The sequence below is a fragment of the Mixophyes fleayi genome, chromosome 10 (assembly GCF_038048845.1).
Source record: "Mixophyes fleayi isolate aMixFle1 chromosome 10, aMixFle1.hap1, whole genome shotgun sequence".
Classification (NCBI taxonomy): domain Eukaryota; kingdom Metazoa; phylum Chordata; class Amphibia; order Anura; family Limnodynastidae; genus Mixophyes; species Mixophyes fleayi.
In genome coordinates this window covers 70,863,350-70,924,297 of record NC_134411.1, presented here as the reverse complement: position 1 = coordinate 70,924,297, position 60,948 = coordinate 70,863,350, and the positions used below count along the sequence as shown (strand labels likewise).

Here is a 60,948-nt window from a genome sequence, read left to right as displayed (position 1 = left end):
TCCAGCGGGTGGGAATGTTGGGGGAAGGGAGGTATATAATGAGCAGCCTATCACTTTACAGCTCTAGGAAGCTCTCTGGGGGTGTGGCCCAAGCGCAATGCAACCACGCTCCCTCTGTGATGTGGCCATGCCCCTGACCTGCTGCCAGGGACAGACATGTTGGGAGGTATGATATGGTTCAAGTGCGTCCAACTCTACACAAACCTCTTAGTTCTTTCTTGGCCATTATAGCATGATTGGCAGTAGGACAACATAGAACAGTAACTACTTTCTACTTATAGCAATATCTTGAACATGTTTTTTGTATTTAGAGTATTAAAATGTATCTGTTACAATTTTAAATATTTTTTCTTAAGTAATGTGTCCCTTAAACCACATGTCCTGTTGGTCTCTGTCCTGATACACAAGCAGAGCAATTTCTGAGAGCTCAGAAGAATGTAATTGCATAGTAAACACCCATATTTAAATAAAAGGAAACACAGACAGTCACTTCCTCATTTTGACAGTTGCAGGTTTGCAGCTTGGATGCATTCTTAGTGCGTGAGCTCGCCCCTACCCAGAGGGTAAAACAACCTTGCCCTAAGATTTGGTGATGATATGTGGATATTTATCTGATGTAAGCCTAGAAAAGGTTAGTATTCTATGTAGCTTATAGAATCGTAAAGGGTCTATTTTTCTGATTCATAAACCCCTTTAGCACAATGCAATTTAGAGTAGCACTTTGCTTTATTTTATGTGTGGGCTCTGTATTGTTAACAGTTTTTAGTGTTAATATTATTTAATAATACATATGTGTTTGTTTGTTTTTTAATTATTTATTTATTTTTGCCAAATCCATTGTTTTTTTTGTTTTTTTTACATAGCAATCTATTCGTTTATGAAAGAGAACAAACAACCTGCCTCATTGTCAGGGGCCTTTTATACTAATCCAGTGCTACTGAGTCTGAATTTGATGACTCTAATTTGCACTGGCATTGGGTAGCAAATGCCAACGAGAAAGAGATCATATGAATTAAAAAAGGATACAAAGCTAAAAAGTATACCTTTTTAAAATGCACAGACACATCAAACACGTGGCCTGATTTAGAGATGTCAGTAAGTGTATTCCTGCAACGTGAAGATGTGTCTTGGTGCATAACTGACTTATTCCATATGCGTACAACCAGCAACCGTTTAGAGCTGCACGTATTTTGCAATTGTGACCCTTGCGCTTGGAAAGGTGGATTAGTGTAGTTAACATGTAAAGGCATGCACATTTGAGTTGTGTCTTATTATGGGTTTTGGATCTTGAGACAGAAAGTTTGATTTTGCACCTATATCATCATCATCAGTTATTTATATAGCGCCACTAATTCTGCAGCGCTGTACAGAGAACTCACTCACATCAGTCCCTGCCCCATTGGGGCTCACAGTCTAAATTCCCTAACATACACACACAGACAGACATACACAGACACACAGACTAGGGTCAATTTTGATAGCAGCCAAATAACCTACCAGTATGTTTTTTTGGAGTGTGGGAGGAAACCGGAGCACCCGGAGGAAACCCACGCAAACACAGGGAGAACAGACAAACTCCACACAGATAAGTCCATGGTCGGGAAACCTATATAAACCAGGGTGCATGTTTTGGAGAAGCACGTTTGTTCTTTATACACAAATAGGGCATATTTACATTTAAATCTATATCAGGCTCAGGGTATATCAATAGTTTGTTTAAAAAAACAAACAAATAATTGTATTGGATAAGGTATATTTAATTTGATGTGACAGTTCAAAGATAGATGTATCTGTACGTTCATTATATGCAACTTGTCTTGTGTACATACGTCATAGTTACCTACTCTCCCGGAATGTCTGGGAGACTCCCGAATTTCTGGGAGTCCTCCCGGACTCCCGGGAGAGCAGGCAATTCTCCCTAAACCTGGCCGGCTGTGTAAACTAAATAGAGAGGGTGGGGCTTAGTGACGTCAAGGACACATCATCGTTGCCCTGCCCCCTGTTTTTCTTGGTCCATAGCAGTGATGGCCATTTTGGGGGCTGGGCTAAGGACGCGATTCTTCGAGCCCCACCTCCACACACTCACCTGTACCCTGGACCTCCTGGGAAACATCTTGACAATGTTGGCAAGTATGACATACGTGGCATGAATTGACCTCAATAGATTTTTTTATAGAATAATACGGGGTGCTAGGTAGGTCAAGCAGACATTTAAATAATCGCTGTGCATAAAACCATATTGGAACATGCTTATGCTATATCAAGTACATAAATGCATAAAAGCATACATAGTGACCGCAGCCTAGCTCCCAATGTGCAGACTTAGACTTATGATTTAGCATAGCCATTGATATCATAAGTTACAAATGATACACAAAGAACATCTGGGTGCACTGATGCTGATCTAAAGCATGAAATGGGAACTGGACATAATATAATTGGGCAAACCAAGTCAGCATAGAAATAAATGCATGCATGCAAAGAAATAAGATTATGTGAAGATGTAGCAAAACCATAAAACAGATAACATAACTATTAGTATAGTATAGTTTTATGAGTATAGTTTTGATGGACAAAACAAATGTGATTTTTTTTTTTTTTTCCCCCCAAGAATTTATGTTTTAAACTAGATCTTTGCAGTGCAGTAAATGTGATATGTTTGATTACTAGACAGTGGTGGAACAATCGCCAGGGCAGCCGACGGGAGGTGAGTGGGCTTGCGATGCTGGTGCATCCTCTACAGAGGCCCCTACTCTGCTCTTCTGCACATGCATGCAGGTTAGCCTCTACTCTCAAAGGCTTCAAGCGTGTCCTTAAGATTCATTACTTTATTCAAGCCTATCAGCCTGGCTTGTCTTGGCTTTCACCCTCACTCCCCCAATCAATACCATGTAATTTGTTTCTCCCCCTTTCCTGTAGGATGTAAGCTCTCACGAGCAGGGCTCTCTTTCCTTGTGTTCTCCTTATTCCGTCATCCTCTGTATCGCTTGGCCTGCTTCCCTAGTCCTGTTTTCTTAAGTTCAGGCCTATTTCACACTGGTCACTACCCTCTCTCATTCACTGTCCTGTAAATAATTTAATCTGCATTAACGTTTTATCTTTATATTTGTTTATTCAGTATGTCTGGTCTTTGTATTTTGTTCTTCGTGTATCATGTAATGGATCACTGCTTTCTGTATATGTCATGTACGGCTCTGCGGACCTTTTGTAGTGCCTTATAAATAAAAGATAATGCATAGTGAAGTTTCATATGGGGTTTTAATTCCAGAACTGAATGCCCAGGGGACTTCACTGCATATGTGTCGGGCCCCATGTATACACAGATGAGCAGATCAGGGGCCTCTGTAGTGGATCCCTGGGCATCCCACCTAAATTCTGCTGAGGCCCAGTGGTCAAATGTTACACCCCTTGTATTAAATCTAGGGGGTATGTAAGTGAGAAGAAACTGGCTTATGGATAACACTTAATCGTACTTGTTATTCACAGAAAAACAATTTGACTACAAAAGAGTGCAAATCAGAGTTCTCTTTTTAACTTATCCCAAAATCAAGAATTTGGAAATCCCCCTCTAGACGTTTACTTGTTTCATTTATAATCATATTCTGCTTCTGCTTATCCATAAGCCAGTTTCTTCTCACTTACATACCCCCCTAAATCTAAAACAAGGGATGTAACATTCAACCACTGGACCTCAGCAGAATTTAGGTGAGATGCCCAGGGATCCACTACAGAGGCCCCCGATCTGCTTATCTGTATACACATGGGGGCCGGTGCATACGCAGTGAAGTTCCCTGGGCATTCAGTTCTGGAATTGAAACTCCATATGGGACTTTACTGTGCATGCACTGGTTCCCATGCATTATTATTATTATTATTATTATTATTATCTTTTATTTATGAGGCACAACAAAAGGTAGCCATGACCTATACAGAAGGCAGTGATTCATTACACATTGCATGATACATGAAGAACAAAATACAAAGACCAGACATACTGAATAAACAAATATACAGATAAAACATTAATGCAGATCAAATTATTTACAGGACAGTGAGAGAGAGTGATGGTCAACTGAATTTCCCCCATAGTGTGAGATGTGATCTAATAAGAAGATTGAGATTACCAGTATATTATGTTTTTTTTAAAATAAAACATGTTCTATGATTTTCTAGTGATTAAGGTTAGTTTACAGTCTATATATGTTTTTTAAACTACGAGTTACTTTTTATATATATTGGCCATAAAGAAATAATGCATCGAGGATGATATCAGCAGCACTTAAAACCCACTGCTGGACTGGTTTTGACTACATGAAGCGCAAGGCTCCACCTTTATATCACCACCACTACATTGAAACGGCCTAGTTTAAAACTTACTCTCTTGTAAAAAGTAAAAGATCAGAGTTGCGTGGCACAGCCAGTGCATCATAAAACAATGCTCAAATTCCGTTATATGATTTTTTTTTTTTAAACATATTTCTGAAAATCATCTTTTAAAATGCCCTCAAATATTTTACCTATAATTTACGTCAGGCTTGCATTTGATTTCCTGATTACAATTTTGCCTGACTTCTGCTCCATGGAAGGTTTCTGTCCTCTCTGAGCTCACCTTACACCATCTCATACTGACTTATTACAAAGAAAAAACAAGTACATTAGTATTCTATTACTGAGCTTAGATCACTTAGTGCAGGTGGGTGGATTCCATATAGCTTAAGCTTGTAAAGTGTTACCGTAACATACCCCCCAAGAGTCCTGATTTATGCAGGACAGTCCCAATTTCAGAGGGCTTTGTCCCGCCTTACCAATCAGGGTGGGAAATTTGGGAGGTATTTCTCATTCACTGCTGCCCTGCATCAGCGGTGAACAGGTGGCTCACGCACCAGCAATGAAGGTGTTTGAAGGTAAGGAGTATACGGGGCAGTCTGGCACAAAACATGCCCCACAGGGGTGTAGCCACATCACAATTATGATGTGACCACGTCCCCGTCATGATGTGGCGTTCCTCCTGTTCTGATACCACATTCCCAAATGTTGGGAGGTGCGCCACAAGGGCCCCCTTCACCAAATCACATGGTTTTGCTATATGTCATACTTGCCAACTCTCCCGGAATGTCCGGGAGACTCCCGCATTTTGCGAGAGTCTCCCGGACTCCCGGGCGAGTGTGGCAATTTCCCGAATTATGCCCACTTCACTAGAAGTAATACAATAGCGGTGAAGCAAAAACTAAATCTACTATTAACAAACATTGGAACATCCTGAAGAAGGATCCCGTACTCAGCAGTATCCTTCCAGACAAACCAGTAGTTATCTTTAAGAAAAACAAGAATTTGAAAGATCTCCTGGCTCCAAGTATGCTTGCAAATGAGAAACCAATCACGAACACTTTTCTAGCCACCAAAGGTTTTTATAAATGTAACCAATGCAACATCTGCAGATATACCAATCACAAAAAGACTTTTTATAATTTTAACAATAGCAAAGAATACCAAACTAAGCACTTTATGAACTGCCTGACCACCTCGGTGATATACCTACTAGAATGTTCATGCGGTCTCAAGTACATAGGGAAGACTAAACGCCCCTTAAAGTTGAGGATACAAGAGCATGTGAGGAACATTAAAAATAAAGTTGAAAGCCACTCAGTATCACGCCATTTCTTACAGAAACATAATTCAAATCCCTGCAAACTAAACTTCAGAGCAATTGAAAATGTTACGTTAGGTCCAAGAGGTGGGGCCCTAGATACCAAACTCTCACAAAGGGAAATGTTCTGGATCTTTGAACTAGGGACCCTAGCCCCACAAGGCCTTAATGAATATTATGAAATAGCTCCTTTTTTGTAACCCCTATGAAGTACTTTACTATTGGATGTCTCCTGCTGGTATATTTACATTTAAATCCAATTTTATCATTAATTTAAAAATCCATAGTTTCCTTTATTGATATTTACTTAGGAGTGTATTAACTAGTGATTTTATGTTTTTTATATATGTTTTATTGGTTATATGTTTTTACTATATGTTTTTAATATATATCATATGCACTGTACATTGTATACATTTGTGTATATGCACTTATGGCATTATGATTCATATGTTTGTATAATTATATATGGACATATAGGGACTTGCATTTTAATTATTATACACCATCTAAATGTCACTTTGATACTATAACGTGGGCTCCACACAGCATGCCCTTATCCAATATGGCCACCGATGTATCCCTCTATAGGGACACTGCCCACACTTTGTAAACTCCTGTCGCCCATACTCATAACTAGTTTCCACCTTGTGAAACCCCTAAAGGGTACAGAATCGATGTCCCCACAAATAATCTATACTGCATCATCTACAAATGAATGTATATGCACAGCCGCTGTATCACGGGTTAAAATGCCATTTCGCGCATGCGCGATGACGTCACCGATGGCGCGGGCCAAAAATGGCGCAGCGCATCGCATATATTAGATCCAAACTTTCACATAAGTTATCTTATTACTCCTGATGAAGTTCATTGACTGAATGAAACGCGTTGAGCCCCTATAACATATCTGGAAGACTACTGGCTATACTGCTACACCCTGAGACACATACCATTAGAATATCCTGCACCAAGCTTCTGTGTGGAGCCTGCTGAGAGATTTCTACTACCTAAGGGGATGAGACTGCAGACCAGTCACTTACAGATAAGCCTATTTAAAGCATATATATTGTGAGTTTGCACTTTAAATGCTATACTTGAATAAAATGTTTATATAAAATACTACACCATATGGCTTCTTATATATTTCCTTTTATGATGAGCGGATAAGTTTGGTGTCGCGGTTGTTTTAGAACATACATTTTATCCATCGGTAAGGAGAATTGGTTGCAGATCATACTCCGGGATTTCTAAGGAGCTACTATACAGATAAGCGGTTTGATTTTGTATATCTGGTACGCACACCACTTTTATTATTCTGCACGATCAATTACAGATCAACTTTATCCTGCACTACAGTGTTTATGAGTCACCTGCGGTGCATTTATTCAGACACCGTCCTGTTCTAACTCCTCTGGACTACTTTGTGTACATTTGTGCTTATATGTTTATATACATTGTATACACCTGAAGGCGCCGCCCTTCACCATATATATCTTACTATATATATATATATATATATATATAATTATTGCTAATTAATTGGTGCTTGTTCCCAGCCCCGGGAGAAATCTTTCTACTTCTTGTTGTACCTAATATCCTGCTTATAGTTGTATTTCACTTCTGATCTTGATTTTGGCTCCTGTCTGACTGACACGTAGTTGCTGGTCTTGGTTATCTGTCTCTACTCTCTTCATTGACAGTGCTAATCCTGTCCCTATTATCAGTTCTGGCTCTGTGCTGCCTCGCCTGACTGAAATCTGATTACAGATCAACCTCATCTCTGTTTATGGTACACTCCTAGAACCACCCTGCATTCCTGACATATACCCTGCCTTGTCTCCAGCTTCAGCTACAGTCCTGCATCCCTAGACACTACAGATAGTTGTTGCCACACCTGTCCAGGAGACAACAGGAAAGAGGCAGGTCTGTAATCAGACAACCCAGAGTCAGGGTGTCACGGTCGTCTGAATTTCTTGATCCGATTCGGGACCCTTGGGCCTAGCTGGAGCAGGACTGAAACAGAAACTAGCAGCCTGGATAATCTTCTTGCTCATGTTCTTGCTGGATGTAAAATATAGCAGGGGAATGAGCAGTCTGGAAATGCTGACAGGAACACTGCACTTTAGTTATGCAAACAGGAACACTGCACCTTAGTTATGCAGACAGGAACACTGCACTTTAGTTATGCAGACAGGAACACTGCACTTTAGTTATGCAGACAGGAACATTGCACTTTAGTTATGCAGACAGGAACACTGGAACCAGGAGCCAAGAACTATCCTCTGGAGAGAAGTGTGTTGTTCTGGCAATGAACAGATCACAGCAGCAGGTTTAAATAGCATGTCCCAAACTACTATTGGCTGATCAGTTCCTGTGATCACAGCTTCTGAATCTGGTTGGTTTGGAATGATCACCTGACTGCATCCAAGATGGCCGCGCCCATGCAGCAGAACAAATAGTATGGGTTAGATTTACTAAGCGGTGGGTTTGAAAAAGTGGGGATGTTGCCTATAGCAACCAATCAGATTCTAGCTATCATTTTGTAGAAGGTACTTAATAAATGACAGCTAGAATCTGATTGGTTGCTATAGGCAACATCCCCACTTTTTCAAACCTGCAGCTTAGTAAATCTAGCCCTATGTGTTTGTTTACAAACGGAGGTGTGGAGAACAGGAATTCTGCAGATGACCAGAAGGGACCTAGGTAGCCGTGATATGACAGCGGCGGATGAGGTAAGTGTGGCTAAGATCCCGATTTGTAACAGTACCCCCTTCCTTACGAGTGGCCACTGGACACTTAGATTGGGGCTTAGTTGGAAACTTGCGGTGAAATTTTTTGATGAGAGATGGAGCGTGAACATCAGAAGCCCTCTCTTCTGGACCATAGCCTTTCCAGTCGACTAGATATTGTAAGGTCTTATGTCGAATCCGAGAGTCCAAGATCTCTTTAATTTCATATTCGTCACCATGTTCAGTCTGCGCTTCAGGAGAAACCAGTTTGGGTGTATAAAACCAATTTAGCACCAATGGTTTTAAGAGAGAGATATGGAAGGTGTTGGGTACCTTGAGGTAAGATGGTAGATGTAATTTGTAGGACACTGGATTGATGACTTGGGAGATGTTAAACGGTCCAATAAAGCGAGGAGCGAATTTCATAGATGGAACTCTGAGGCGTAGATTGCGAGTAGACAGCCAGACTCTGTCTCCAGGTTTCAAGCTTGGAATGGCTCGTCGCTTTTTGTCGGCCTGAATTTTGTAGTGTTGGGACGCTTTAAGTAGAGATTCCCATACCTGGCGCCAGTGGCCTGAAAAATTCTTTAGGAAAACTTCAGAGGCAGGTACTGAGGCTGTAGGAAGTGGAGTAAACAAGGGTACCCTGGGGTATAGGCCATAGACCGTATGAAATGGAGTGGCATCAGAGGATTCGTGATAATGATTATTATGAGCAAATTCTGCCCAAGGAAGCAGATCTATCCAGTCGTCTTGAAAAGAGGATATGTACAAACGGAGAAATGTTTCTAGGTCCTGATTAACTCTTTCCGTTTGCCCATTGGATTGGGGATGATAGGCCAAAGAGAAGTTTAGTTTGATCTGTAGTGCTTGGCACAAGGATCTCCAGAATTTCGCCACAAACTGAACTCCTCTATCTGAGACGATTTCTTCAGGACACCAATGCAAACGGAAGATCTCCTTTATAAATTGCTGAGCCAGGATAGGTGCTGATGGGAGTCCATGGAGAGGAACAAAATGCGCCATTTTAGAGAATCGGTCAACGATGACCCAGATGGTATTGAAATTATTAGAATTGGGCAAATCGGAAACAAAGTCCATAGAAATATGGGTCCAGGGTTTGGTGGGAATAGGCAGAGGCAAAAGTTGACCAGCTGAAGATTGTCTAGAACTTTTATGTTGGGCACAGCTGCCACATGCGGAAACAAATTGCTGAACATCCTGATGAAGCGTAGGCCACCAGTAGCTTCTCGATATGAAAGAGTTTTGCGGATGCCAGCATGACCGGCAAATCTGGAACAATGTGCCCATTGGAGCAATTTTTTACGCAGATTCTCTGGAACAAAAGTTTTCCCCTGGGGAGTTGTATTGTCGGGTCTACTGACTGCGATGCTGAGTGGGATGATAATAGGCCGTGGATCCACAGTGATGGAATCTTCCTCTTTTACCATAGAACGTGACAGAGCATCGGCCTTGCGATTTTTGGAACCGGGACGGAAGGTGAAATGGATATCAAATCGAGAAAAGAATAGTGTCCATCGGGCTTGACGTGGATTCATGCACTGTACAGTTTTAAGGTAGAGCAGATTCTTGTGATCCGTGTATATTGTGACAGGATAACGAGCACCCTCAAGTAAATGCCTCCACTCTCCACTCAAGCGCCAATTTGATGGCAAGCAGCTCTTTGTCCCCTATGGCATAATTTCGTTCAGCTGGTAAAAAATTTCGGGAGAAGAACCCGCAGGGATGCCATTGCTCATCAGCTGGTTTTTGGGAGAGAACTGCCCCTACTCCGACAGATGAGGCATCAACTTCTAAGTAGAATGGGCAGGTTAAATCTGGTTGCCTGAGTATGGGAGCAGAAATGAATGCTTGTTTCAGAAGTTGAAAAGCAGATTGGGCTTCTTCAGACCACTAAGCAGGATTAGCTCCTTTCCTGGTGAGGGCGGTGAGTGGTGCTACTACAGTAGAGTAGCCACGAATAAATTTTCAATAGTAGTTAGCAAATCCCAGAAATCGCTGTACTGCCTTTAGTGTAGATGGTTGAGGCCAGTTAAGAATAGCTTGCACCTTCTCTGGGTCCATACGGAGACCAGTGCCCGAGATGATATACCCCAAAAATGGAATGGATTCAACTTCGAAGGTGCATTTTTCAAGCTTGCAATACAGTTTATTCCTTCTGAGACGGCTGAGGACCTCTTTAACATGTCTGCGATGGGACTGGATATCAGAGGAGAAAATGAGGATATCGTCTAAATATACCACAATAGTATGTTACAGTAAGTCCCGAAAGATTTTATTTATGAAATTCTGAAAAACTGCTGGGGCATTGCTCAGACCGAATGGCATGACAAGATATTCGTAGTGCCCATTCCTGGTGTTAAAGGCGGTTTTCCATTCGTCGCCACGCCTGATACAGATCAAATTGTAGGCCCCGCGGAGATCCAACTTCGTAAATATTTGGGCACCTTTGACTCTGTCAAATAACTCTGTGATGAGGGGCAGAGGATACCGGTTCTTGATGGTAATGTCGTTGAGACCTCGGTAATCGATGCAGGGACGTAATCCACCATCCTTTTTCTTTACAAAAAAGAACCCGGCTCCTGCCGGTGAAGAGGATGGGCGAATAAAGCCCCTTTCAAAGTTCTCTTTTACATATTCAGACATAGATTTTGTCTCAGGGATAGAAAGAGGGTAGACTCTGCCACGCGGTGGGGTTTTACCCGGAACAAGATCAATAGGACAGTCCCAATCCCGATGAGGTGGTAGAGTTTCAGCGGCCTGCTTACCGAAAACGTCTGTGAACTCTTGGTAGGCAGAAAGAACTGGCAAAACTTCCTTATCAGAGGTGGAGCAATGTGGAAGAACACGTTGTAAACAGGACCCGAAACAAGTTGGTGCCCACGCCAGGATTTGTGGAGTCGACCAGTCAATATGGGGGTTATGCGTTTGAAGCCATGGAAACCCGAGAACCACAGGGCTAGTGGCTTCTGGGATGACCAAAAAGGTAAGAGACTCGGAATGTAGAACTCCTATTTGGAGCGTCACTGGAGAAGTCTGATGCGTAATGGTACCCCCTGGAATACGGCTACCGTCAACCGCAGAGAGAAAGATGGTCACTGGAATTTTCTCTAGTGGAATGGCTAGTTCAGCAGCTAATCTGGCAGACATGAAATTCCCAGCTGCTCCAGAATCCAGCAGGGCTGAAATGTATTGGGAGCCTTGAGCGTGTTTCAGAATGACTGGGATAATACAGTCCTTGCCTTGTGGGGAGCGAAGGGCCACTCCTAGGCTCTCCTCCTCATCGTCAGCTAGGAGGGTGTGTTTACCCGGCTTACGAGGACAATGATGTAACAGTTGTCCGGAACTGGCACAGTATAAGCAAAGTTTCTCTCTAACTCGCCGTTCTCGCTCTGTGGGTGAAAGACGTGCTTTGCCTAATTGCATGGGTCCTTCAGGGAAAGGAGACGGTACACGGGCCCGTTGAATAGGGTGGAAATTGGGGTGTTTCAGCTTCCTCTTTTCTAGAGCTCTCTCTCTCTCTGAACCGAAGATCAACCCGATTGCAGGTGGTAATCAATTGGTCTAGCGTTGTAGGTAAGTCCCGAGACGCTAATACATCCTTAATGTGGTCAGACAGGCCCTGCCAGAAGACCGCAACAAGAGCATCATTGTTCCAAGATAGTTCAGAGGAAAGTGTTTGAAATTGAACGGCATATTGGCCCACAGACTGCTGCCCTTGCCGAAGCCGCAGAATATCTAAAGCGGCTGACGTTGTTCTTCCAGGCTCGTCGAATATTCTGCGGAAGATAGACTGGAAGCTATCAATATCAAATAAAATTGGGTCAGATTTTTCCCAGAGCAGTGATGCCCATGCCAGAGCTTGCCCTGATAGTAGCGAAACAATATAAGCAGTTTTGGTACGTGCAGTAGGGAAATTCCCAGGTTGTAATTCAAAGTGTATACTACACTGGTTGAGAAACCCACGGCAATTCTTCGGATCGCCATTGTATTTAGCTGGCGTGGGAAGATGGAGTCCGGATGAAGTAGGTTGTGAAGCAGGTATTACTGGCTCAGGTGGAGTATGGGATGGTTGACTGCGGAATAACTGCAAGGTATCCATACGAGTAGAAACATCCTGCAGGAATCTCAAAATTTGCCCCTGGTTAGTTTCTTGTCTCTCAATGCGTTCAGTTAATATTTGGACAGAGTCCTCCCTCGGGGTATGTTCCCCTAGCGGATCCATTTGGCCAGAACAAACTGTCACGGTCGTCTGAATTTCTTGATCCGATTCGGGACCCTTGGGCCTAGCTGGAGCAGGACTAAAACAGAAACTAGCAGCCTGGATAATCTTCTTGCTCATGTTCTTGCTGAATGTAAAATATAGCAGGGGATTGAGCAGTCTGGAAATGCTGACAGGAGCACTGCACTTTAGTTATGCAGACAGGAACACTGCACTTTAGTTATGCAGACAGGAACACTGCACTTTAGTTATGCAGACAGGAGCACTGCACTTTAGTTATGCAGACAGGAGCACTGCACTTTAGTTATGCAGACAGGAACACTGCACTTTAGTTATGCAGACAGGAACACTGCACTTTAGTTATGCAGACAGGAACACTGGAACCAGGAGCCAAGAACTATCCTCTGGAGAGAAGTGTGTTGTTCTGGCAATGAACAGATCACAGCAGCAGGTTTAAATAGCATGTCCCAAACAACTATTGGCTGATTAGTTCCTGTGATCACAGCTTCTGAATCTGGTTGGTTTGGAATGATCACCTGACTGCATCCAAGATGACCGCGTCCATGCAGCAGAACAAACAGTATGTGTTTGTTTACAAACGGAGGTGTGGAGAACGGGAATGCTGCAGATGACCAGAAGGGACCCAGGTAGCCGTGATATGACAGCGGCGGATGAGGTAAGTGCGGCTAAGATCCCGATTTGTGACACAGCGCAGGCAGCGCATCAAAACAGATAATCGGGTCACTTCACTTTTGTTTTGCCTCCAGTACGTTGAGAAAAATCTAAAGACATCTGCAAACCTCTGGAAGAATGGTCATATTGTCAAGGTGACGCTTCTACCCTTGGTATCATCATCATCATCATCAACATTTATTTATATAGCACCAGCAAATTTCGTAGCGCATTACAATTGGGAACAAACACTGATAAGACAATACTGGGTAATACATACAGACAGAGAGGTAAGATGGCCCTGCTCGCAAGCTTACAATCTATAGGACAATGGGAGTTAGAAACACAAGGGCATGTGCTACATCATATTGCACAATGGACCAGCTAGAACGCAAAGGTAAAAGTATTGAGTGGGCAGTGTGTGTTGCAATGTTGGTCAGAGGGTTGTTGTCTTGCGTTGGTATCTGCATTTACAGCAATGAATATTCATTGTTATGTGTCCAAGCTCAAATAACAACTTGCAGCAGCTACCTCTGCTTTGTCCCTGAGCAGGCATGGACTTCAGACGTGTATTAATAACTAATTATTGGGCTCCAGCACCCAGTTCCCGTTAGTCCATTTATGGTCTTGCCACAGCATTGTTGTATATTTTGGCCCTTTATAAATGTTGCTGTTTGGTGTTCTAGATATCATAGTTCCTGATTTGGATTGCCTTTGACTTTTGACCCTGATACTGGTTTGTAACTGGATAATCTATTTTTGTTTTCTTTCTTTTTTTGAATTGTATTTTTATCAAGGTAAAACAATTAAGCGCACAATAAAATATAGGTAGGTGACTTGAATCAGTTAAAGAATACTTGAGAAAATACTACATAAATAATTTAACAAAAATATTTTCACAAATGTCTTAGAATGTAGATCAATATGAGATTGTTAACTATGGTTTTGTTTACTGTTTTTAACTGGAGGGGGAGGGAAATGAACTGTAAAATGTGGGGAAGGTGAAGCCCGGGAATGATTGTCAGAGAGATGAAACAATTTTGTGAAGAAGAAGGGTTATTAGGTGGTCAAGGGGAATTGAGAGTTAATATTAGTGGCCCAAAACTACCAGGTAATGATTTTACTGAGTTATTTATTGTGGCAGTGCTGGTTGATCTCTTATCACTAGCCTGTTTATTGATTTTATAGATTGTAAGCTTGAAAGCAGGACCTTCTTACCTCTCTTTATGTATTACCCAGTATACTTTTATTATTGTTTGTTCACAATTGTAAAGCGCTACGGAATTTGCTGGCGCTATATAAATAAATGATGTTGATGATGATTCTGAAATTACTTATTTGACTGCAGACTATCTGAATAGTCTCTTTGTACATGTTAAGCTTCTTGCTACATGGGGTTTCTCTGCGCCCTAGGCAAAATTTTAAACTATCACCCCTCCCACACCCCAGGACACACCAAATACCCACCTCCCAGAACCTCACACACTTCACTTTTGTTAAAAAAAAAAGAAAAAAAGAAAGGATAAGCCTTACCTCCTCCAGCGGTCTGGATGCAGTGATGTTTCATATAGAACGCTGTCCAGACTCCACTGCTGTCAAGGGGCAAACACATGATTTATAGAGGGGAAGTTACCAAGTGTTAGATATGGGAGCAAAAAACTTTTGTGAATGGCCCATCACACTGCTCCCCCTGCAGCACACTGTCCCCTTCCTGCTTGACCATGTCCGCCCCCACAGCACACCACCCCCCACTTGACAATGTCCCCACGCAGCACACCATGCCCCCTGCTTGATAATGTCCCACCCTGCTTCGACCCCCACCCTGCTTAACCATGTCTTCCCCCCTTGTTGAACATGTCCCCCCCACAGCACACCGCCTCCCCCCTTGTTGAACATGCCCCGCCCACCCACAGTACAACACATACACACACCTGTACTTACCAGGAACTTTTCTCCATGCTGCTGCTCTGCTCCTCTCTGTCAGAACGTGATGATGACGTCACTCCCGACAGTCAGTGAGGGAAGAGAGGGGCGGGAGGTAGTGCCACCCAGCATTAGGGGGGCCAGCGGTGATCAATCCCCCCACCCCCGCCATGGATCGGATGAAATTGTGCACATCTATAAAGCTGTGCGGCGACCACTGAGTTTAACTTCCAACCCGCCGCACAGCGTTGTAGATGTGCACGATTTCAGTGGCGCCTCCCAGAGCCCGGCGCCCTAGGCAGTTGCCTAACACTGCCTAATGGTAGCGTCGGGCCTGACTCTATGTAGATCTCCTTAATGGGGATATATCCAGGCAAAGCAACCTCCTCCGAGAACCAAGAGTGTTAGGGTAAGTATGAAATTGTGAAGTCTTCTATATTTGATCCTCTGCAATGATCAGCTTTAATTTATTCACAATTCATCACTCAAAATATTATAAGTATCATATATTCATTTGAAAGGGAAAAAGAGGGCAAACAGTCTTACCCTTTATTAAGTATTGATAAAATAATTAAAATAGAGTTACATAGTTGGCCAGTAAAACACACATCTCATATCAGATGCAGATTTTAAACTTTGTATAAAGAAGCAGAGAATCGTAGTAGAAACTGTTGGTTATACCTTCTGATGTTATTGAAGGTGTTAGTGGTGTTAATGTGGATTTTAAGCCACAACGCTTTTGAACTTAAACAGGTTTCTGTTTATTGAACGTTGAAAAACAGTAGATATATATGCAGGTACTCACAATTGGTTTTGTAACTTGTAGTACAGCAGGCAATAACAGTTGAATGCAGTTCACACTTGTATATGTAGTAGAGAATGCAGGCACTTTATATATGCTAGTATGTTTGTACTTGTGGGCACAGACTCCTAAACCTATTAGGGAGTCTCTGGTTCACAGTTAAAGTACTTTGAGGGACTTATATACTATGTGGCACATTGCTCTCTATGTTGCGACCGGCTCGGCTCGGTACTCGGATCTGCTAAGTTCTGGTGTGTTCTGCTAAGTTCTGGTGTGTTCAGTTCTCGGGGAAACCGAGCCTGAGCATCTCTAATATATATATAGTGACAGAAGAACAGGAAAAGTAGTGAATAGCGGGTATATAAGTCAGGAATTTCTGTGATTTGTGTTTTAAATCCCCAGGGAGAATCTTTGTGGTTTGGAAAAGCTTCCCAGAGATTGCCTTCAGCTGTAAGAAAAACTGGTAAGGGACCATAGGGTTTTGAATGGAGAGAGGAGGGTGGGCTCCATTCATATGTCCCATTTTGGGTTTTCCAGAGAGCTAAGAAGTTGCTGGCTAATCAGGAGTTACACCTGATGAAATGCTGTTAAAACGCTGCTAGGGTCACTCTCTCATTACCTGGGGAGGACGTCAGATGGCTCCTGAAAAATACTGCAATTTATGATCTGTAAATTCTGTTGTTTTGTGTATGTGTGGGGCACTAGGTCCCTCACTTTAGAGAGCGAGTGCTCATGTTTTAGTTAGAAGCCAGATGACAAGGATTTTATTCATGTTTTGTTTTATTTTCATGCTAGTAAATAAAACTAGCTGAGGCCATTTAAACTGAAGCACTGGACTGGTGTGATTTATCAGGTTGAAATGAGTGAACTTCAGCCGTCTACCCCAGCAGACGGTAACCCAAATATGATCTCATGACAATATATATTATATAATTCTGGAACAATCGCACAACACCTCCAATATAATAGTTGTGGGTGCCAGGTTAAATGAGTTGCACATATAATCATGAGGCAGCCCTTGAGAAAGGTGCCTCACAAGCACTGAAATGTCCATAAGGTATTCTCTGACTAATATTATTATGAGATATGTTCCTATAGTGCCTTTTCAAGATAAGCACATTGCAATCATGCTGCCATGTTGTCAATCATGCTGCCAATTTGTCTGTTTTGACCTGCTGCCATGGATGGCACAAAGGAGCTGTTTTGCTGTGGATTTTAAATGCTATAACACAAGCCATTTTTTTTTTGCATATGGAGTGCCAGTTTTCCAGTCTGATTTGGACAGGATTATATAAGGTTTCACTATAGATAGATAGAAATAGATATAGATCATACTTGCCAACTTCTTCTCGTTTGCTTCAGGGTGTTCCCGAAGAGGTGGGCGTGCGGGGGCTGGGCTTGACGAATCGCGACAATTTGGCCCCACCCCCTAAACGATTGTCACAATTTTGGCCAATTACAGCAGGTGGTGGGGCTAAGATGACGCAATATTTGTGTCATTAAGCCCCGCTCCCCCGCCACTTATCTATTGCGGGGGAGAGAACCAGGAGGTTGTCCTTCTCTTCTGGGAGCCCGAGAGGTCTCCCAGAAATGTAGTAGTCTCCTGAACATTCCGGGAGAGTAGGCAACTATGCGTTAAAGAAAAGCAGCTAATGAATCTCTAGAGGCTGAAGTGCCTTTTGCATTTCTGTCTCCATTACTGAAATAATGTTGTCTTGAATGTCAGTCTTTGATTAAATCTTGGTCTCCATGAAAATGGCCACCTTCATGGGCATCAATACATGGACATAGGACACAATTTCTGAACTGTGTCGTCATGCCACAGATGGTGAAGACAACCATGTCTTGTACTGGCTCAGCAACAGGGAGAATGCCAGACTCTCCAGGGAGTGAGGGAGATCACCCCTATTTCAGGGAGTCTCCCTGACATTCAGGGAGAGCTGACAAGTATGATATAGATATATATATATACTTTGCTACAGGTGCATATAACACAACTAACCTCCCACACCAGTTTGTCTGGAGACCTGAACAACTAATCTGTACTGTGGCTAACGTTTAGAAGCCTGGATTGCCTGAATGATGGCCAAGCCCCTCCTACTTGCCTACTAATGGGCCCACAGGAGTTGCCTAACCTAAAATACTCTGTGCTCATAATTCTCATAAGTTTCTTCACAAATTTGACCTATGACAATTAACACATAGTATGAAACATTGATTGATTCTTAAAGTTTTTGTGGGTTATGTTCATAATGATTTTAGTTACTAGGACATATGTTATAAAATGCCCCCCCCCCCCATCCCACACACACATACTTTTTGACAACTTCTCATTAGTTAAACATGCCCCCTGATAACGGCGATGGTTTTGGGGGTGACATGGTATACAAGTTGTAATTTGCAAGCTACAGACATACTGAATCATTGTAATGTCCTATTAACACTGTCCATTAAATATATGAAACCAGTTTGTCTTTATAGGGTCATTATGAGTGCTGAATGCTCTAACGATGAAGGACAACTAATAATAAGAGATTCACCAACATTACTAGAGGAAGCAGAGCATTCTGGGAATGAAAAAAATAAAGAAACAGATGAATTAATGGATCAATTTCAAGAAAGTGACAACCACTCAGGTACATGATTACTAAGTTTCACGTCCTTCTTTGTTTGTGGAAAAATTAGCTTAATATGGATAGATATTTGTTATATTTACCTACACATAAGGTGCAAGTATATAGATTTTTGTCTTATAATAATAGGAATAAAACGAAAGAATTAAAGGAAAAAATATACAATAGTGTAATACAATTTAATTCTGGATTCAAGTGTTAGATGACAAATTTGTACTCACATAAGTGTCTGTAGTGTAATGTAGGTATCAAAGGTGGAACTAGCAAGCTGTGGGTCCCAGTGCAGGGAGGCGGGGAGGAGGGAACCAGGGCCCCTGACCATTTGCATCTGCCATGTAGCGGGCCCCATTATCTCCATGGGCCCTGGTGCAGGGCACCTGCTACACCAATGGTAGTTCCGCCATGATAGGGATAAGTCAGCATATCAAATAATCAACCTTTTCTAGAGATCCATTTAGCATAGAGCAGTGGTTCCCAAACTTTTGCAGTTCACGGCACCCTTACAGTGTCCAAATTTTTTCAAGGCACCCCTCCAAAATAATTACTGAGCAGTCCTGTTTTAAAAGTAGTTGGGTCAAAAAATTGTAATAAGTATTTAGGTCACGACAGAAATACTTATTTAGTTGTATGCAAAAATGCCCCCTCTGCATCCAGACACTCTGCCCCCTCTGCATCCAGGCACACTGCCCCCTCTGCATCCAGGCACACTGCCCCCTCTGCATCCAGGCACACTGCCCCCTCTGCATCAAGGCACACTGCCCCCTCTGCATCCAGGCACACTGCCCCCTTTACATCCAGACACACTGCCCCCTCTGCATCCAGGCACACTGCCCCCTCTGCAACCAAGCACACTGCCCCCTCTGCATCCAGGCACACTGCCCCCTCTGCATCCAGGCACACTGCCCCCTCTGCATCCTGGCACACTGCCCTCTCTCACGTTGCCCCCTCTGCCCTCTGTCCCCTCCTCTGCCCTCTGTCACGCTGTCCCCCCTCCTCTGACCTCTGTCACGCTGTCACCCTCCTCTGCCCTCTCTCACGCTGTCACCCTCCTCTGCCCTCTCTCACGCTGTCACCCTCCTCTGCCCTCTCTCATGCTGTCACCCTCCTCTGCCCTCTCTCACGCTGTCACCCTCCTCTGCCCTCTCTCACGCTGTCACCCTCCTCTGCCATCTGCCCTCCTCCTCTGCCATCTGCCCTCCTCCTCTGTTCTCTGTCCCCCTCCTCTGCCATCTGACCCCCTTCTCTGCTCTCTGTCCCCCTTCTCTGCTCTCTGTCCCCCTCCTCTGCTCTCTGTCCCCCTCCTCTGCTCTCTGTCCTCCTCCTTTGCCATCTGCCCTCCTCCTCTGCTCTCTGTCCCCCTCCTCTGCCATCTGTCCTCCTCCTTTGCTCTCTGTCCCCCTCCTCTGCCATCTGCCCTCCTCCTCTGCCATCTGCCCTCCTCCTCTGCCATCTGCCCTCCTCCTCTGTTCTCTGTCCCCCTCCTCTGCCATCTGACCCCCTTCTCTGCTCTCTGTCCCCCTTCTCTGCTCTCTGTCCCCCTCCTCTGCTCTCTGTCCCCCTCCTCTGCTCTCTGTCCCCCTCCTCTGCTCTCTGTCCCCCTCCTCTGCTCTCTGTCCTCCTCCTCTGCTCTCTGTCCTCCTCCTTTGCCATCTGCCCTCCTCCTCTGCTCTCTGTCCCCCTCCTCTGCCATCTGTCCTCCTCCTTTGCTCTCTGTCCCCCTCCTATGCCATCTGACCCCCTCCTCTGCTCTCTCTCCCCCTCCTCTGCCCCGCGCCAGGCGCCAGCTATAGAAAAAAAGAAAGCAAACAGAAACCTGCCAATCCGCACGGCGCTAAGACCCTGCAGCCTCCTCACTCGCGTAGCTGTCACTGACGTTGATATTCAGAGATTGGTAAGTTTCTGTTTGCTTTCTTTTTTCTAGGGCTGGCCCACGGCACCCCAGTGACAGCGCTGCGGCACCCCTGGGAGCCGCGGCGCACACTTTGGGAACCGCCGGCATAGAGCATATTTTCACTCTCCAGGAGCATATAACAAAAAAGGATGTGATTTGTTTAAAACATGAATATCTTTAATATCACATAACAATCACAATATAAAGATATTAACAGACTCCTTTAAGCAAGTATATTAGGAATCAGTGTAGATTTTATTTCCTGTTGATGTGAAGTTGTTGAAAACCCAGGTAAAAAGTCATATCAGAAATGTTCCAAAGTGGAGTCTGCAATCGACCAACGCGTTTCAATACTGAAGTATCTTTCTCAACTGCTACCTTGAGAAAGATACTTCGGTATTGAAATTCTAATTAAGCCAAATTTAATATGTCATTATTGTTTGAACTTATATATTTCTAGGTCCAAATGAACATCACCTCATGACTACCAAAGAACTTCAGCTTTACTGGAAAAAGGAGAAATATGAAGGAAAGCCTGTCAAACTGCTTTTTGAGATCCAGTCCACCCGCATTGCTGAGGATTTCCTTTCCAAGTTTGTGGTAAGGCAACAAAATGAGAATAACTATGTGGCGGCCATATCAAATAACATGACATTGCATAGTAATTGTGTCTGATCAGTGTGCATGAATGAGGTAATGCATCCAAGAAAATGTTATTGTCACCTCAAGGTAATGGCTATGTAACAGGTGAAACGCAGTGTGTATTCACCTTCCAAACCTCCTTTGTGCAGCGCAGCATTCCAGCAAGCTACTATTATATAAAGGAATGCTAGTATTTTACTTTTGATTCATAGACTTATTCTTCTTTGCAAATTATTTCCCTTCATTTTTAAGCTATTTCCAGACTGTTCCTTTATCAACCATCAGAATATTGCCATTGTCTAATTCTCTCTTGATTTCTTAAATAAACTTATTTTAGAACTGCTTTCCAGCTTGTTCCACTTTGCTTGTACATCTGTAAACATAGCATTCAAATAGCCAATGTAATCAGAATCATTTCCATTTCCCAATTGTAGAGCCAGCAGAGATTTGAGGTCTGCATTACATAGCCACTAGTCAGGGGAGGGCTGGCAAATTTCAGCCCGAGGGGCAAGACACGTCTCAGCAGCCTATTTTAAAGGGAAAAAAATGCAGGTGGCCCTGTGACCTAGCCCAAAATAGCCCACTATGGGACCAGCCCGAGGGGCAGATGCCCCCCTGCCCCCCAGCCCCGCCTGGCCGTGCCACTAGTCATGGATGTAACTAACTAGAAATCTGTGGGTCCAAAAGAAAACTTTTAACAGGCCTTCAAATGTTATTATTATTATTATTATTATTATTATTATTATTAACATTTATTTATATAGCGCCACTAATTCCGCAGCGCTGTACAGAGAAATCACTCACATCAGTCCCTGCCCCATTGGGGCTTACAGGCTAAATTCCCTAACACACACAGACAGACACACAGACTAGAGTCAATTTGTTAGCAGCCAATTAACCTACCAGTATGTTTTTGGAGTGTGGGAGGAAACTGGAGAACCCGGAGGAAACCCACGCAAACACAGGGAGAACATACAAACTCCTCACAGATAAGGCCATGGTCGGGAATTGAACTCATGACCCCAGTGCTGTGAGGCAGAAGTGCTAACCACTTAGCCACCATGCTGCCCTGTTATTGGGATGGATACGTTCAGTCCCTTCCCTCCCCTTTCCTCACTTATCTTACCGGACCAGATGCCCAGCTCTGCTGCTTTACTGCACTTCCTGCTCAGAGAGGAATTTAATATTGGAATATTAGAGGATATGACAGATTAGAGCAAGGCCCAGAAGTGCATGTGTACCGCTACACAGGGCCTGACAGTTGATGGGCCCTAAAGGGTAGACAAATAATGCAGATTCTCAGTCATTGTATAGTCACCAATGATTGGGCTTTAGATGTTTAGCCACCAGAGATTTCAGGGCAGCATTGTCTAGCCATTAGTAATTGTGAGTTTACTTTGTTTATCCAACAGTTATTGGGGGTCTGCATTGCATCCTTGCCTTTAGAGATTGCAATTTGCACATCATAGTGCTCGTCAGTGATTGGGATATGTCTTGTATAATAATCTAATAAAGAAAACAAAAGTTTAATTTGAAGTCCAATGTGCAAAGTCTAGATATCTTTATTGTATAGTGATCACCAGGACATGGTCTGCTTTATATACAGGTCTCTAGAATAGGGTCTTCATTGTATAATGGTATCCTAATGCAATGGTTACTGGAAAGGATCTATTGTTTAGGGGTCAGTAGAATGTTTGCTGCCATCAGTATACAAATATATGGAACGTATTAAATACACTGTGTAGAAGACCTGCTTTTCGCTCAGTGCCGATCTTCATTTGTAAAATCAAATGTAAATGCCCTTATGTGCCCTAGTCAGCCCTTACCAGTGAATTCAGGCAGAGAAGCAACAGGGTCTTAATGAGGATGAAGGCAATCTATACTTGGCTTACGGCTTCATCTAAGCTCACAACATCAGAGTCACATCAAAGGGACGTAGTTTTCATTGTATGAAGCAGGGCTTTCCAAAATAATGTGGGGCTTATTTTACATATTCCCTATAAATAATATATTTTAAGTTTAGCATATGCCATATTGGTTCCTGTTGGAAGGGGACCCTTCAGCTGCTATAGTCATCAACACCTTTCTTAATAGTTGTACCATTTAATAAATAAAGTTTATTTTTCCCAGTAACTCGATCCATCTTATTTCAATGGATGCACTTACCAATAGTCCCACTCACTATTGTTTTTATGCCTTCTTTTTTAAATGATCTCTTTATCATAAGCCGGCAAAACACTTGTCATCTAATGAGCCAACTTGTGTTTTGCCAGCCTTAGGGCTTTTTGCTCTTTGATAAATAGTCCCCTATATGTGAAATACCATCTAAATTATGTAAGGATTCTGTTTGTGAGTTTTATACTTCCTAACAAATTATGCATAAAGTACCTCCATTGTGAACAAGCCCAGACAGTGTGAAACATTTATTTAAAAAACAATGGATCTATGTTCCTTTTGGTCTGCTGTCCTCTCATTCACCTCTGCTGTACTTTGTGTTACCATTCTTTCTGATCCCAAGCATGTACTCCTCCCTTTACCTGTCCCTAATCTTCCCTCCCACACCCATAGATTATTCAGACACATCATGATCATGGTGACCTGCCAAATTGCCGCTTTTTAGAACAACCCATCTTCACCGACACTGCATTCGGGCTGCAACCAGGTGTGGCACATTTACCAGATGGAACATATTAATAGGATCCTGAGGGACTCCTCCATCTATTTTCATAAAATCTGGGCCCCATGGACCTCTTACCATAATCAACCATTGGTTCATTACTAGATGGGCTTCTATCCTAGGTGAATGCAACCCACTACCACACTACCCTCTTATGGCTCCACTCATCTTGCATGATCCTTTGTTTCCTCTCTTTTCTTCCCAACCTTTTCACCCTACTACCAAATTTGGAGCTTTAGGAATTAAGACAAGTGGTGTGACCATGTTGCGCTGGTGGGCATGGCCATGTCATGATGGGGTTGGCATGTCTAGTGTTTCTGAAGCATTAAGGCTGCCCTTTACAACCCTCCCAAAACCTATGGCACCCATTCACTGTAATGGGACATGCCTTCCAAATTTCTGATAGGCGGGACAAAGCTGTGCCAATCAGGATGGCGGGGCATTTGCATTCAAAATTAAAAAGCAAAGTAAAGAGAGTGCCATCCCAGGAATTCTGCATGCATGTGTTCTTTTTACATAATTCCAGGCCTAGAACTGTTACGAGCCGCGGCGGTGCCCAGCCGCCGCGACTCACTCACCTGCGTCCCGGCCGTCGCTATGGCGACCGGGACGTCACTTCCGGCCCTGACCCGGCCGTTGCCGGGGCAACGAGAAGACGCTTCAGCGCTGCGTCCCGGCAATGAGAGGAAGCCGGGCGCAGCGCTCACCATATGTCCTAGCCTGTGGGCTAATTAATGCAGCCTATTAATTATGCTGGGGGCTGTGTCTAATTCAGAGCTAGGCTCTGATTGGTGGCCAATGGTATTTAAGGCAATGAGGTCTGCTGCCTCATTGCCGGTTATAGCTCCTGTGTTCCAGTCTGCTAACCTGCTAGTTCCTGTCCTGTATCCTGATATCTCTATTTGACTCCCCGTGTATGACCCTTGGCTTTGATTTGGACTTTGCTCGTGTTTCCTGTGACCCTGATCTTTGGCCTGTTTACCCGTTCTGCTATTTGCCTGTGACCCCTGACCTCAGCTTGTTCATCGATACTGTTGTCTGCTGCCGGCCCTTGACCTCTGCGTGGACCTGACTCCTCTTGCCTAGGTTCTCCCCAGCTGGTACGCACTTCACGACCCTCTGTCAGTCTGCGGCCCAGTCTGTCCCCACCATCAGGGGCTCCAGTGAACACCTGACTGGCAGAGTAGATTCCGGGTTGTGTTGTGCCGGCTGGAGGGGTTCCTAACATTATAACCGGCCCACTCACGGAGACGAGGTTGGAATGGATGCAAGTGGATCCTCACCGTCTCCGGCACAAGCCCTAGCAGCCCATGTTGAGTCCTTATATCAGATGATCCAGGGATTGGCTGAGCGTCTGTCTGTTCAAGAAGAAGCCGCAAAAGTGTCACAACCCACTCCAAGTTCCGTCTGTGAACCTAAGATGAACTTGCCGGATCGCTTCTCTGGAAATAGGTCCCTGTTTCGGAATTTCAGGGAGAGCTGCAAGCTCTATTTCCGATTGAGACCCCGCTCCTCCGGGTCAGAGCATCAAAGAGTCGGGATTATCATTTCCCTTCTACAGGGTGACCCCCAGTCCTGGGCGTTTTCCTTGCCGCAGACCAGTCCTGCCATGCAGTCAGTAGATGCTTTCTTCGAGGCGTTAGGTCTACTATATGACGACCTGGACCGTACTGCCTCCGCTGAAACTCATCTACGGGCCTTGAAACAAGGCCGGCGCTCGGCAGAGGAATACTGCGCTGAATTCCGTAGATGGTCACCTGATAGTGGATGGAATGATCCTGCCTTGCGGAGTCAGTTCCGTCTTGGCCTGTCGGAACAGGTCAAAGACTCTTTGGTGCAGTACCCATCTCCTACCTCTCTGGAGGATCTGATGCACCTCTCCATTAAAATCGACAGGAGTTTCAAAGAGCGGAAAATCGAAAAGGAGACATCATCACCTCTATCCGGCTTCATTCCTGTTCCCACGGATGGTGATGAACCCATGCAATTGGGGGCGTATCGTCTCTCCCCTGAGGAAAGAGACAAGAGAAGATCACAGGGCCTATGTCTCTATTGCGGCACAAAAGGCCACTTCTCCCGTTCCTGCCCGAATAAGCCGGGAAAAGAGCATGCCTAGGGAACGAGGGGAAAGTTCACCTAGGTCTGCAGATTGTCTCCCCGAAAAACGCCGTATTGATCCCTGCACAGCTCATGTTTAGTGCTCGTTCAATGGACCTGTCCGTCTTCGTTGATAGTGGAGCTGCAGGCAACTTCCTGGACATCGGGTTCGCCCGCGCTGCTAAAATTCCGATGGTAAAACTCAAGTCCGCTATTACTGTCTGTGGATTAGATGGAGGTCCGTTGCCTGGTGGCAAGATTTCCTGGGAGACCTCGCCACTACAATTAAAAATCGGAGCTCTCCATTCAGAGTCAATAACCTTCCTTCTTATCGATTGTTCATCAGTTCCCTTGATCTTGGGCCACCCATGGCTTTCCCGTCATAACCCTGTCATGGACTGGGTAAAAGGAGAAATTGTCCAGTGGAGCTCTTACTGTACACAGTCCTGCTTGTCACTGCCCCTGCGGGTGATTCAGTCTATTCCGGAGCAGCTTCCCTCACAATATCATGAGTTCTGGGATGTGTTCTCCAAGAAAGCTGCTGACACCTTACCACCTCACCGTGACTTTGACTGTGCCATCGAGCTTATTCCTGGTTCCAAGTTGCCTAAGGGTCGCCTGTACTCTCTCTCTGGTCCGGAGACCAAGTCCATGCAGGAATACATTGAATAAAATCTGGAGAAGGGCTTCATCAGGCCATCTAAATCTCCCGTAGGAGCAGGATGCTTCTTTGTATCCAAAAAGGACGGAGGACTAAGACCCTGTATTGATTACCGGGGATTGAATCTTATTACAATCAAGAATACCTATCCCCTTCCGCTCATCTCCGTATTATTTGATCAGCTGAGAGGTGCTACTGTCTTCTCAAAAATCGATCTTCGTGGAGCGTATAACCTCATCCGTATCAAGGAGGGAGACGAGTGGAAGACGGCATTCAATACGCACTCTGGCCATTATGAATACTTGGTTATGCCGTTCGGTCTTAGCAATGCACCTGCAGTATTCCAGGACTTAATCAATGAGGTTCTTCGGGACTTTCTTGGTAGTTTCGTGGTCGTCTATTTAGATGATATCCTCATCTATTCCAGATCTCTGTCTGTACATCAGAATCACGTTAAACAAGTTCTACGAAGACTGCGAGAGAACCACCTTTACGCCAAACTAGAAAAGTGTGAGTTCGAGGTGCAGAAAGTATCCTTTTTAGGTTACATAATCTCTTCTGAGGGATTCTCCATGGATCCAACTAAGGTTCAGGCTATTCTAGATTGGGTGCAACCAAACAACCTTAAGGCGGTGCAGAGGTTTCTGGGCTTCTCCAATTATTATAGAAGGTTCATTCCAGGTTTTGCGGACATCGTGGCTCCCATTGTCGCCCTAATCCGTAAAGGAATGGATCCAACTAATTGGTCGCCTCAAGCAGTAGCCTCATTCGAAAGCCTGAAAAAAGCCTTTGTCTCTGCTCAGGTCCTTAGACACCCGGATCCAGCTAAATCATTTGTTCTTGAGGTCGACGCCTCTGACGTTGGTGCTGGGGCTATATTATCACAGAAGGACCCTTATACTAATCGTCTACACCCGTGTGCCTATTTCTCCTGCCAGTTCTCTTCAGCAGAAGCCAACTATGATGTCGGGAATAGGGAACTGTTGGCAATCAAATGGGCCTTCGAGGAGTGGCGACATTGGCTGGAGGGTGCTCCACATCAGATCTCTGTCATTACCGACCACAAGAACTTGCAATATATACAATCGGCCAAACGTCTAAATCCCAGACAGGCCCGTTGGTCGTTATTCTTTACCCGGTTCAATTTCCTGATCACCTATCGACCGGGTTCCAAAAATGTCCGGGCAGATGCTCTGTCCAGAAGTTTCTTGGCACACCACGTTCCAGTTTCGAACCCAGAGCCTATTATTCCTCCTTCCATAATCCATGTTGGATTAACCCAAGATCTGAGTATCACACTTCAGAGATTCCAGAAATTAGCCCCTGATACTACTCCGGAACAACGTCTTTTTGTTCCAGTCCATCTAAGGAAGGCGGTTCTTGCAGAGGCGCATAATAGTAGGTCTGCTGGACACCCTGGAGTTTATAAGACGCTGGAGATCCTTTCCTGTACGGTCTGGTGGCCATCCTTGTCCGCTGACGTCAAGAGTCATGTCCTCTCGTGTGAAATTTGTGCCAGGAACAAAGTCCCCAGGACTCGCCCGGTGGGTCAATTGCTTCCATTGCCCATTCCTGCAAAACCTTGGACACATTTGTCCATGGATTTTATTGTTGATTTGCCACCTTCTGCAGGACATAATACTATTTGGGTTGTGGTGGACCGTTTCAGTAAAATGGCACATTTCATCCCATTAACCAGGCTTCCTACAGCTCGAGATCTGGCCATTCTCTTCATACAACATGTTTTCCGGCTCCATGGACTTCCTTCCGATATTGTTTCTGATCGTGGTTCACAATTCATAGCACAATTCTGGAAATCCTTCTGCACCCTCCTCGGAATCCGGATCAGTCTGTCATCTGCATACCACCCTCAGTCTAACGGGCAAACTGAAAGGGTTAACCAAGCACTTGAACAGTTCCTCCGATGTTATTCCTCAGAATTCCATGACAACTGGTCATCTTTGCTGCCTTGGGCAGAGTTTGCCTACAATAACTCATCTCACTCATCTACTCAAACTTCCCCGTTCTACTGTAACTTCGGTTTCCATCCCAGGTCTAATTCTCTGTACTCTCTCAAATCTGCTGGTATTCCGGAGATTCATTCCACAGTTGCTGATCTGAAAGTAATTTGGGGGAAAGTTCAGTCCTCCTTGAAAAAATCCTCATTGTCGGCCAAAATTTTTTCGGATCGCCACCGTACCACCTGCCCATTCAAAGTGGGCCAGAAAGTATGGCTATCAACTAGAAATCTTAGGCTTAGACAGCCTTGTAAAAAACTAGGGCCTAAATTTATTGGGCCGTTCATGATTACCAAACAGATCAATCCGGTAGCTTTTAGATTGAAGATTTCTAGTTCACTAAAAATTCCGAACACATTTCATTGTTCATTGTTGAAGCCGGTATTGTATCCTAGCCAATCCTCAACTGTGCCTGGGGGAAGTTCGAGTAAGCCACTAAGATATGTGGTTCAAAGGATTTTAGATTCCAAAAAAGTGCAAGGACAGGTGCACTTCCTGGTGCAGTGGAGGAACCGCGGGTTAGAAGAGCGATCTTGAGTTCCGCGAAGACAACTCCATGCCCCTAAACAATTGAGGGAATTCTTCAGGAGGTTCCCAAGAAAACCTGGATGTCGGGGTCCCTCGACCCCTCCTCAAGGGGGGGGTACTGTTACGAGCCGCGGCGGTGTCCAGCCGCCGCGACTCACTCACCTGCGTCCCGGCCGTCGCTATGGCGACCGGGACGTCACTTCCGGCCCTGACCCGGCCGTTGCCGGGGCAACGAGAAGACGCTTCAGCGCTGCGTCCCGGCAATGAGAGGAAGCCGGGCGCAGCGCTCACCATATGTCCTAGCCTGTGGGCTAATTAATGCAGCCTATTAATTATGCTGGGGGTTGTGTCTAATTCAGAGCTAGGCTCTGATTGGTGGCCACTGGTATTTAAGGCAATGAGGTCTGCTGCCTCATTGCCGGTTATAGCTCCTGTGTTCCAGTCTGCTAACCTGCTAGTTCCTGTCCTGTATCCTGATATCTCTATTTGACTCCCCGTGTATGACCCTTGGCTTTGATTTGGACCTTGCTCGTGTTTCCTGTGACCCTGATCTTTGGCCTGTTTACCCGTTCTGCTATTTGCCTGTGACCCCTGACCTCAGCTTGTTCATTGATACTGTTGTCTGCTGCCGGCCCTTGACCTCTGCGTGGACCTGACTGACTCCTCTTGCCTGGGTTCTCCCCAGCTGGTACGCACTTCACGACCCTCTGTCAGTCTGCGGCCCAGTCTGTCCCCACCATCAGGGGCTCCAGTGAACACCTGACTGGCAGAGTAGATTCCGGGTTGTGTTGTGCCGGCTGGAGGGGTTCCTAACAAGAACTTTTACTTCCTTGAATCAGCCACGTTGATGAGCCAGATTTATTTTTATTGCAGATATCCCAGGAAATTCACATTTGTTTCTTAATGTTTGTTCTAGACAACGCCTCCTTGTCTGGTTGTTTGTTGCATCACAACCACTGAGAATGTCTTCTGTAGGGAATTTCCAAGCCATGATGTACCCAAAAGTATCTCTTCATTCACAGAAGAGAATTAGTAATCCAATACAGAAATTAATAAAATATAGACAGCTGATAATTTCAAGAATAAATTGGATAGTGCAGTATTTTGTTGACTCATCTTATTTGACATAGGGAATTCCCCACCTTATTGCCAGTTACCGGAATCTCAGTACAAGAGGGAGCTGTAAGTGGCATTCCAATAGACTTCCTCTTATAAAGAACTCCATATAATGTGCAAATAAGGGAACACTGCTGTACTCCTCCCTCCAGTTGTAGTTTATTGTTTGAATGAGACTTGCAATTATTGTTTGTTGTGATTGTTGCTTTCATGAGCCATTCAGAATCACCAAGAACTTTCCGAAAAACTATTATCATTTGAATTATAAGGTCTATTTATTAAAGGGCAAAACACATCTTAGGATGGCAAAAAAGAAGAAAAATCAATGAAAAAGATGCTGTATTCTTTAAATAGCATTTTTTCACTGGTCAGTATATTAAAAATATCACTAATAGTACTGAGCATATTATTACAGATGCCTTGAAAAGTCAACTATGTAGTTTAAACACAGCCTCAAGAGCCTTTATTCATCCTGCCACTGTGAATTTGTTTACCCCAGACACTTTTAAAACTGCTGATCTGGTACCTTACTTACTTGGGATCAAGTTGTTTAGCCTTGAAAACCTCTATGGAAATCCTGTGTGTGTGGATTTAGACCTGTGGTCCAGAGTTCCCACCTCTGTGGCATCAATACGTGGAACTAAAAGTTCCCAGGTACTGGGTTTCAGTAACTCAATTTATCTGCTTTGGAGGCAAAGGCATCTCTGTGTGCCACAAAAAGCTGCCTGCTCATGTCCTGAATGTAGTCAAATGTCAAATAGCTTCCAACTGGAAGAATGTTAATCCTCCTTTGTTAACCGCCACAATTCCCAGTATTTGGTTAACTTGTCATATGGCACGTATTACTGCTATCTTACATATCACACCTGTAAATTTCAAAGGCACATGTTCTCATTGGACAGATTTTTATGAGGCCGAACCACCCTTGAGTACCATTTAATCTATTCTGTTGGTTGAGCTCCTCTTGAATAAGTAGTGTGTAACGATACTGGTGGTGTTATCTGAAGCCCAATAGCCGAGTAGATATCCAGCGAGTAGTCAGACGTTTGCCGGGTCGGTACACAAGTGAGTAGTCAGACGTTTGCCGGGTCAGTACATAAGAGGGTAGTCAGACATTTGCCGGGTCGGTACACAAGCAGGTAGTCACAGATGCAAGGTAGAGTAGCAAGTAGCAGGAGCTGAGCAAGCAGAATACTCAAGCATATGTCTGGACCAGGAAGTGCCATTTATAGGCCCAAACAGGATCCAACATGGTTTCTCTTTGATTCCAAACTGGCCATTTTGGATAAGGGCAAATATAAGAGCAAATGTGCAAATACAGAGACCTCTAGTGGTCGGAGGTGCAAATGTCAAAGTAATTCCTTACATAGTGACTCTCTCATCCTTCCCCTTGCCCCACACCCGCTCTCTCCAGGTAGAGCACACACTTGTGTTCTACTCAGAGGGAATGCTCATTCTGAGGTTTTTTTGTACTATTTTTGTGATTGATTGTCATGTTGGTAGAAACTGTGCATTTGCTGAGTGTACAGCGACATGGGAGCCTTAGGTATTCATACTCATACCCATTACTGTATCACCCTGCTGTGTGGTAGTGGGTGTGAGATCTACTGTCTGTATAAAATCAATTAATTTGGTACTGCTCCCCTTTTGTGCACAACCCTGACTAGTGCTAAGTGGCTTCAGGTTTTTTTGAGACATATTGTATTTGATATAGTTACTGCAGCCGCATCTTTAATACCAGAAGAAGAATAAACTTCGCTGCTCATCGACATACAAATCTAAGCTGAGATACTCTCCCATCGCCAGGCTCAGTTATTGGTGGGATTGCTTACCCACGCTGTGTATATTTCTACTGACTGATTGTCACTACCATTCTCTGTCTGCAAACAAACAGTAGACAATGTGGGCAAAACTTTAAATGCCACAACCTCTGGCAGACTTGATCGGTTTGCCCGATCGACTACATCCTATAGTACTGGAGAGGTGGAGCAGCCTGATCCTCTCCAATGGGAGGCAGTGTTCCCGGCTTTTTTCATAGATATCCGAAAGAGTAGGGCCCAATATTTTCAAGTAAAGAGAAGGCTAAGAGAGCTCATACTCCCATTTGCTATGCTCTTCTCTGCAAGGCTTAGCATTGTGGTAGTTGGTGCAACATTTTTGAAACCACAACAGATACTACTACTTGGTTGGATCACAATGAACCTAGAAGACTCTAACCTGGGTAATAAGGGCTTCTGTTTTCCTTGTTGGGATTTACCTGTTACATATCACAGGTGGACACTCCAAGTATTGTATACTTAAGTTTTGCTGATTGATATTTTCTTTTATCTAAGATAATGTTATTTAGTATAGTAGAGAATTGTAATAAGTGTTATTAATATAGCACTATTACAATATATTCTTGGTATTTTCTTTAGTGATCTACAATGTTCTGAGGGTATTTTGGTTACAATTAGTTAATCTATTACAGTGGAGAGTTAAAATACAATAAACTATATATATATATATATATATATTTTTACTGTAATTAAACATGGCTGGTGAGACCACTGTTTTAGTATTTACTATATGCCCATCCCCATATTTAGTTTTGTGTTTTTAGTAGCATATCAACTCTGGTCTCCTAAGAGATAGCGGGGATGTGCTGATGGAAATATTTGTGATTAAGGTATGCAAAGTTTGGGGATGGGATAACAAGGTGGATGGCTGGTTTGTTACCAGTTTAATAGTTGAGATTTATTGTATGTGATTAGAGTGATTCTAAAGTGCTAAGTTTTTATGTTTGATTTATACAATATTGACGGGTGGTGCAAATGGGTGCTTGTGGGTATTATGGAAATGGCTCAGGGAGTGGGGTGCTCAAACTGTTGTGCTAAAGTCTACCATATACATCTAGCATAATGACAGCTGTTAAAGCTTTAAAAAGAGACCTTCACATAATATCATGGAATATTAGAGTGTTAAATAATAAAATAAAACGGTCTTTAGTGTTGAATCAAATAAAAAAATGGACACTTTTAAAGCTTAACTCAGGGAAACCCTGATTACCTTTTCTAAAAACAATAAACAAGAGCTATTAGCAAAAACGTGGGATGCTGGATTCTGATTATATTATATCTCACTCAACCTTGGTGAGAACTAGCTGAGGGAATGAGCTGACTACCTGCTATAAAAATCTAAGCATAGACTACTTTTTGCCAAGCATGTAAACTATGCGTAGGCTCATAGTAATGGTAGTTTTCTAATGTTACAGCGCATACAGAGAGTACCAGTGCAGCTGTCCCCATGTTATAGATGGTACAGGTGGAAAGCACTTCCTGATGCCAGACAAGGCTAAGGTCTTCTACAATTATTATGCAGAGGTATATATATTGTGGGTTCAATACATTGTGAGCGACTGACTAGGATATTTAAACAAAACCGTTCTCCCCCAGCTCTCAACGGACAGTAAATCTTACCTGGACTCTCTGTTTTCTTTGGAAGAGGTAGATGATGCAGTAATGTGCTTCCCAAACAGCAAGGCCCCAGGGGTGGATGACCTACCAATAGAGCTTAAAACAAAACTAAATAAAATATATTTTTTTAAAAAGCTTTTATATAGTAAAACATTTGGTATATATAATATAAAAGTCATGTCGAATCTATATCAGATTGTTCACCTGTAAGTGTCAGTTTATCAGTTATGAGCTCATCAGCTGGAGAGAATTAAATACACTGCATGGTTTGAGTGTATAATAAACTCTGCTTTATTAGTTACAAGTCCCTATCTATATAGCAAAAATCACGTATTACAGAAAACTACGCCCCAAAAGGTTTTAGCCACTCATGTTCCCTTTACACAGATGTTAATACAGTCTCTCATTATCAGACAGGAAAACTCCACATGGGGGGGGAGGCGGGGTTGCTTATCTCCTGTCTGGTATGTCCAAGGTTATAAGCATAGCCTTGCAAATAATGAATTACTCCTACAAAACAGGTGCATCTAATCAGTCTTTAAGCTATAACAGAACAAAATGGCTATAAGGCAACAAGTTGGCGTCAGCTTAGCAAAATCACATTTATCATTTACATATCTACCTCCGCCTACTAGAAAATAATATTAATTCCTGCTTTTGGAGGGAAATAAGTAAATTTACAGAATGAAAAACTATTTCCTGCATCATTAAATATTATTTTTTCAGTTTCTCTATTAACGCCATCTAACAAATACCGCAGCGATACTTGATTAGTAAGCATTCCTATGCCAAAGCAATAGTTACAGGCCCTGTAATATTGACATATTAATGAATGATGCACAGCAATTATATAAGAGTATGCAAATGCAGCCGACAAAACACACCTGCCACCAAAAGAAGAAGGGATCTCAAAAGGCCTTTAAAATGAGGATGTCCTTGTCCGAATCATGCAGTGAAGAAGACAGTAACCAATGATAATGTTTGAGCAGCATCTTCATTTAGATTACACATAATTTTCATTATTCTGTGTGAGTGCACAATGTTGAAACATGAGCAATTCTTACTACATTATATATTATGTATTCAGGACTGCAAATTTGCTGTGAACATCTCCATTTTTTTATTGGGCGACAGCACAAATCAAACATCTGGTAACAAGGTTACAGCAGTATAATAAAACAGTAGCATTGCATGAAAATGAGTACTGAAACAAGAATAGTTGAGGAAGTGACAGGGAGGGGAGAGTCATGCCCCACCAAGCCCAGGGAGAAGTTGTTCATGACACTCTTTATGTGCTCCATCTAGCAAATATACCAGATTGATTTATCGCTGCCAGGATCAAGCAGTCTAGGGTCAGGGGATCCCTAGACTGCCCCCATCTGGCAGGTCATGGCATTACACATGTGTAGTATCTACTTATGAAAGTATTTGTGGGCCCAAGGATTTGGGAGAGGCAAAAGAAAAATTCTGGTGAGAAATGAACACTGCTGTCCATAAGAGACCAAACCAGATCAGATCCTTAACTTCCATCCAGATTCTTTACCAACTTGGGACGAAAGTGCCCATCTGATCGCATTGACACCAGAAAAGGCCCAAAGAGGATGGAGAGAAGACACAAATCCTGAAGGATGTTAGGAACAATCTGTAGTATAGTTTGTAATTGTTTTCTTGATCCATGCACACATTGAGGTTGTAGGTATTTTTTAGCACATTGTAGTCCACTCAACATGTTCTGTAGTGTATACAATATATATTTAAGATTTAACATTGAGCACAAACCTAAGGGTTAGCCCAATTCTATATAAATCATTTATGGGCAGAGCAAAAAAAAATATTTTCTTAATACAATAGCTTTAGGATTGCAACTAGCACACATGGTGAGTTAGGCATGTCTCATATAAAACCTTGATGCACAATGTGAAACATATGCATATAAAATCAGCATTTCTCTCTGCAGGCGTTTGTTTTTTATAACTTTTCATTTTTGAGTGATACAAAGTATACTCTTGCAAACCATAGCAATCACAAAGGTTACGTTTTCATTACAAAACAAGTGTGATTGTAGGGGTTGTAAATAAGGGCGGGGAAGGAAAAGGGGAAACAGTATTGGGGGTAATTTACAAACAGGACAAAATGCGGAAGCAGAGTACCTGTGTTTATGCCAAGCATTTGAGGGTCATGTACAGATACACATCTTATCTCACAATTGTCCTAATTTGCAGACCATGAATGGTATGGAGCTTAAAAAAGTAGTTTGCTTTAAAGTGGATCTTGGTGGGTGGATTGGTGTGGGGTTTGGATAGATCAGGGGTGGGGCTTATTTTGTCCTGATTTCACGTATTTATTTCATGGGTCACATTTGCACATTTTAAAACATGAATGTTTTGCACTGAGTTATGTGTGTATATCTATATACACAATAATAATACATATAAAATGCATGTAGATCATACTTGTCAACTATTTTCTATTGGCCGTCAGGAGATCCACGGAAGGTGAGTGTGTGGGGGCGGGCCCCGGTGAATTGTGTCATTTTGGCCCCATCCATATGGGGTGGAGCAAAAATGACGCAATTCTACCTGTTGTAATAGGTTAACATCACCACGTTAACCTATTAAAACAGGGCGCGGGGCCACGATGACGCGTGAATTGCGTCACTATGCCCCACCCCTACCCATTTCACCAACAAAGTTGTCAGGATCCAAGAGGTTACCCTGATCTCTCGGGAAATAGGGAGGACTCCCAGAAATTCAGTAGTCTCCTGGACATGCCGAGAGAGTAGACAACTATGATGTAGATGCCACAAAAAGCATTCAATTAAAGTGTAGGTAAATGTCTGATTACATCTACCTCAGGAGACAAGTAGAAACACCATAACTTCATTTGAGTATCAAATCCTCTTAGAAATTCAAGTACTGGGTCATCAGGTATCTTCAGCAGTAGATCACTTGTATTTCCAAGACAGCACAGAAGTGCATATAATACAGGCATGTTGTTCACAAGATAGTTCCAGGCATGTTCTGACATCACTTACTCCTCAACTGATCTTTTATGGCATTTCAGCTTAGCATAAATCTATGTGAAAATGCAAAGTCATTCTTAAATTATTGTAATTGTGTGATTAAAGGGGTTGTCCAATTGTAATCAAAACTTACCCACTCATACAGCAAGTACAGGGAGTACCCCTAACATTCACTTGAAGCTGTGTGCAGTGTACTGTACAGAATAGCTATTTCCAAATCCGCTGGATAGCCACTGTTGAAATTCACTGTATAACCACTAACACATCAACAGTATTGCCCCTTTCAAATTCACTGTATAGCCAAAGTTTTATTCACCCTACAGTCACTATCAAATTTACTGTATAGTTACTATGAAATTCACTGTATATCCATTCTCACATTCACTGTATAGTCACTAATAAATTTGCTGTTTAGCCATTATCACATTCACTGTATAACCTCTATCAAATTAACTGTAGAGTCACTAATAAATTCACTGTATAGCTACTATCAAATTAATTGTATAGCCACTAATAAATTCACTGTATATCCCTTATCACATTCACTGTATAGTCTCTATCAAATTCACTGTATAGCCACTAATAAATTCACTGTATAGCCACTAATAAATTCACTGTATAGCCACTATCACATTCATTGTATAGCAACTATTAAATTCACTGTACAGCCGCTATCAAATTTACTGTATAGCCAATATCAAATGCACTGTACAGCCATTATTTAATTCACTATGTGCCCATTGTTTAGCATTTATTACTAGCATTTATTTAAAAAGAAATTGTAATTTAGGCTTAGTTCTCCATTAAGGCATTGTAAGATCATTATGGCAAAATAACAGATATATCACTGATTGATACCTTATCTTTGATAAGAGTTAATGCTTTATTTTTTTTATCAATTGGTGTAAAACATTCAACTACAATTTTTGCGATTTATTGAACGGAAGCATTATTTTGAATACATATAATTCAAGAAAAAAACAAATAGAGCAACAAAAGCATTAAAAATATAAAACACTGTTTTTCACATAACGTGACATATGGTTAAAAAACAATCTCCAGGATACAAAATCTTCCCATAAGATTAATAAATTTGTTTTTCCTTGGACTTGTGCATAATCATACTGTGCTCTCTGAGGAGTGGACCTCTAATTGTTGTAATTTTTTTTTTTTAACTTAAAAGGTTTTTATTAAGTTTTTAGTAAAATAATATGTAACAAACATGGCAGTTACAACAGAGTACAGAGCATAATGTAGATCCAATAAATCAGTCAGAACTGCCCATAAACAAACAATCAAGAAAGAAACAACAAACAATAACACAAGAAACATACAAATACACACAAGATAAAGACTTCAAGGGGGAGGGGGAGGGAGACAGACAGGGGGGCAAGAGTCGGAGACTGGCCGTATTAAACCCAATCAACCCTAAAAATACATTTTGAAAACAGGACATCTACCCTCCAGAGGGGTATACAGCATGGGAGAGTTAGATGGCAGACACAGGTCTGTACCCTAAGAAAAATTCGTACCATGTGAACCATTTAACCAGGGGTGATGAAGCCCTTGAGGTGAAGTTAATTGTTGGAATTTAATGATAGCTAATCTGTAACAATTATATTTCACAGATGTACCAGATCGTAATCATAAAGACAGGAAGTTTTGATGGAAAAAAAGTCTTCATCGAGCGAAGATACTCTGACTTTGAAAAGCTTCACAGGAACTTATTAAAAGACTTTCAAGATGAAATGGAAGATGTATTGTTTCCAAAGAAGGTTCTAATGGGAAACCTCACCCAGGATATGATTAATAAGAGGATACTGGCCCTTAAATATTACCTTGGAGAGTTGTATACTATAAAATGTATAAGAAAGTCCAGGAAATACAGAGACTTTTTTATCCAGCCAGAACTAGAAGATGGGTACAGCTGTGTCCGAGGAGGACAGTATGGCAAAGCCATAGAGACATTTCAGCAGGTTGTCTACCTACAAGAAAAATTGGCCCCACATTATCCCAGCATTATGGTACCATCTCTATGTGCCCTGGTTGTATGTCATAAAGATATGGACCAATCAGAAAAGGCCTATGAATTTGGAGTAAAATCAATGGAACTTCTAGAGAAACATACAGGACACAAATATTGCATCCCTTTACTGGACACATTGATTTCATTGGCTTATAAACTGGGCAAGGACTTTGTGTCTTTACAGGGAAAACTACAAAAAGCTGAAAGAAGGATGAATAAAGGGTTTGAAAGTAAGATGCTTACTCTGAAGGAACTTGTAGTGCAGGAATGCATCCATAGAGAAAGATAACTTTTTCATTTAAATGTCATATTTTTGTTTGCTGAAAGTGTTCATTTGTGTTGCTGATAATTTAATATAATTTAATAAAAAGTTGTCATACTTCTGATTTCATCACTTCAGTATTCATTATGGAAACTTGTGAGTGTATTGTAAGGAAAACACCCCCTTATGTAAATGATTCTGGATATTACAAGTAACCTTGCATTTTTGTGACCTGTATAAAAGTTTTTCTATAGTCACAACTCCTTGGTGTCTTATTATACATTTATTATGTACAGCAGCAGTACATTAGTCAATTTATATACTGATAACTTATTGCATGGTTATAGGGAGTTTTAAAACATGAATTTATAATTATACTGCAATATACATAGAAGTAGACTGGTGGAGGACTTAAAGGATAAGAAAAAATATTGCCCTTGAAAAGTTTTCTCTTTATTCACATTTGGACACATGTATATCTGATCATCCTTTGTAAACAATCAATAGATTAAGATTAGTGTCACAACCAAGACCTACCTGAGCATACATGACATGGGAGTGGAACAGGGTTAATCGGCAAAAAAAACACCCAGTCAGCATAAAAATTACTAAAACTCTCCAAAAATATAGATCTCATTTCTACAAAGTCTTTACACCACTAAAATTTAGTTAAAAAATGACACTCTTAGAAAGTCTTCAATTACTCCCTGACGTATTCCAAAATGCATTCCTAACCTAATTTAATCAGAGTTATTGTAAAGCAAAGATGTAGTGTTATAAAAACCAAGCCAGTGAATTATTTAAGAACACAAAGACAGGATGTTATTAGATGGGATTTAATACAACAAAAAGTCACAATGAATATGGAATAAAATAATGACAAGCAATTGACATGCAGAAAAATAAAACTAAATTATACACACCACTCATATACTCTCCTATATAATATGCTGCCTGGGGAAAGGCTAGAAGGCTTGTACAATCTTCAGTAGCAGACTGATCAAAAACAACTGCCAATATAGAAAATCATTTAATTACGTTTTAAATATTTCTCTTTCTTACCCAAACCTCACATCTGTTTTATCACTGAAAGAGGTGTACTGGTATGCTAATCTGTTTTACAACCAATTTAATACCCTATTGTCCAAGAACAGTTCTAGTAATGGGTTTCCTAAAATTATATCATAGCTCACTTTTGAAGAATAGAAAATATATGTTCTTACTTCCACTAGACATGGTGGGCCTGATTCATTAAGGCATGCAAAACAAACATACATATGTGAAATATGAAGTCCCAAATAAAAACACACAAAAAACTTATTAATGTCACCTGTTAATAATATAGTCCTTAACGAAAAAACATTAAAAAAATATTCTTCCCTTCCCCCATAAAATACATGTATTGGGATGTTATGTCTAATGTACATAAAATGCATTTTTACAGTTGCTCCTGAATGCAAATATATTTCTAGTTTGTATACACAATCATCATCATTAGTAATCAGCACCTACACCTGACCTATAGCTGGTGATATGACTGAAAATCACGTACCTTTGAGATACCCAAAGCTTGCATATAGCATAGTGAGCGTTACACATTATTTAACCCGGAGAGGAACAGGAGGGGATGACTCTACCAGGAAACTCTGCTACAGGAGCAGAACATCTAACACCCTCCTATGAGTTCATGCTACCTCATGCACTTGCTTTGTGCACTGCATGGATACTCAGTATTGAACTGTTTACAAACCATGCTTCCGCACTCTGTTTCCTACCTTTACTTTTGTTGCTGTTTGTGACTTCACCAACAGTTTAATACTAACCTGTAAACATTCTCATGCATTCTCTCAGTTAGCATTTTATCCGTCTGTCACTCTTGCTTAGCAATCTAATTACTTACAGGACATATTTATTTACTCTATTCATCTATTAGCAGCCCTTTAATATCTCATGTCTTCTCTCGCTACACCCTTCCACACACACACACACACACACACACACACACACACACACATTCTGTTGATCTTACTCCTAACTACCTCCACCTCACCTCTCTCTAACATTTCAGTTCTACCCTTCCCTTTATTACTTTTCCAGGCTGTAGCTTTAAATGCTCTGTGTGCCTTCACAGCTGCCCAGCCTTTACCAACTGGAACTACCCTCTCACCCACATATCTCTCCCCCTGGTTCTCGTTCTCACCCACCTCCTGCTGGCTCCTGGTGTCATTTGCACAAACCAAGGACCCACACATTCCCAATTATCTAGATAGGTAGAGGGAGTAGGGATCCTTATGAGGGGGTCACTTTGGACGTCTACGCTTGTATTTGTGTTGTTTTGATAGTGTGGTGGTTTCTGCTTTTATGGGTGCTTCAGGAGATCCAGTTCCTATGGGTTCTTTACTTGGTTGGGTTTCTGCCGTGGCACAACTTTTCGTGTTGTGTGTGGTGGTATAAGTTTGGTGGGTCCTTAACAGATAGTGTATGTGGAAGACAGCTAAGAGAGATGGGAGGGTGGTTATTAGGAATTGCCTGTTAACTGGTTAATTGGTTGGGCAATTAGCAGTGATTTATAGCCCTTGAGCTGCACATAATTCCAAGCATCCTAAGCTGCAGTTGATACCCTCAATAGAGCTATAACATAAGAGCTATAATCACTTACCATGAGCTATAATCACTGTAATCACTCTGATTCACACCACACCATACACATGTATAGCAGTATACAACATTAAGAGCTATAGACACACAAAAGAGCTATAACATTAGGGGCCTCACGGGGCCTCACGGGGGAATGGAGGCGCCCTTAGCCCAGGGGCCTCCATTCCCTTAATCCGGCCCTGGTAGTATCAGCTGGGAGTAGCTTAGACTATAGCGAAGAGGTGGGTTTGAGAGAGTGCTTGAAAGATTGGGAGAGTGACTGTTCATGTGGTGTAGGCCATGAAGCCCGTGCTGCCATATTGTGATACAAGGTCTTAACACCAAATTGTTATACCCAAGGAATCTTTATTAATTATTTCCAACATTACCATTGCTTGACTTTATTTTTCGCTGCGAATGACTTGTGAAATATTGTCTCTAGCGACTATTACATGTTTTTTCTGGCATCATTATCATTGTTGACTATTATAGTGCTTGATTACATTTATTATCAGTATTATATGAGCTCATGTTTTGTTTTGCTTAATTATCTGTGAACTTAACAAAAGAGGGATTTTAAAAGTGTCAGTTTTTATTACTCAAGCTGGCCACCCTGCATTTTCCACAGAGACATATTATAAAATCTAGTACATTTGTACATTATTAGAAGATTCAGGAAAATACTGGAATCTCTCAATTAAACATGCAGAAGCCACTTGTTGACCTAAACAGGGGCGGGCTGGCCCTGGGGACAGCGCCCCCCCCCCCATCCCGGATGCAATATACCACCTCTTCACTGCATCACATGACGGGGCTTCCCTCTCCCAGCCCGCGCCTGGACCTAAACCTTATACTTTCCCCTTTTTTTTTTGCTTATGAAAGGGCCTTTGGGGGATTAGTGCGTCTGATGGGAAACAGTGATGGGATTGACACTGTGGGCCTGAGTCATTAAGGAGAGAAAAGCATAAAAATGGAGTAACTTTGCACCTGGGCAAAACTATGTTGCACTGAAGGGTGGAGGTAAATTTAAAATGTGGGGACAGATTTATAGTTGGGGTAGGACATGTCTTATATCGAATTTCAGTGTAAAAATAAAGAAATCAAGTATTTGTGTGCTAGATGAAAAAACAGACAGTATTTAACTTACCTGCAAAAATTTTAACTAATTTGCACCCCTTGCATTGTAACATGGTTTGTCCCGGAGAACATTTACTCCGTTTTGTTTGCATTACTTTCCTTAATGACTCGGGCCCAGTGTGTTTTCATTTGTTAACCTTTTAATGGACTGTCTGGGGCTGATGAGTAAAAATTTACCCTAATTAAAGCTGCACATAAAAATAGCCCATATCACAAGATGTGTGCAGCTCTGCACTAGTAGAATAAGTGCACATCAAATATACTTACATCCATATCAACACATTTGTGCATTTGTGAATGTTGTGTAACTTATCACGTTGTTTAATAAGCCTACTTTCACTTTATCAGATTGCAAGATAGGCTGAAAAATAAAGAATATTAACATAAATCATAGTGTTATAAAGTCATAGTAACAAGTTTTGAAATAATACATACACAGATGGATGAGCTGGCTACAGTGTGGTTAGATGCAAGTGTATAAGGATGTATTATGAAAGTAAATGTTTTGTTTTTTTTACCTGTAAATAAATGAGCAGAGTGGGGGACCATTGACCACTTTTAACTCCACCTTTAAACTCCAATTTTTAACTTTGAAATTAATTCATCCTTAGAGTCAGGCTTTATAAACAGTGATATTAAATACCACACACAGAAACCAGAGCTGCAGGGTGAGGCAGCACAATAGACACGAGGTTTAACTGTTGGGAGATCACATAACCAACTAGTTTAATTTACATAGATAAAGTTTCAGTGAGGCATGGTGAAAACTCCAGCATTACTTATCTAAATGTTTTTTCCCCCAAGCACACCACATTTTAGGAGATATACCCCCCCAAAAAATCGCAATTTATTTTGGTTTCTAGACAAATTTTACCTACAGACAAGAAGTGCAGCTATGAGGAGCAGGTTCGCTCCAAGTTATGGGAATCGTTTTATGGGCAAATGGAAAAATTACACCATCTGGCCCATTTTTATTTATGGAAAGAATCTTCTCCTCTGGCGTAGATATATGCCAGAGGAGAAGATGTATATGACATACAGGGCTGGTGCCACCATTAGACAGCTTTAGGCAGCTTCCTAGAATGCCGGCCCTAACTAACAGCTCTTCTCTTACATGCCCTCTTGCCAAGAAAATTTTAATAAATAAACATCTTAATGCTGTATGTATATAATTTATATTAACTTTGTTTATATGTTAATATATTTTGCAGATTTAAATTATACTAATAGCAACAGGGGAGAGCCAAACAGTATGCAAATAATAAATACTAGTAAAATAAATGGTTGCTCAAACCTTAAGTTCCTTTAAATGAATAGTATGCAACTTGTGGGGACTTCTGTACATAACCCTCTCCCTCCCCTCATATTCTTCAATCACCAACACTCCCCCTCCAATTTTCTGGTGTCCCATCTTTCCACATTTTCTGGTGCTCACTTTCCCTCCCATTTTCTGGTGTCCCTTCTCGCTCCCATTTTGTGGTGCCCCCTCTTTCCCTCCCATTTTCTGATGCCCCCACTCTGGGGAGCGGCACGGTGGCTGGTTACTAGAGATGTGCACCGGCGACTTTTGGTGTCTCGTGTTTTGTGTTTTGGATTCGGATTTCTGCGATGTTTTGGGTTCGGATTTGTTTCGCAAAACACCTGCCGAAAGGTTTTGGTTCGGATTTAAGGTTTTGGATTCGGATTTTTTTTGAAAAAAGCATAAAAAGTTCAAAAATCAAGTTTTTGGGCTTATTTTCACTCCTACGCTATTATTAACCTCAATAACATTCAATAACAAGCATTTCCACTAATTTACCGTGTATTCTGAACACCTCACAATATAGTTAATAGTCCAAAACATTGCAACGAGGTATCTTTCTGGACTGCGTAGTGGAGTGGTCCCCACAATATAATAAGAAAACCATCAACTGGTCTTAATCGCACCAGAAAAAGGTACCTGGACTGCGTAGAGTAGTGGGTCACCACAATATAAATTAAAAACCCTGAACTTGTAAGATTCGCGCCAATAATGTACCTGGACTGCGTAGAGGAGTGGGTCACCACAATATAAATTAAAAACCCTGAACTTGTATGATTCGCACCAATAATGTACCTGGACTGCGTAGAGGAGTGGGTCACCACAATATATATAATAAGAAAACCATCAACTGGTATGAATCGCACCGAATAATGTACCTGGACTGCGTAGAGGAGGGGGTCACCACAATATAAATTAAAAACCCTGAACTTGTATGATTCGCACCAATAATGTACCTGGACTGCGTAGAGGAGTGGGTCACCACAATATATATAATAAGAAAACCATCAACTGGTATGAATCGCACCGAATAATGTACCTGGACTGCGTAGAGGAGTGGTTCACCACAATATAAATTAAAAACCCTGAACTTGTATGATTCACACCAATAATGTACCTGGACTGCGTAGAGGAGTGGGTCACCACAATATATATAATAAGAAAACCATCAACTGGTATGAATCGCACCGAATAATGTACCTGGACTGCGTAGAGGAGTGGTTCACCACAATATAAATTAAAAACCCTGAACTTGTATGATTCGCACCAATAAATGTATCTGGACTGTGTAGAGGAGTGGTCACCACAATATAATTAAAAAACCCTCCACGGGTCTGAATTCCCAAAAAAAAGGTTCTGGACTGCGTAGTGGGGTGGCCCCGGTACACAATTTTTTACCGGGGCCACAATATTATTAAAAAACCCTACACGGGTCTGAATTCCACCCAAAAAGTTTATGGACTGCATAGTGTAGTGTTCCCCACAATATTATTTAAAAATTTTGCAGCAACAGTCAACATTGTTTAATATCTGATACACCTCTATCTGGACTGCATAGTGGAGTGGCCCCGGTACCCAATTTGGTACCACAATACCTCCTCCAACCATGGTACAGACCATTCATCATTGAGATCCCATCAAGTATGTTAAAGACAGACAGGGTCGAAGTGTTATTGGTTGACTTTGTAAACCAAAAAACTGTCCCTGTTGCACATAGTCTTGCAATGAAGACTGACTTTTTCATTTAAAGGCACCATCTTTCAAGTGTAGTGTTTGTAAGTCATATTATACTTTTGGTAAAATTTGTTTAATTTGTTCCTCTTTATGGTAACTACTAATAGAATTAAAGTATTAAATAGAAGCGGCAGTTCCTCTTTATGGGAATTAGTAATAGAATTAAAGTATTAAATAGAATTAAAGTATTAAATAGATACCCAATTTGATACCGGGGCCACAATAAAATAAATACACCCTCAACTGGTCAGAATTCCACCAAACAAGTATCTGGACTGCGTAGTGGGGTGGCCCCGGTACCCAATTTGATTCCGGGGCCACAATAAAATAAATACACCCTCAACTGGTCAGAATTCCACCAAACAAGTATCTGGACTGCGTAGTGGGGTGGCCCCGGTACCCAATTTTAAACCGGGGCCACAATAAAATAAATACACCCTCAACTGGTCAGAATTCCACCAAACAAGTATCTGGACTGCGTAGTGGGGTGGCCCCGGTACCCAATTTGATACTGGGGCCATAATACCTCCTCCAAGTTCCAAGTGTAGTGTTTATAACATCTTAACACTACACTAATTCTAGCACGTGAAAACCTCTTGTTTTAAATAATGACAGGGCATTTAACTTTTGATTTAATTTATTGAATGTGTTGGCATTTTCTTTTACTTTTTGAACATGGCAAACGACTGTTGAATGGTCACATAATGCCCAAAAAATAGTTGCAAGATGGAATTGTCCTTGGGCCCTCCCACCCACCCTTATGTTGTTGAAATAGGACATGCACACTTTAACAAACCAATCATTTCAGCGACAGGGCCTACCAAACAACTGTAGCTGAAATGATTGGTTTGTTTGGGCCCCCACACCAATAAAACAATTCATCTCTCCCTGTACAAACCAAACAGGCTCTACTGAGGAAAGATGTAGTCCTCATCCTTAACCTCTGTTTCCTCTCCCCCTACAGTGTGTACTTCCTCCTCCTCACACATTATCAATTCGTCCCCGCTGGACTCCACAACCACAGGTCCCTCTGTACTGTCTGGAGGGCAGTGCTGTACTTCATTGAGGAATTGATTATTCATTTTTATAAACATCATTTTTTCAACGTTGTGAGGAAGCAACTTCCTTCGCCGCTCACTGACCAGGTTCCCTGCTGCACTAAAAACTCTTTCCGAGTACACACTGGAGGGGGGACAACTCAGTTAAAAAATAGAGCCAGTTTGTACAAGGGCTTCCAAACTGCCTTTTGGAGTTCTACCACGTTACTACCTCTAGTTAATTTAGATTGCAAGGCTTGTAAATATAAATACTTTGAAGATAAAAAAAGCAGGCTGCACAGACTGTGGAGCTAGAAAGTGAAATTAAATGGACCACGTTACTTTGGTGGCTATCTATGCTCCCCCCCACCCTACACTTGTAGTTGAATATAAATAAAGCAGCCTGCATAGACTGTAGAACTAGAAATTCAAATATACAAAGAAATGGACAAAGGCAGTTTGGTATCTGTCTGCATCAGATCCCCTCTCCACTAGGAGTAAAATAGAAAACTTTTCAGCCGTTATATAATCTAGAATATGAATAGAAATTGAGAAAGGCAATTTGGTATCTGTCTGCATCATAATCATCAACATCCTCCTCAGCGCCAGCTACATCAATATCCTCCTCCCGGTGTACAACATTCACACCTTCATTAGCCAAATCTGTAACTGGACTGTGGGTGATCCTTCCAGCATATGCAGAGGGCATGCTGCAAATGCTGGATGGAGTCACCTCTTCCCGTACAGTGATAGGAACTTCAGGCTTTGCAACCACCAACACCCTTGGACTCGCCTTGGGGATTTGTGATGTCATCTGTTTAGAAGGCAGAGTTCTTTGCTGTTTTGTTGTTGTTGCTGACAGCATAACTCTCTTAAATTTTTTGTAGGGGGGGGAGGAGGAGTGCTTAGATCCTTGGGTGAAGCTGGACCACTAGTCATGAACACGGGCCAGGGCCTAAGCCGTTCCTTGCCACTACGTGTCGTAAATGGCATATTGCCAACTTTACGTTTCTCCTCAGATGATTTTAAGTTTCTCTTTTTGCTATTTTTTGAGAACTTGGGCTTTTTGGATTTTACATGCCCTGTACTAGGAGATTGGGCATCGGGCTTGCCAGACGACGTTGATGGCATTTCATCGTCTATGTTGTCATGACTAGTGGCAGCAGCTTCAGCATTAGGAGGAAGTGGGTCTTGATCTTTCCCTACTTTATTCTCCAAATTTTGGTTTTCCATTACATGTAGCACAAGAGAGCGTACCCCTAAACCACACACACTCGGTAAAGCCTTTAAAAATGATATGCGGCACAGGAGAGTAGCACTGGACTTATACTGCTGAATCAGTGAACTTTGTAATATCAGTACCACTGGACTTATACTGCTGAATCAGTGAACTTTGTAATAGCAGTACCACTGGACTTATACACTGCTGAATCAGTGAACTTTGTAATAGCAGTACCACTGGACTTATACTGCTGAATCAGTGAACTTTGTAATAGCAGTACCACTGGACTTATACACTGCTGAATCAGTGAACTTTGTAATAGCAGTACCACTGGACTTATACTGCTGAATCAGTGAACTTTGTAATAGCAGTACCACTGGACTTATACTGCTGAATCAGTGAACTTTGTAATAGCAGTACCACTGGACTTATACTGCTGAATCAGTGAACTTTGTAATATCAGTACCACTGGACTTATACTGCTGAATCAGTGAACTTTGTAATAGCAGTACCACTGGACTTATACTGCTGAATCAGTGAACTTGGTAATATAATATTGCAGTACCAATGGGCTTATACTGCAGGATTGGTTTTGCAAATTTTGTTGTAATTAATTTTTTTTGTAATTATTTTTTTGTATTTTTTTTTATAACTTTTTTTTATTTTTTAAAACACTTGGGAATAATGGGGAAATAACAATGCCCTTAGAAGCACAGAGCACAGGACACAGCACCACTGGACTGAACAGGACACAGCACAGGACACAGCAGCACCACTGAACTCAAAATTGACAGAGCACAGCACACAGCACCACTGGACTTTTACTGTTGAATGTGTGAATTTGGTAATATGGCAGTACCAATGGGCTTATACTGCAGGATTGGTTTTGCAAATTTTGTTGTAATTAATTTTTTTTGTAATTATTTTTTTGTATTTTTTTTTATAACTTTTTTTTATTTTTTAAAACACTTGGGAATAATGGGGAAATAACTATGCCCTTAGAAGCACAGAGCACAGGACACAGCACCACTGGACTGAACAGGACACAGCACAGGACCCAGCAGCACCACTGAACTCAAAATTGACAGAGCAGAGCACACAGCACCACTGGACTGATACTGCAGAACACAGCACAGCACAACACAGCACAGCACAGCACAGCACAGCACAGAACTAAACAGCACAGCACAGAACTAAACAGCACAGCACGAGATCTACCAGGACAGAGGACCACCTAACACACCCTCCCTCTACCCAGTTCAATGCCCGAGTAAAGATGGCGGCGACTAGCGGGGAATTTATAGGATCCAAGTATCGCGAGATCCGACAGCGGGATTATGACTCAGAGCCTCGGTTTCAAGTTTTCATTTGGCGCCAATACCCAGATCTGTTTCGGATCCGACTCAGATCGGAAAGGTTCGGGTGGGCTCGGATTCACAAAATCCGAGTGCGCTCATCTCTACTGGTTACCCACTCTAACAATGTCTCTGAATGAGACATTGTTACTTAGGGGGACAGGGCGGTGCGGGCGGGCAGGCGATCGCGGCAATCAACCGCCCACTATATACCCATGTCGCTGTACCTACCTGTAACGAAAGGTGGTGTTGCCTTGTGGCCGCACCACCTCTCCACATCCCTCTGTTGCTGGACTCCTGATATGATATCTTGACGCTATCAGAGAGGCTCAGAAAAAAAGTGTTGGTGACTGGAAAAAATGAGGAGAGGGAGAGGGTTACGTTCAGAAATCCCCACAAGTTACATACTATTCATTTAAAGGAACTTAAGATTTGGCAACCATTTATTTTATTAGTATTTATTATTTGCATACTGTTTGGCTCTCCCCTGTTGCTATCTATTAGTATAATTTAAATTTGCAAAATACACTCGCATCTAAACAAAGGTAATCTAAATAACATACATACAGCATTAAGATGTTTATTTATTAAAATTTTGTTGGCAAGAGGGCATGTGAGTAAAGAGCTCTTTGGTAGCGGGGCATGTTTGAGAAAAGCTTGTGGGCAGGGGGACGTGTGAAAAAAAGCTGGTTAGGATGCCTAGGGTAATGGTACATTTGAAAGAAAAGCTAGTGGGCAGGGGGCATGTGAGAAAAGCTGGTGGAATGAAGGTGGCATATGTGACAAGAGCTGATTGGTACAGGTGGTATGTGTGAAATAAGCTGTAGGGCAGAGGGGGACATGTCAGTGTGTAACAGGTGAGTGATTTTTTGTTTTGTCTTGATCTGAAATCTTAGATTTGGAGCTTTCCCTGTGTTTGCTCCTGGGCAGCAGTAAAGCCAGGACAGCATTCTACATCAGACATCAGCTCATTTGGACATCACTGCATCTGGATTGCAGATTTACCAGCCAGCCATTTTACAAATGTCAAGTGTGTGAGGGGGTAGGAACTTAAAATTGGGGGGAGGAGGGGCGGTAGGTTTAAACTTTGCTTAGGTCACCAAGAAACCATCCACCAGCCCTAATAACATCTTGATAGTATGGAAGGGAGGTGAAAATTCCCTTTTCACCTTTGTAAAAAATCCATATCAACTTAACTTCACGACCAAATATAGTAAAATTTCCATTGAATTTTTAGACTTAAAAATATACATTCATGAGAAGAAGATAGAAACAAAGACATACCACAAACCAGTGGATGTCAATTGTTTCATACTTGCGACAAACAATCACCATCCAAACTGGGTATCCAACATCCCCTCTTGGCCAATTTAAAAGACTAAGGAGGAGATACTCTGACTGACATTAACAACTTTGGAACACTGGAAAATGCAAAAACATTTTGTGGAGAAACAATTCAATCCAATCAATATTGAAAAAAACTCTGAAAGAAACAGAAAAATTAGAGATAAAGAGAAGTCAAGAAATTTCCAACCTGCAAATAAAGTTTAAATTTTATCACTGATTAAAACGATTTGTCATTTAAAGTGAAAAACAAGTTGAAAAAACATTGGAAAAACTTATTACAAGATGAGGAGCTAACCACCATACTGCCTAACAATCCAGATATAGGGCCTGATTCATTAAGGAATTTAGGCAAGAAGTTTCTTACTTAAGTCTCCTGGAAAAAAACATGTTACAATGCAAGGGGTGAAAAGTAGTTTTCTATTTTGCACATAAGTTAAATACTGGCTGTTTTTTCATGTAGCACACAAATACTTGATAGCTTATTTGTACACTGAAATTTAAATTTGACATTTGTGTGCTACATGAAAAAAACAGACAGTATTTACCTTATGTGCAAAATATTAAACTAATTTTCACGCCTTGCATTTTAACATGGTTTGTTCCAGGTGACTTAAGTAAGACATTTATTGCCTAAATTCCTTAATAAATCAGCCCACAGTATTTACAAAAGCCCCTGATTAGAGGGACAAATTGGTCAAAAACCATATAAACCCACGACAAACAAATCAGTCACTGATAACACCCACACCAAAGCATTAAGGGTTTCACTTCTGTGGACGATGCATTGGCTGTAAAAGAGCAGTTATAGAAGTACCAAACCCAATACTGATTTTCACTCCGCAAAAGCAGGTATAAGCTATAAAATAAAATATTTTTTGACCTGCGATTCCATTTGACCTACCTCTTAGAATGACTATGCAAACAGTATGTAGGCCACACCATAAGAACGTTAGGTACACGAATGACAGAGCACATCTGTAGCATTAAAAAAGGTCTAGAGACACACAGTCTATCACACCATTATAAATTAGATCTTGGGAGAGATTCATTATCACTTAAGTTTCTTGACATACAAAAAGTATGGAGAAATTGGAGGTGTGGGGATTTCCTCAAAAAGATAAATCAAGTGGAGATAAAATAGATTTACGAATTGAAGACTCTAACTCAAGGAGGTCTGAATATCAATTTTGACATACAAAGTTGTATCTGATGGGCTTAAGAGTCTACTGGTCTGCTGGAGGTCTACTTAGAAATCTATGGTAATACCACCATGTAAATGCATACTTCCATCTGAACTTGGAAGCTATGCAGGGTGGGCTAGGCAAGTACCAAGTTCGAGAGAACTTGGGAACACCTAGTACTGTAGATGCACTCGCAGGCTCATATAATATGAACCGTACCACAGCTGAAACCTACATTCACAATAACTTCAGGAACAATTGGCAGCATCACAATTGTATTGCTTGTACAACCACCCAGTAGCCATGCTGAAAAAAATAAATAAACATTGTGCTCCAGTAGAATTATGGTCTTAAGGTATACACTTATGGCATTATTATAAATCATCTCATCAATTACACCTCTATCGGACAGGTAAGTACATTATGATATCCATTGTGTTCCATCATACCTAGGATGTATTTTACTTTACTTTTCCATTTCCTCTTGTTTCCTCCCCTCTTTATGAACACAAGACATTGATTTAAATTAAGCTAGTATTACATATACATGTGACTCACAGTGTATGAATATTTTACATCATCCTTATAGTAAGACCCATTTAAAATTAGACTATTTATACAGCTAATATTAATTTCACATTTACACCTTTTGTATGCCAAATGACTTTAAGTATTAGATATGGTATTATATAGAATAACATCTATCTACTACTATTGGAAGAAGACTGCAGAACAAAATAAAGAATTATAAATACATACAGGAAACTCAATATCAAGAGACGCTATATATATTTTCCAAAAAATACCAAGAGGACCATTCTGAAACATAGTCAGGACTTTATTGGATAATTATGTCATATCATCATCATCATTAACTATTTATATAGTGTCACTGATTCCACAGCACTGTACAGAGAACTCATCAGTTCCTCCCTCATAGGAGCTTACAGTCTAAATTCCCTAACATACACACACACAGACTGAGAGAGACTAAGGTAAATTAAATAACAGCCAATTAACCTACCAGTATATTTTTGGAGTCATAGCTTAATGACGAGAACAATCAGGTATAAATAAAACCCATCTAGGATCACAGACAGACCAATCCCCCTGAGAAAGTCACATCACGTGACAAAAAGAATTGGACAAACCCTCTATTACACATGGCACACACGTCAAACCGGAACTCCCTCTATGTGTTCCACACAGTGGAATGCACGCTAGTTTACTCACTTATACACAGAACATCAGATCCACTTACCACTTCTGAACAGAAGCATTGGGTAGGACCCAGTGTCACCTGAGGATCTGTCCGTATCTAGTCTGGGTTGTGTCTCTGGAGTTAGGCTGGCGACTAGGTACACAAAGCTGGGTGGCCTAATTATATTCTTTTGAAGACCAGACAGGAACTGAAATGCTGAACCCGGAATGGAAATGAAATGCTGGAATCGGAATGCTGTAACAGGAATGCTGGATGATGAAACCAGAATGCTGAAACCGGAATGCTGGAACCGGAAGGCTGGATGACAGAATCGGAATGCTGGAACTGGAATTCTGGATGATGGAACCGGAATGGAACTGGAATGCTGGAACCAGAATGCTGTAACCGGAATGCTGGATGACAGAATTGGAGTGCTGGAACCAGAATGCTGGATGACGAAACAGGAACAGAATCGGAATGGAACTGGTAATACTGGAACCAGAGTGGAACCGGAAGGGAACTGGTAATGCTGGAACCAGAATGTAACCGGACTGGAGCCGGAATGCACAGATCCCAGCACCTGCAACATACACTGTCATCATCCTCACCTAGCTCTTAAACCTAGGATCAAGCACAGTTGCCAAAATAAAGTGATCTGATAACTCTTGGATCCTGGTGAAGAGAATAAAGTACTTGATCTACAAGTCCGACATATTTTGTGGACTTGTTTCATCTCCTCCTTCAATTTCTCTAGCTGCTTTTCCAAAAGTCCAATTAGGGGAATCACTTCACTCAAGCTAGAAGTGTCTGAACTCACTTCACAGGTGATTACTTTGAGTAGTTTCAGCACCTTGCACAACGCAAAAAGTATTCTCCACTGCACTGGACTAGAGAACATTCCCCCTCAAATGTTATTCTTCTTGCAGCTGCTGCATTCTCCTAAGTACTGTTGCAGAATGTTGAAAATGACCTGAAATATTTTGGGACACAGATAGCATCTCCTGCATCTCACTGTAATTTTTTAAAAGCTACCACCAAGCTGGTAAAATCAGTGCAAAATGTAGTTTCTCTACAGAGGGACTTAAATAAATTGGAGGATTGGGCTGCCAAATGGAATATGAGGTTTAACTTACATAAATGTAAGGTTATGTTAGGGATCAAAAACAAGAGCGCAATCTATAAATTAAATGGGAATTAGGGGAATCTATAATGAAAAAGGATTTGGGAGTGCTCGTAGACAGTAGACTTAGTAATAGTTGTCAATGTCAAGCAGTAGCTGCAAGGGCAAATAAAGTATTGGCATGCATAAAATGGGACTTAGATGCAAGGGGAGACAATGTAATTTTGCCACTGTATGAGTCATTTGTAAGACCTCATCTTGAATATGCAGTACAGTTCTGGGCACCACTCTATTAAAAAGATATTTTAGAATCAGAAAGGGTTCAGAGAAGGGCGACAAAATTGATAAAGGGTATGGAACCATTAGCAAGTTTCGGCATGTTTACTTTACAAAAAAGGCTTCTAAGAGGAGATATGATTACTATGTACAAATACATTAGTGGTCAATACAGAGAACTTTCATGGGAACTTTTTACCCAAAGAAAGGTACACAGAACACGCGGCCATCCCCTAAGGTTAGAGGAGAGAAGGTTTCACAACCAGCAAAGGAAGGGGTTCTTTACAGTAAGGGCAGTCAAGATATGATATTCACTACCAGGGAAGGTTGTGGTGGCAGATTTAATAGATATGTTTAAGAAAGGGTTAGACAAATTTTGAGATGAAAAGTGTATTCAGGGATACGACTGTTAATTAAAATGAAGGATAGTAGTGGATACAGGGAAAAAATAGGACTGCAATATTGGATCTGGATGGATTTTTCCCAATTGAAACAGATTGGCAGTTACTTAATCTGGTTCAATTTCAAATATAAGTGAGGGATCCCAGGCAATCCAAAATAGGTTGAACTTGATGTACTGGAGTCTTATTTCAAATTCATCACTATGTTACTATGTTACATATCGTGCGGAGAGTCCAAATGGGATAAGCCATGTTGCAATGACATCCCTTAGTTTTTCAAACAGGTTGTCAGTGGTATGCCTCTTAGTGAAGCAGGTAATACACAGAGTCACCTGCCTCTAAAAGATCTGGTGGTAAATGTATGAACCTTCAATTTCTGCAACTCACCAGAAATCAGCGACTTTGCTAGCAAAATTTAAAGCGGGGATGGCTTGTAAAGGCAAACTTACCTTTACAAGCCATCGCCGCTTTAAATTTTCCCTGGAAAGGTGCTGGTTTCCGGTGACTTGCGGAAATCGAAGGTTCGTGGAATGTTCATTTTAACAGTATAATCATTAGTAAAATATGGATTTTAAAAAAATATATATTTTGTTACATTAAATACTTAAATCAAAATGCTTTTAATGCATTAAAATATAATATATTATAATAAATTTACAATATTGTCAAATACCACTGTCATTCTATATAGATCACCAGCATATGACCTTTGTCATATACCTATTTTCAATTTAGTAACAATTGCGACCAAAGTGGAAATACAGACCATAGTGTTTCTTCTACTATCAAATGAACTTCTCTTTCATGTTGCCATTACGCTACACAACTGATGCTATATTGGTCTTTTATGACTACTAAGGTTACACGACCCTCATTATATACATCTGGGCTGATTGTTTTACGTTTAAAGGTTTTTTTGCTATTTGTCTTATTCTTTAGCTCACAGATTACATGTGCATATTCCATAGCTGACAAAATGCTGAATCTTTATTGATTGATGTTATGTGAATAAGGACTTTGGACTGCCTTGAGATTTACAGCTGCTTTCTTTGTGTTTACATAAACTCTGAATTAGGCTCCTCTGTGTGCTCACTTGTCTTGTTGCAAAATCTCAATTAACTTTGTTTTTTTAAAAAACAAACACCTCTATACTACAGCAGAAACAATTTTCCCTCTTGTCTACAACTAAAATTAGCTAATAAGTTCTTCTAACCTATGCCCACTAAAATATGTAATACGTGCACGAGCAATGAATGAAACACTATCAGCTTCAGAGGTGAATTTTGAAATCAGCCAATCAGAAGCGGTTAGCTAGTGCTTGAGTTAGTCATCATCATCATATTCGTACCAGTCCTCAGGCACCCGCAGGTGATACTGTTACTACAAGTATGCGTCTCCATGCGGGTCTGCCTCAGTTCACAATTACACAAACATGCCCTTACTGTACTTGATGAACGTTTGCACACCCCTTCCTTCCCCCGTTCAGCCTCTCCAACTTTAAGAAGGTGCACGTGTCAGGTATGAGCAAATCTGCATGCACGTATATATGCGTGCATACTTTTTGTGGGCATGTGCAGTACAAATTTGCATATTTTACAATGCGCCAATAGGTGTCCATGCCATTCCACATCAGCCTCTACGGGGGTATTCAATTGTCCAAAATGAAAATCTCCTGCGGTTTTTTTAACTGCAATACTGACCGTTTTTAGTTAGCGCAGCGTGAAAACTCGTGCAATTCAATTGAAAAAGAGGGAACACGGCCCCTGCATGTTAAACTTTGTGTTTGCGAGTTTTCAGGAGAGTGGAGGGGAGTTTTAACACGGTCATGTATAACACATGCATCCAAATTCATACATTAGATTGCATTACACATGATATTATCTACATTACAGTACTTTCTTTAACATATTTTTTAATTGAACTTTTTTTTACCATCTAATTATCTATGCCATGTCAAAACACATTACTACATTTATATTTGTACCAAAAACATACATAAATATAATTAATTTGTGATTTTATTTTATTATTTTTTTTATGTTTAATTTATTTCATTATTTTTTCAAAAGGAAATCAACTTACACATGTTGGGCATTAGTGTTAAACATAAGTTTAACTTTTTTCTACATTATTACATGATTTCAAATACTTTTCAGAGGTTTTTTTATTTTTAACACACCCCAAAAGAGGTGCATGATAAAACAGCATATTTGCCTGTTTAACGCGCCGCGTTAAAAAACAATTGAATAGCTTTTAACTCGGCTGCCTCTCGCACACCCTATACTTTCAATAGACCTTCTACTGGCCCGCGAGAGGACCGTTTCATGACAAAAAAAATGGAATTTAAGCGCGCGTAAAGTTAACCCGCTCGAAAATGATAAAAAACAGCATTAATATGACTTAACGAGGTAAAAAAAACCAACTCACTGACAAGTGAATACCCCCACTACATGTCTAAAACTGAATCTTACATTTTCTGGCTCAGTAGTAATGGGTACAATTCTGTTTCAATGCTAAATCTGAAATCTTTTTTGATTGATTGTATTGTATCATTTTTGTTGAGATTTCTTTATTATGTAAATATTTTTTACTCCTATTTCAAATAGAAGAATAACAAAATCGTGACAATTTAAAAGGATAGCTCATCTGTGTCCACTCAAAACCCTGCCCGTTTTATGCCTAAGTACGTCAGTATATCTATGGTATAATGGCAATCTATAACAGGCCTGCTTTGGGGCTATGTTTATTTAGAATCAGTTTACTGTAATGTTATTGGGAAACTAAGTAAGTTAGTTATAAATTTCACATGCTTACTGTAACACAGGAAATCATTGCATAGCTTATATGATATGTCACATAATTGCTTAAGTTGAACAAAGTCCATCAAGTTCAATATTTGTTAAATGCTCGTTGTTGCATCAGAAGGTATAAAACCAAATTCCCCAGTAAAACAACAGCCGTTTCTGCTCAAGCCTGTAATCAGGATAGATAGATAAATAAACAAAAGCAGATTATTATTATATGATTCATGTTTGGACGCAACTTGAATGCAAGTTGCACTTTAAAACAGCGCACGGAACTTGGGTGTAGTGCCGACCATATTTAAATCCAAAAAGGTACTTTTCAATTTACATCTGGGTGTAAGTAAGCTCTGCCTAAACGTTATTTGCCGCTTGTAGAAACACACAATAGACTGCTGTATACGTACAACTGTGCAGTGTATATAGTCACATCAGAACACATTAAAAAAACAACTATATTATAAAATAAATGAACAACTCCTAACAGTGTGATCATTAATAAAAATATGGATTTACATTAAATACATAAATCAAAATGCTTTTAATGCGTACTGTATATAGAAGGTCTGATTCATTAAGGCACGGAAAACGAACGTATTGTGATTTCGCACGTAAGTCAGTCATACACACGTCCATAGTCAACTAGAAGTGACTCTGAATAAATGTCTCTTATTGAATCTGGGTCTAGGTAAGCACTCCATGTACAGCACTTGCTGTATTAAGACAGACATAATAAAAAATCTACGGAACTAAATATTTGTGAAATATCAAGACAACAGTTCTTTGTGTCCTCTTAATCGAAGATGCTCTCTGGTATGAGAAAAGATAGAACACCGGGTCTACTCCCCATAAGTTCTCCAACCACAGTCAGCGGCGCACGGAGGATTGTCAGGGGGGGGGGTTTCCCCCCGCCGACCCAAAAAAAAGAAAAAAAAAAAAACCCCAGAGAGAGCTGCTGCGCATGCGCTGCAGCTCCGTTTCGCCAGCGCTGTCCTATACAGCAGCCGCGGCGCTGTCTAAGAAGCGTCTGCGGCAGTGCTGTATACAATACAGCACCGCCGCGGACGCTTCTTTGACAGCGCCACGGCTGCTGTATAGGACAGTGGCCACTTAGTTAGCGCAGGGGGGGGTTTCTAGAGACTCAGAAACCCCCCTGCGTGCGCCACTGACAGTCCCCTTCAAAGGACTCGTAGTGTATAGTCGTGAATTGACTCCACAATCACAAATTTTGCAGAATCTCTACTCCTTAAACACATATCCTTTTCTCATACTCTCCAAACGTTGTTATATTCATGGAAAGAGAAGAGAAAGAGAGAAACAAAATTCCAGTGTGATTCTGTATAATCCAAAAGGCCACAAAACGCTGCATAAACTCACATTTATTATAAAAATTTAAACCACATAGACTGACATGGCTCTGTGTAAGTAATCTACTGGTATCATCTGCAGCAGGTGAAGCCGTGGACTATCTCTTGTGAAGTAGTCCATTAAGACGGCAGCAGCCCGGGAGCGGTCAGCTTATATTTGTGGACGCTCATTACCATCTACCATCTGATACGAGTTGATTACTTGCACAGAGCTTTGTCAGTCTATATGTTTTTAATTTTATAATAAATGTGAGTTTATTCAGCTTTTTGTGGCCTTTTGGATTATACAGAAGCACGCTATGGAATTTTGTTTCTCCCTTACTATACATTGACTACGTGCATACGCCCCTTTCCCATCCCATTCTGCAACAAAAGCACATGCTGTCGGAAGTGTCCTTTGCATTCGAAGATGAATTGGATGTTCTTGCGTTCCCTGGCATATAGTTCTTTTCTGGGAATGCACAGTGCAATTTAACGCAAAATACGGCACATATCAACATTTATGTTCCTTACTGAATCAGGCCAAGTTTTTAAATCTGTCTTTACTTGTATACACATGTTATGTGCTAGTTAGTGGCACTCATATGTGTAGCTTTTAGTACATGTCAGTGATCACTGTCAGTAGCCACTTACACCCAGGGGCAGGCTGGCATGGGGGGCAGGGGGCATCTGCCCCCCGGGTTGGTCCCATAGTGGGCTACCTTGGGCTGGGTCCCTGGACCACCTGCATTTTGATTCCTTTAAAATGTTCCTATAAGGCTGCTGAGTCGAGTCTTGCCCCCCCAGGCTAAAATTTGCCAGCCCTCCCCTGCTTACACCTGTCCTGTAGCTGGTGCAAGTTATCCAGCTGAAACCGGGCGTTATTATGAGAAACCCTGCACTTGACTCGTTCACATTGCGTTGGCAAGCCCTCAGCAGCCCCTTACTGTACATGGTCTATGTTAATCCGACCCTTCTCTCCCCCATTTCGCTTTTTAAGTCTTGGGCAGTCGCAAGTGTCATTTGTGTTCAGACATGAGTTACATCCAGTAATACCGCTTTCATACTGCCGCCCCGGCAATATCCCGGGTTTTTCAAGCCGGGTTTTTGCCGGGGCTCGGAGCGTCCCAGCTCAGAAACACCATTCATACTGCACCTCGGACCCGGGAATTTCCCGGGTTGACCCCATTCATACTGCACAAGTCTGTGCCCTGGCAATTTGTGGGAGTCATCACCAGAGCAGTTTTCATTGGCTGAAAAATGGTGATGTCATTGAAAGGTGACTGGTTTTTTGACGCATAAAGATGATGCAAAAGACATCATCCTCCAGAGACAGGCAGACAGCCAATCAGCTTGTTTTCTGTGCAACCCGGATTGAAAAACCCGGGTTGCACCATTCATAGTGCAGGCAACCCGGGTCCGACCCGGGAATTACCCCTCGATAAATCCCGGGTTGAAGACCCGGGATTTTTGACTTGTACCATTTATACTGCACCAAGACCCGGGTCGTTTAAGCTCGCCCCGGCAAAAACCCGGGATTTTGGTGCAGTATGAATGTGGTATTATGTTCATTGGCGTAAGATCCGTTTCAGTATGCGCAGTATGAGTTATTTCAAGCAAGCTACGGTATTTAAAAATACTTATGTCTGAGCATGAATCGGGCTCATAGTGTTTTGTTTTTTTTTACCATGAACACCTTTGCACATAGTTGTGATGAAACTATGAATCCAAATTACGAGCAGAAGAATTATTCTCATCTGCCACTAGATGGTGATAAAGTGCTAGCTTAGAATTTACTGATTTAGG

The 60,948-nt window shown here is 41.6% G+C and overlaps 1 protein-coding gene across 1 annotated transcript; it reads left to right on the top strand.

Moving 5' to 3' along the window:
• Positions 1-516: 516 nt before the first annotated feature.
• Positions 517-39,168, top strand: SNX20 (sorting nexin 20). Its single transcript, XM_075188859.1, has 4 exons — positions 517-631; positions 18,501-18,655; positions 21,004-21,143; positions 38,388-39,168. The coding sequence occupies exons 2-4, from the start codon at positions 18,508-18,510 to the stop codon at positions 39,072-39,074; spliced, it is 975 nt and encodes a 324-aa protein (XP_075044960.1). The 5' UTR covers positions 517-631; positions 18,501-18,507; the 3' UTR covers positions 39,075-39,168.
• Positions 39,169-60,948: the final 21,780 nt, after the last annotated feature.

Bases quoted from the DNA above. Each gene is read 5' to 3' on its own strand.
- SNX20 (XM_075188859.1), top strand. From the start codon at position 18,508: ATGAGTGCTGAATGCTCTAACGATGAAGGACAACTAATAATAAGAGAT. The intron at 18,656-21,003 runs GTACATGATTAC...ATATATTTCTAG, and splicing joins AGAAAGTGACAACCACTCAG to GTCCAAATGAACATCACCTC. The intron at 21,144-38,387 runs GTAAGGCAACAA...TATATTTCACAG, and splicing joins ATTTCCTTTCCAAGTTTGTG to ATGTACCAGATCGTAATCAT.